Source organism: Miscanthus floridulus, chromosome 6 (assembly GCF_019320115.1).
Source record: "Miscanthus floridulus cultivar M001 chromosome 6, ASM1932011v1, whole genome shotgun sequence".
NCBI lineage: Eukaryota > Viridiplantae > Streptophyta > Magnoliopsida > Poales > Poaceae > Miscanthus > Miscanthus floridulus.
In genome coordinates this window covers 29,838,061-29,910,149 of record NC_089585.1, presented here as the reverse complement: position 1 = coordinate 29,910,149, position 72,089 = coordinate 29,838,061, and the positions used below count along the sequence as shown (strand labels likewise).

Here is a 72,089-nt window from a genome sequence, read left to right as displayed (position 1 = left end):
GCTGCACCCTGTGAGCTAGGTGTGCGGCTGCTCCAACACACTCATCAGTCAGGTGAAAGTAGTGAGGTCAAGCTTCTTCTCCATCTCCTTGAGCCAGTCATCGGCTACAAGTGGGTCAGGGTCGGTGCCATCATAGGTAGGTGGTCTTAGCTTCAGGAACCCCTCTAGCTTCCTTTGGAAGTCATTCTACTGACCTCCCTAGTCGATGGTTTGCTCCTTCAACAAGAGCTGCAAGAAGCTAGGTCTGTTGTGCCATCACTTCCGCCAGGTTCGGTGGTGGTGGTGGTGGAATGTTCTCCTCAGGTGGCAGAGTATTCTCCAGGTGGAAGGGTATCCCTCCATGTCCACGGCCACGGCCGTGGCCATGGTTGTTGCCACCATGTCTCCCATTTGGTTCAACTGGTTCAGGGGTGGGCACACATCCTCGATTCATTAGGCGATTAGATCGGCGGTTCGGCATCTGCAACACGGATCATAGAGAATTTAGTGCTTGTGCCATAAGTGCTTATAATTCCGTATGATTACATAATTTTGATGATTTAAAGAAAAACATTTATACTATCCAACACTCATTACAAAGAAGCAATAAGATCCATAAGATGCAATAAGATCCAAAACATTCATTACACGGGTTTTATTACATAGCATCATCTCCAGTAGCTACACTTGAAGGCGTGCGAGAATCATACTACGCATAATGTCTCACCATACATCTCATAAGGGGTACATCATGGGGTACAGCTTACAGAAGCTACTGACATGACTCATGACCATGCAGGGTCAATCCACTCTAACTCGTACACCGCAGCTGGGATACGACTGTTCTCAATCTCGATCTCCTCGTCAGACTTGTGAAGTCGGGACACATACTTCGAGGCCTCAGCGAGCTCCTCAGTAGGCTTGGCTCTAGGTAAGGTAGGGCAGGCGTCTAGGTTGAGGCAAGTCGGGGCTCACTCAAACTCCTCTATCCTAGGCTTCATCTTGCTGTGAATCTCCTTGGGTAGCTGATCCCACATACCCTTCATCTCCCTGAGGCGCTTCCTATTAGACTTCTACCAAGCCTGCCATGTCCTTTCACACTTGTCCTATAGGTACTCGGTCTGCCTAAGTGCCTTGATCAGGTGACCCTAGTTGCGAATGGCCTTCTTCCTGAACTCCTCTAGCTCCTGAGTCAGGGTCTTGTTTCGAGATTGAATCTTCAGCATATCAATCCCCTTGGATCTCTCTCTATCTCCTCTGCGGTGGAACTCGGCCTTCTTGTCTTCCAACTCTCTCTGCAACTCCAAGACCTTGCTGTCGAGGTAGCAGTTCCTATTGCCTAGGTCGGCTGCTTTGTCCTATAAGTCAGCGACCTTGGCTCTGTGGGCTTCTTCACGATGGTTGAGCTCATCCTATAGCTTGGCAACTGTCTCTAGTAGACTAGCTCGCTCCTGTGCTCCCTGTGAGTCTCACTCCTGGTACTCCCACTGAAGGGCCTGGTCCTAACGTCTCCTCTGCTCCAGCTGGGTCACATACCTGTCCTGCTTTAGTAGGTGAATATCTGAGACACGAAGGCATCTATCCTCCTCGGCAAGGATAACTCTGCCTGTTGTGAAACTCTGCTCACTGGGGGTAAGGCTGAGGTCGAGGGCCTGGGGAAGTAGACAGAACTCTGTCGTCTTCAGGTGCTCATAGTGGTCCCTCATCACTCTGCAAAGTGCCTTGTGTGAGATAGCTCGTAGTCCCTCCTCGACTGTGTCCTCTATAGTCAACTCAGTGAAAGCTGGGACAGAAGGTAAGGTAGTGCTAGCTGGGAACTCGACTGAGGTGACAATCGGTCCTTCGATTCCTCCTTTCTGAGCTGGCTTCCCGGTGTAGGTGACCTTGACAAGCTCGTCGGGGACTCCTAACGTGACGAGAACTCAGCAGAGGGTCTGTGCAAAACTCCCGAGCTCACGTAAGTCGAAGGTAAGCTTGGCGTGGTCCAGAGGTAGCGGTCCTAGAGGCGGCCAGTCGACGTTCATTGCCATCTGCATGTTTTAAGGAATAGGTGTTAGCAGGTCAATAATAGATAAGCCTTGCATAAAAGTAAATGCAGGGTCGATATATAACTGAAAGAAGGGTTGTTCATGTCCTATTCTATCGTCCATTTCTAAGGGTTTCGTCCTATGGTCAAGTATGGCTCTGATACCAACTGAAACGACCCAGAATTCCACGAAGGAAAATCCACAGCGTCGAAGTGTAATAAGACCGTTGTAGATCATATTACCCAAATTCTAGCCGAATATCACATCCATACAACGATAATATCAGAGTATAAATAGTGTGGAATTATATAATTTATTACATCGCCACATTGGTGGAATCAAAAGTAGCATTCATTCAGAACAGCTTGAAGATGAGATCGCCAAACTCGAGCGTAGGCACGAACCCCTCATCCATCAAACTCCTCGAAGCTATACTCCTCAGCAGAACCTGTGTGCCAAAATTTATCAGTACGATTTATACTGGCCACTCCCAACCCTATGAGCATTGCTTTGTGGAAATTGGATGCAAGTTGGATATAGTCAAAAGTAGCCTATAAGGTTGGGGTTTCCTATGCATTAGCATATCAAGTATATAATAATATTTAGTCGAGTTTTAACACTATTCCCACACACATTCCACCCCATTCCCTTTTCTGAGCCAGGTTTCGATCCTGGGATCGATATACCATCATCTCCACACCATTGCCATACCATAACCATACCATCGCTCAGTCGATAGGCCAACTCCCTCTCGGCACTGTCTCAAGGCTCGTAGCCCCTGGCTACAACCGACACTCTCTACGGGGGAAGAAAGAGGAGGACTCATCTCACTATCTAGTTTAAGCGAAACCCAAGAAAGGTCCATAGCCGACAAGTCAGCACCTGTATCGATCGATCAACCATACACTCTGCAGAGGTTCCACATAACCACAAGATCCGCCTTCCTCGCTGACCGTCGTCAACTGGGCTGATTCCGGCCGCTTGCTAGCGTAGGATAATGCAACTCTACCATTTAGCCCTGGTTCACCCCAAGTCTAGTCTGGGGTGGCTGAAACTGTGAGTCATGATCCAGGTCCACAAGGTCTCCATGAAGTCTCGGAAGGGTGTGGGGGAAATCTTCCGTACCCCGTACCTCCTTACATTGTTCGCTATCAACCTAGCAGTAGTGGCAATATCCTACCAAGTAGTCCGGCCATCTCGCACCATATAGGGCGAGTAGTACGTAAGGCTTCCCAGTGAATCTGAGTACTAGTAAGTCCTTAGGGGTGACCAAGCCAGAATGTCTTCATCAGGGTTTCCATTTATCGTGCCACCACAGCACCTCCATCCTAGGCTCCTCCCATCACTGGTTCACACCTAGGACCACCTCATATACCATTTACCCACCATAGGTATCCATTCCAGGGGTGCCCAGGTAGCACCACATGACATGGCTTGCCCTAGGCTCATCATATACTCCAACTTGGTCGACACAACCCTCACCCTCCACACACCCAAGTCACACACGCAACACTCTCCCCATAGTCCAGATAACACCGGTTTCCACCACGCATGTATTATAAGTGTAGTAGAAGTATAAGTAATGAAATATATATAGCAGTGAGCGTGTGTCTAGCCTAATAGTAGGGTATGCAGGGGTAAGGTTGCGTCAAGGTAAAGGCCATCAAGCAAGCATACTACCATGCAAGTCCTATCATAGCATGATTATAACAATAAAGTAAAGCAATAGCAGTTCTACATTAGCCATGCGTAATAGGTGCTACAAGATTTGGGTGGGATGTGGCACCTTCAGTGTAGTCGTCTCCGTTCTCCTCATGGTACTCATGGTCCTCGTCCGTCAGGTTCTCCTCCGAGTCAGCATTGTTCGCATTATAGTCGCGTTAGTGACGTCTATAGAATAGCACAAAGAAGCAATGGAAATTCAAAAGAGCTAAATGCACTCAAACATGGGTTCATTGCGTAGAGCTCAATTTTAGATGAATTTTGGTCCTGGTTTCGTATTTTTTCGAGGTCGTATGAATTAATTATGAATTTCCAAAGTTTAAATCATTTCTAAAAATGGAAAAAGGCTGAATTAATCCTGGGCTGACACGTGTCATGCTGTGACTGGTCCACGTGGCATGCTGACGTCAGCATGACGTCATCAACGTCATCAGTTCCGATAGGTGGGGCCAGAGGCTATTGGGTCACTGACAGGTGGGTCCGGTCAAAGTCAATGTGAGTCAACGGCGGGTCAATGGTCATCGGTCAGGGTCACTGACATGTGGGCCTAGGTTGCTGACATCCGCAACTGATGTCACCGTGACATCAGCATGACGTCACATCGGCTGCGTTGGCTTCTGACATGTGGGTCCCGCGTGACGTTAGCATCTGACGTGTGGATCCAGAGTGTCTGTGCCACTGACATGTGGGGCCAGGTCAATGGTCAACATTGACCGGTCAACGGTCAATATGGGTCGGGTCTCAAACGGGCCTGGGTAGGGCTGGATTTGGGCCGATCTGGGCCGGGCTGACCTGGACACATGGCGTGCTGTGGCGCTGCCATGTGGCGCAGTTGGGCTCTTACTGGGCTTCGTTTCCTGGCTGTGGGCGTGAGCGCGGCTCACGGTGGACCCAAGTTCACGGTCCATGGATCTAAGGTAGGGTCCATGGTGGACCGAGTCCATCATCATTTCCCCTCGGCTCGGCTCATGTGCACCGGGTGCAGGGCTGCACTGCTTTACTCGCCCCTTCTCCTCTGTTTCTTCCATGGCGTGCTCCCACCGGTGAGCTTCCACAATGGCTCAGGCATCCAATTGAGGTGGGGGAAAGCCTCCCCACGCCATGGCGACTACAACGGTGGGGTCAGGGCAACGGATGGAGCTTCCTAAGTCACTGGTCACGGCGAACGGTGGCTTGAGCACAACCGACATGTGGGAATGGCGCGGGTGCAGTGGCATTGGCCGGTTCTATGGTGCGCGTGGGCGTCACAATGCTCTAGCGGGCATGTTGGGCAGGTCGAGGGGTCCTCTAGGGCCTCCGGTGGCTTTGGCCACAGCGGCGCCCTTCCGATCACGTCGGCGGCGTCGGTGTGGGGGCCATGGCCTCAGGGGGGGGGCGTCACAGTGGGGTGTGTAGGCTCCTACGGATCCGTGTGGACGCGGCGAGGGCGTCCAGAGCTCAAGGCAGGACTTTCGGTTCCTAGGTGGCCGGTAGGGACGTCCCGGTGGCCACAGCGACATAGTGACGACGGCGAGGCGCGCGGGTGAACCACAGGGGCTCCAGCGGGGTGGTCACGGCGTGTGCGTGGGTGCATGTGTTCCCAACGGCCGAAGACGGCCCTAGCCTACGTGCTCCAAGTGTGGAGCGCCATGGCCGACAAGATGAAGTTCGGCGGCGGCGGGCAGAGAGGGACCATAAGGGGCTCATCGTGGGTGTTGTGGAAGAGGGGATAGCGGTGCAGTGAAGAGTTGCAGCCGTGTAGCTCCAGAAGCCGTGCAGTGCCGACCCGCGTCTGTGATGAAAACGTCGGCGTTGTCTTCGGCTCCGACGACCTCCTTCCCCGTAGCGTCTTCGGCGTTTTTCTCCCCTTCTTCCTTCCCCTTCTCCCTCTTCTCTCTTGGTTCGGGTGCGCAGTGGATGGCCACCACGGTGGCGGCAGGGCAATGAGATGAGCTAGGGCAACCAGGATCGGGGCTCTTATAGCCGAGCTCGGCCATGGTGCTCGGCGTTCAACGGCTGGAGATTGAGGAGGATCGGAGGCGTGCATCTCATCCAATGGCCGTGCATGGTTGCGTGGGCGTGGCGCCAAGGGGACAAGGCCATGCCCCGGGCAGTGACCCCTTGGCCCACCCCTGCCACCGCTGTCGGGGCTCGGTCGGCGAAGGAGATCGGCAGTGAGCGGTCGGGGCGTGGCGTGGAGAAGATGAACAGGCGAAAAGTGAGCGAGCGGAGAGGCGCGCGGGCGATGGGCGACGTGCGCTGGCGGGCCGAGCGAGTTGGCCGGCCTGCTACTGCACGCGCGTGGGCCTAGCAGGGGGAGAGATGTGATGGGCTGGCTGGTCGGTGGCCTGGGCCGGTTGGGCTACGAAGATGAGTAGGCTTGGGCCGCGAGGCCTTCTCCTCATTTCCTTTTTCTTTTCTGTTTTTCTTTCTTCTCTATTGTTTAAATTCAAATTGATTTGGAATTTGAATTCAAAATTGATGTACCTTGTTCTTTGAAGTTTAGATATGAGGCCCACCACATTCTTTTATATATTTTTATATATTAGGAATTTATTTAGCTAGTTTGTATATCAATCATAGGTGTAGTTTGATATATATAAAAATAGGATTAGTTTTCTCTTTTTACACAATTATCCTTTGTTTTTTAATAGTAATTACTTTATGGTGTGTTTCCTTAAAGGAGTTTTAGGCATTACATAAAGCAAATGAACATCCAAATCACCATGTGAGTTAACAATATATGCTATGTTTCATTTGTTAGTATTTAAATAAACATGATTAATAATGGTATGCCATGCTTGTGTGATGACTTAGGTTGGGATTAGACCTAATGCATCTCTTAGGTTGGGTTCCTATTCATGACACTCATCATCACATGGGAGTTTTAAGAAAAATTTTGTAGTTGATATTTTTAGTGTGTGGATTTTTGGGTTGTTACAGGGATGAGCACCTTGATGTTGACGACAGCAAGGGCTTGGGCATGCACGGTGGCATGCTTAGCCTCATAGGCGTCGAGGGCAGCAATACGATCGGCCTCAGCCTTGGCGGTGGCCTCGCGCTAGAGGCGCTCCTGCTCAGTCGCTGAAAGGTCATAATATAGCTAGAGGGGGGTTGAATAGCCTATTTAAAAATTTACCCCGTAGAGGAGTGAACCAATCATAAGATGAATACCAATTCAATAACCGGGAGAATACCAAGGGGCAAGAGACAACCGATTTTTCTCCCAAGGTTCACGTGCTTGTTAGCATGCTAGTCCTCGTTGTGTCGATCAACACTTGGTGGTTCGGCGGCTAAGAGGTGTTGCATGAACCTCGTCCACACAATTGGACACCGCAAGAACCTACCCGCAAGTGAGGTAACTCAATGACACGAGCAATCCACTAGAGTTACCTTTTGACTCTCCGCCGGAGAAGGTACAAGACCCCTCACAATCACCAGAGCCAGCCACGAATAGTCACCAACTCATGCAGAAGATCCTCCGCTGCTCTAAGTCGTCTAGGTGGCGGCAACCACAAAGAGAAACAAGAAATCCACAGCCACAACGATCCTCAAGTGCCACTAGATGCAATCACTCAAGCAAATACACTTGGAATCACTCCCAATCTCACTATGATGATGAATCAATGATGGAGATGAGTGGGAGGTATTTGCTTAGGCTCACAAGGATGTCAAGTATGTCAAAATACCAAGAGAGATACCTTGGAACCGACCAAACACTTTTTATAGACATCCCCAAACGAATAGAGCCGTTAGAGTCAAGGGAGCCCGCTCTGTGTACTGACCGGACGCGCCGAAGCCAGCGTCCGGTCGATGATCTCACGCCACGTGTCACACGCTTTGAATTCTGATCGCCAATCTTCAACGGTCAACTGAACAGGAGCCTCAGGGTTAAGTTATGACCAGACTCGCTGCTCGAATGACCGGACTCAGAACCACACGGCGTCAGATAAAGTCCAGAGAGCATTTCTCTACTTGGCTCCTGCTGAGTTATGCTACTGTTTTTTTTTTGTGTTATTTACAAAAGTTTTGTTGTCGCGTATGATATGTGTACACTGAGTTCATTACTTTTTCCTTACTGCATCCGTATACGCACAGCTTTGGTAGTCAACGATGCCGATGCAGCCAACAAATTATTCCTTGGCCCATGGACAAAGAATGCCGCGATCGGAAATACCACGGCGTGAAGCACTGAGGCGTCTGCTTCAGGTTTTTATTTCTCCTGTGCTGCATTCCTCACTTTGTTTGGATGTTTGATTGATTCCATTCTATTTTGTTTTGGTTGTTGCCGCAGATGGTACGATTATTTTAGTTCAGAGTGCAAGCTAGGTGGATGTTCCAGAGAAGACAATATGCTATTGTGTGAGGTGAGATCTCGATGTGTTCTAACTTCAGCTCAGTTAATTGTTACATGTGGGCAGTGGATTTGCTTCAAACTAGAGACTGTTTCATCAAATGCTTATGGTTTTCCAAATTCCATATAATTTAGATGCTACCTAAGTGGGTTGTGTGAGGTGAGATGTCTATGTGTTCTAACTAGGCCTTAATTAATTGCTACATGTGGGCACCGAACCTCCTTGAAACTAGACACTGTTTCATCAAATGCTTATGGTTTTCCAAAATTTTTTGAACACCTTGGACAGTCCAACACAAATGATTGTGACTATGCCGTTCAGAAAAAAAAGGCTGCAGCCTATCCTATGTTGCATGTTTTCAGGTCGACAATAGGTTTCTCACCTATATGTTTAGTTCATACTAAAGTCTATGTTGCAATTCCTGATTTCAGTTCCCATCTGTTCGTGCCTATAGCCTTCGATGTCTACATCTTTAAGTTCTGATTTTTATGCCTCCTGCCTATACCATGCGTAGCAGTTACTGATTCGAAGTTTTGTTCACAATTTCGTGTTTCCGACTAGGGGTTTGCTTAGCACTAAAGTCTATGTTGCATTTTGTGCGCCTCAATTTACAGGTAGTCATTATTTCTTGATGGCCCTTATTTGTTCACCTTTTTTGGTCTTCGGCGTTACAGGGATTTTTACTGGCACTACTACAGATTCGACATTCGCTGCCGGCACCATCAGTGCCGGTTTTTGGTGATCTGACGTAGTGTGGTTCAGTCCAGGAATCATATCATTGCAAACCTTTCCACCTAAAGCAGGTTACTACCTATCTTTCAATTGATGTTACTTACATTCTATCTATTTTCTCCATTTCCCATGCCCTGAAATGTGCACCTTAACCTGATTCCCAGGTTTCACATGTGCAGAACCAATCTACTGTCAAGCTGTTGGCAGATATATTCTGTATATTCGACTTAAACTTCTTTTGTCTTCCATTTGGCAGATATTATGGAAACTTCAATGTTCATTCATGTCATAGACAACATGCAGGTAATGATCTCCAAAACATTACCATGCTATTATTTCAATCATGTTGTTGTCAGCTATGTTATCCACATTCCTCTAGTATTGCATGCCTGTAGATCACAAAATTGTTTGTTCTCTAAATTTTGTCATTAATTCCTCCCTATTATTCGTTTCTAATTTTACTTGACATCCTGATTCAGCAGCTGTTGTTGGGGTTCACAAAAAAGGTTACCTTGCGCCTTCAGTACTGCAATCCTAAATCTTTCCAGCTCTCCTTAGCAAACAGAAGAATTGATTTTCATATTGATGTTGTTAGATTTCTTAGGACTCAATCGAGTCAAGTTCACCAGATCGGGTACATAGAATAGGAATACATGTTCAAGATTTACAGTATATACACAAAACCTAATGCATGAACTATAGAGATATAAAAGAAAGAAAAGGGGTAGGTGGAATAGGAAGTCGCAGACCATCGAAGGCCGTAGTGGTCGAAGCCGTCGGAGTGGTGGAAGCGCCGGCCGCGGCCTCGTTCGCGGACGCCATCTGCGCGCCGGCAGCGACGTTCCGTGGAGAGAGGAGTCGGTGCAGTGGCGTCCTTGGCGGCGGCGTGTGCGTCAGGGTGGCGTTGCCGGCGTCGGTGGTGCTTCCCGTCGCTGGCAGCGCCCCTTCTCAAGATCGGGTTAGGGTTAGGATGTCGGTGAGGTGACTGGCGGCGCGGTGAACCTCGTACTGCGAGCCCCGGCCCCCACCTTTCCTTTATAGCGCTGTGCGATGGGGGCCCACCAACCATGTAGGGTTGGGCGCCCCCGATCAGGGCGCGAGAACAAGGCCCAAAGTCCGTTGGGCCTAATGGCGTGGGAGATCAATCCAACATTCCCCCCTTGATCTCTCATCACTTTCTTCGTTCTTTAATTCTTCCTCAAAACTTTCGATTCATATTTTCTTGCTTCCATCCTATTTCATCACAAATTAGTGCATAGAACTGTCCCATCGTCACAGCAATTAGTGCCGTTAGACTAACAGCCACAATACACTTCTCCGTTTTGAAATATAAACTTTCTTTGGGCCCTTCGTATGTTCAGGAATCATAGGCTTTCCCTTAAACTCATGCGGCTACGTGTTCTCTGAACACGTTGGGTGGTAAGCCCTTTGTGAGCGGATCCGCGAGTATTTTCTTTGTACTTATATGCTCAAGATTTATTATATGATCCCGAACTTTGTCTTTCACAACATAGTACTTTATGTCAATGTGTTTGGTAGCACCACTTGACCTATTATTGTGAGCATACTGTACCACTGGATTGTTATCAGAATACAATCTCAGTGGTTCATTTATATTATCAATCACTTTCAATCCGGGTATGAATTTCTTCAGCCAATTCACCTGCCCCGTTGCCTCATAGCATGCTACAAACTCGGCATACATTGTCGAGGATGTAGTTACGGTTTGTTTGGAGTTTTTCCACGATATAGCCCCTCCTGCGAGAGTAAATACATATCCTAACGTGGATTTTCTTTCATCTCCCGCATAATCAGAATCTGAATACCCCTCTATCTGCAGGGAATCAGATCTTCTATACGTAAGCATGAGTCCTTTCGTACCCTGCAAATAACGTAGGACTTTCTTCACTAATTTCCAATGTTCAATTCCTGGATTCTTTTGATATCTGCCAAATAACCTGGTAACAAAAGTTAAGTCAGGGCATGTACACACTTGAGCATATTGTAAACTTCCAACAGCTGAAGCATACGGTACCGCTTTTATTCGGTCAATTTCATATTGGTTTTTGGGACACTGATGTTCCCCAAATCTATCGCCCTTGACTATAGGAGCAGGTGAAGGAATGCACGCATGCATACTAAATTTCTTTAAGACCTTTTCTATGTATGCCTTTTGCAATAATCCTAGAACCCCTTTTCTCCTGTCTCGGTGAATCTCTACTCCCAAAACGAATGAGGCCTCACCGAGATCTTTCATATCAAAGTTTGAGGACAAGAATTTCTTCGTTTCTATTAGTAGATTGATATCACTACTAGCAAGTAAGATATCATCCACATACAAAATTAGGAATATGTACTTTCCATTCTTGAACTTTGCATAAACGCAATTGTCCTCAATATTTTCTTTAAACCCAAAACCTTTTATCGTTCTATCAAACTTCAAATACCACTGTCTTGAAGCTTGCTTCAATCCGTAGATTGATTTCTTCAGGCGGGATCCCATATTTTCCTTTCCTTTTATGACAAAACCTTTCGGTTGTGCCATATAAACATTTTCTTCCAAATCCCCGTTTAGGAAAGCCGTCTTTACATCCATTTGATGTAACTCCAAATCATAGTGGGCTACAAGTGCCATTATAATTCTGAAGGAATCTTTACATGAGACTGGAGAAAACGTCTCATTGTAATCAATCCCTTCTCTTTGCGTGAAGCCTTTCGCCACAAGTTGCGCTTTAAATCTTTCTATATTCCCTTGGGAGTCATATTTTATTTTGTAGACCCATTTACAGCCTACTGTTTTGGCTCCTTTAGGAATATTTTCTAAGTCCCAAACTTTATTGGTACTCATTGATTTCAATTCATCTTCCATGGCCTTAAGCCACTTTGATGAGTGGTTGCTTCTCATGGCTTCTTCAGATGAGGTGGGATCATCCCCATCTGACATTCTTCTATTGCATAAACTTCATAGTCATCAGTAACAGCTGATCTTCATATTCTTTGAGACCTTCTAGGTGCCTCCGGCACTTGTTCCACATTGGGCTGTTGTTGTTCTTCCTCATGTGCAACATTTGGTTCTATAGGTTCCTCAAGGACAGGTTCCTCATGTTCATTCATTGTCACCACAGGAGAACTTGCAACAGGTGTTGACACTACAGTGTCCTGCACTGTCGGTGCAATAGCAGCAGATAGCGTGAAGAATGGTTCTTCAACCATCGGAGTGGGTACATGTACCCGCTTCACCTGTAGGCTGATTTCTCGTGCTACCATGCTCCCCCTGATCATGTTATCTGCCAAGAACACAGCGTGTCTTGTTTCTACAATCTTCGTATGTCTGTCAGGACAATAGAAGCGATATCCTTTCGATCTTTCTGGATAGCCAATAAAATTGCAGCTGACTGCCTTGGAGTCTAACTTTCCTATGTTTGGGTTAAACACTTTTGCCTCAGCCGGATAGCCCCACACACGCAAATGGTTAAGTGAGGGTTCCCTTCCTATCCATAATTCATACGATGTTTTAGGCACTATTTACTTGGTACTCGATTAAGTATGTGAATGGCGGTTTTCAGTGCCTCCATCCATAAACTAATCGGTAACGTGGAGTAACTCATCATGCTTCTTACCATATCCATTAAGGTACAGTTACGTCTTTCAGCCACTCCATTCTGCTGAGGCTCCCCCGGTGTGGAGTACTGAACAACTATGCCATTTTCCTGTAGGAACCTTGCAAATGGTCTAGGAATTTGGCCATATGGGGTATGTCGCCCATAGTACTCTCCACCTCAGTCTGATCGTACTATCTTGATTTTCTTATTGTGCTGATTTTCAACTTTAGCTTTAAATATTTTGAATTTATCCAATGCTTCCAATCTTTCTTTAATTGGATAAATATTGCTATAACGAGAGTAGTCATCTGTGAATGTTATAAACGAGTTATAACCATCCACACTTTTCACAGGAAAAGGACCGCATATGTCCGTGTGAATTATTTCTAAAATTCCTGTGCTTCGTTTGGCATCTTTCTTAATTTTCTTGACATACTTTCCTTTGATACAATCAACACATTGTTCTAAATCTGAAAATTCTAAGTGCGGGAGAATTGATTCCTTAACCAATCGTTCTATTCTCCCCCCCCCCCCGAAATATGGCCCAAGCGACAATGCCATAATTTCGAAGAGACAATATCAATTCTCTTCCGCTTCTTAGTTACATTCGTAGATGGGGAATCATCCACATTCTCATCGCATACATTGTTCGCATTCTCAGCAAGAGATAATAAATAAAGCTTGTCTTATCGGAAGGCAAGACCAACACATTTATTATCAACCAGTATCTTACACTTGCCACCACCAAAATGGCAATAACTTCCATCATCATCAAGTTTCGAAACGCTTATCAAATTTCTACACAAAGAGGGAACATAAAGTACTTCTTTAAGTCTAAGTACAAAACCATTATTCAATTCTAAAGAAAAAACTCCAATAGCTTCAACATTGGCTTGCACTCCATTTGTAACTTTAATCGTTCTTTCTCCTCTTTGTAAGGTTCTCGTCCCACTTAACACCTGTAAGGAATTTGCAACATGAGTAGTTGCTCCTAAATCAACCCACCAAGTGGATTTATCATAACATAAATACAAGGATTCATCTACAAATGTAATAAATTCATCACCTTTCTTTAGCAGAGATTTCAGGAAGTCTAGACAATCCCTCATATAGTGTCCCTTCTTGAAGCAGTGCTTGCACTGATCTTTTTCAGCTCCACCATACTGCTGATTCTCAAAATCCTGGGGTTTCTTTCCCTGTGAATTGGAGGAAGAGGCCTTATCCCACTTAGGTTTCCCTTGTGGTTTAGAATTCTTGCCATTAAAGTTCTTTCTTTTGTTATCCTTCATAAAATGAGAGGATTCACCTTATGAGGACTTTATTCTCTCCTCTTCTTGAGCACACATTGAGATGAGTTTTTCTATGCCCCATCTTTCAGGCTGCATATTATAATTCATAATGAAGGTGTCATATTCTTTTGGCAAAGAAGTAAAAATCAAATGAATCAGGAAATCCTCCTCCTTCAAATTCATTTCCTTTAGCTTAGATGCCATAGTGTTCATCTTCAAAATGTGCTCTCTTATGCTACCACCAGTGAATTTCTCATTCACAAGCTTCTTAATCAGTGAACTTGCTGTGGCCTTGGTAGACCTAAGTAAACTGACTCTTGATTTTCTCAAGATATTCTTTAGGCAGTAGCACATTCAGGGATTGTGCCCCTTATTTGTTCTTCTATGGTGGCTTTGGCCACTAATAGGCACTTACGGTTGGAGAGAGTCCATTGCCTATGTTCAAGGTCATATTTCATTCTTATTTTAGCATGATCACGCTTTCGAGCAGCGAAATCAGCGTCAGATTCATTTTCACCTCTTACTGGGTTCTCTCGCTCAGTAGGACACGGTGAGGTGATGGCAAAATCGACCTCTCCCAAGTTCCAATTCATACTTCTCTCGCCACACACGGTGATTGGTCCCATTGAGTGTCGGGATGTTGGCAATGTTCACAATGCATTTGCCTCCTAAAATCACACCAGAGTAAGTAAGAAACATTTATACATAAAATTTCATACTTTAACTCAACGTTGGTCAAATTAAAACTTATAATTCATCCATGCAAACATTTTACATCACCGTTGGGCAGAAGTAAAATTAATGCATAATTTCTTATGAATCAAATTATAATATTGTTATTAACAACGTTGGTTAGAAAATAACAACATCATAATCTCATCAAAATTATAAGAAATTCATCACTTCTCTTAAAATTAAGTTATCCCGTTGGTTCAAATTTAATCAAAAGAGAACGAAAATTATCATGCACAGCGGAAACATTAATAATCTTTTCATATTATTATTTTCTAGAAGCACTAAGTACTTTACTGTTTTCTGGCAAAATATCGTTGGATAAAATTTGCACAGAAAAAATTGTATCAAAATCATTCAAATTCATCAAAAATATGCATTAAAATTGCTCCTGGAAAATAATAACAAAATTTTTTCTTTCATTTCAGCCCAGCGCGGCCCAGCTCGCCCATACGCGCGGCCCAGCCAGCAGCGCGCGCTGTAGCGGCCCATCTGTCCGCGCTCGCACAGGCCGCACCCAGGCCGCAACCTAGGCCTAGGCCAGGCAAAGTGCCGCGCGCGCTCGCGTCCGCCTGGGCCGGCGATGGCCCGAGCATCCGTGGCCGTTGGATTCATCGGACGGCCGAGCGTTCGTTTCGGGTGAATAAACCCCCCCAGTGGCCGCGTCCTCCAAACCCTAGTTTCATTTGTTCCTTTGCTCTCTCTCTCTCTCTCTTCGCTCTCTCTCTGCCGTTCTTTCTTCCTCAGCGAATCCAGCAGCGACCGAGAGTGACAGCGAGCGAGCGAAGCGAGAGCGACGACGGTGGAGCGGCCATGGTGCCGTCGCCGGCCCCCTCGCCGGCGCACGTGCTCCCCAACGGGTGAGCATGCCACCGTCGAGCGGCCTGGCTGCGACGCTTCCTTGGCCGAGCCCGGCGAGCCAGCTCCCCCGGCTCGGCTTCCTCTCCCGCACCGGCGAAGGGACATCCCGATGCACGGCGAGGTAGATCCACCCCTTCCCCTTCGGCTTTGTATTGTTCTTCTTCCTTTTCTTTTCGAGTTCATCCGAATGGGAAACTAGGGTTAGGGTTAGGGTTCCGACCCTTCTTTTGTTTGATTCGAGTTCTCCAAGATTATCCCCTTTCCCCTCTTCGGATTTGGGTCTGATTTTCTCTTATCCGAAAGGATTTAGATCTAGGGTTCGGGTTAGTTTGACCGATTTGAAATCGGTTCGATTTGATTTCTTTCATTCGCTCGATTCGCAATCGAATGTCTCTGTTCTTCTTTCTATTTTCTTTTTCCTGATCCAGTTTCTTCTCTAACCTAGCTCCAGTACCATTGTTAGATTTTTTAGGACTCAATCGAGTCAAGTTCACCAGATCGGGTACATAGAATAGGAATACATGTTCAAGATTTACAGTATATACATAAAACCTAATGCATGAACTACAGAGATATAAAAGGAAGAAAAGGGGTGGGTGGAATAGGAAGTCGCAGACCATCGAAGGTCGTAGTGGTCGAAGCCATCGGAGTGGTGGAAGCGCCGGCCGCGGCCTCGTTCGCGGACGCCATCTGCGCGCCGGCAGCGACGTTCCGTGGAGAGAGGAGTCGGTGCAGTGGCGTCCTTGGCGGCGGCGTGTGCGTCGGGGTGGCGTTGCCGGCGTCGGTGGTGCTTCCCGTCACTGGCAGCGCCCCTTCTCAAGATCGAGTTAGGGTTAGGATGTCGGTGGGGTGACTGGCGGCGCGGTGAACCTCGTACTGCGAGCCCCGGCCCTCACCTTTCCTTTATAGCGCTGTTCGATGGGGGGCCACCAATCCATATAGGGTTGGGCGCCCCCGATCAGGGCGCGAGAACAAGGTCCAAAGGCCGTTGGGCCTAATGGCGTGGGAGATCAATCCAACAGATGTTACCCTCTTAGTTTACCATATTATTCATGCACTTGCTGCTTACAATGTACTGCTGTCAATTTAGTCAAACAAAAAGATGGAAGTACTCTTTAGTTTATAGTAGAATCGGGATGCCATACTTTTCCGTGTCTACAAAGATACCAACACCAAGTAGAGTGCAACACTTAATTAGCAGCGACTGAGGTTATTTGTCTCAGCGCCCAATATGAACTTCACATTGTCGGCATATTATCTGCCATGTTTCAATATGTGGAATGACCAATCTTGCATCTATATATCCGTCTTTTGGACATTACCATGTCATCGTTCGCTAATTCGCAGATAAATCCATCTGCAATTCTACCACACTGCTTTCTGTTTTCAAACTTGCTTTCTTGCACCCGCGGCAACGCCCGGGGTTTTCTGCTAGTTTACATTTGAATGTGCACAAGTGTACTCGTGAAGTACAGCTACTGACGACGTTTATTCATCATTTCAAGCAAAGGAACATACGTGCTTGCGTAATAGTAATAAGAAACTTTCGAAATGTATGCTATTACCATTTGATTTTAGTTTCTTATCATTTTCTTCCTTTAATTTTCAGAGACCAATGGGCTAGGCACCTAGGTCTCTGTTCACTGCTATTACAAAACACACACACACAAAAAAAAAACACTCCATACACATTCTTTAATTGCCCGCACCACATGCCATTGTGAAAAATATAACCTAAAATACCCATACCCTTATGTATAAATTATACTCATGATTCCATTAAGATAAATTTACCACAAATACCCACATGCCTAGATTATAAATTGCCCACCGCTACTCACGACAAAATTAACACAAATATCACTATATTTATTTAGAAATGGGCCACCGCTACTGTTTGGGATTTATTTTTGCAAACACAGTACATTATGCTTCTCCATCACCCACATCTGTTATTATTGTTTAAAAATGAAGGCAAGTGCCGGAAGAAAAGACACCATAATTTAAATAAGGCATAAGTGCATTTTCTAGTGCATGCATATAAGAAATTGATGTTAATTTCCGTTCAAATGGTATTTCGATGTAAAATTTAATAAGAGAATAGAAATGTATAGGTGCAAAAAAATTAAAGGAGATAGGATCCAATAGAAGGGTATGGCTAATCTATTTTTTAATCATAAAAAGGTAAGTATACCAAGAAAAAAAAATGTAACATACTCTCTCTCTCTCTCTCTCGCTCCCCCTCCCCCTCCCCCCAATTTGACATTTGTTCGATTAGCGGATATTATTTGTACACTCCGTCGTAATCAAGGGTAAGGTTTGCAGTGAGAGGACATTGATACATGGCTAAGGATGCATCTCATGATGTGTAATGTCCTAGAGTCCAGATGACTGAGTTTCACTTTACATGTGTTAAGTTCCACCAAACAACTTATGTTTTTGTTCTTTTGTTCTCGCTTGCTTTATGTAAAAGGGCTAACCTGAGGTTGGTAGTATAGATTCTAAAATGCTTATCTGTTGGTCTAACCCACTCTTGGTACACAAGGTGTGACTTATAATCTCAACACATAACATAAAACATGGCTACTATAGGCCGAATTCAAATTGGAACGGATGTCAAATAAAGTGAAGAAAGATTAGACTCTATAGAATGTTACTCCATTCGTTCTAAATTGTAAGTCGTTCTGTATTTTCTAAATACATAGTTTTTGTTATGCACCTAGATGTCCATTATATATATCTACATTAAAAACTATGTACCTAGAAAAACCACAACTTACGATTTGGAACAAAGAGAGCATTACATTATGGTCAGGTGCAAATCATGTCTATCAAAACAGACAAAATAAGAGCGGTAAACAGGTAAAATACAAAGTTGATGACTGAAGCTAGAATGAAGCAATACTACAATATTCTTAATCTCTAAAAACGATTCGTGCACCAAACCAGGGCATTCCATTAGGCCACGTCGCCTGCTTCTCCCTTGACCGTCAAATTTCAAACGAACGATCATCGAGTGTTTCAACCGTGCCTTGTTCAGAGTCCAATTCCAAAGGCTTCATGAAGTCTTGGCCAGAAGAGCGAGCTTTTTTTTACCCCGTTCCCTCCTCTCTTCCCACATGTTGTTTCTCCATCTTCCCGCTCCTGCCACCGTCACAAACCCAACACAGAAGAATCTCCCCTCAAACGAAAGGTACGTCGTCTTCTTCTCTAGGATAGTCGGAATCTTCCATGACCGGTCCCCCTTTCCACCTAGAAAAGCTTAGCGAAAACCCTACCCAGTCTTCCTTTAGATCTAGTTGTTGCACCGTAGCGCACGAGCTAGAACTTTCGCGAACCCAAGCCGTCGCGTGCTCCTCACCGGCTACCGCCGCCGCCACCGCCAAAGCCGTTGCCTCCTCCTCACCGGTTAATGCCACCGCCAAACCGCACGGGTGCCACCTCTGCTCGAGGCGAGGGGTGGCGCGGGTGCGCGCGAGCCCAGGCAGGCTCCAACGCCACCACATTGTCACTCACCGCTCTTCCCTTGGCCGGAATCGGTAGTACCGAACGCGTGCTCTGCTCTGCTCCCACGGAGAAGAAGAAAGGGAAAACCTCGTATGAGCAAGGGCCCACGACGTGGGTCCGTGGGGCTTCACAGCGTAGCCACGAGGATGGGCGGTAGCATGGGGAGCTGTGGCACAACCCTCATGGCGGCACATGAAGCTAAGGGCATATCACAATAGAGGGAAACCAAAAGGGCCTTGTATTTGATCCCCCAGCTATGCTCATTCATGAGTGCCCCACTCAGATTACTATATGTGGTGGTATGTCAATTTCCATTGCTTCAATTTTAGTACTGCTTATTTCAACAAAAATTTACCATGTATTTTCAGTAATCATCACAAAGAAGTGATCCCAAATAAGTAAAGACTAAGGAGTAAAAAAAAGGTATGCAATACCAAGGTTCAAAAAGGCGATGCTAGGCGGCCGCCTAGGCGTGACTAAGCGGTAGGGGGGTTTCGCCTAGGCCTATGGGGGTAGGCAGACCTCTAGGCGGGCGGAGGTCGCCGGTGAGGGAGGAGCAGCCTCGGGTGGAGTCAGACGGCGAGTGTTGGTGTTTCGAACCACCGGCTAGTAAATTTGTATCTACGCGTCTGGCCTAGATGGTGTGCTCAGAGGACACAAGGATTTATACTGGTTCGAGCGGAATGTCCCTACGTCTAGTCTGCTGCTTCTCGTGTTACCGACACTAGTTTGTAGTAGGGGTTACAAACGGGCGAGAGAGGGAGAAGTTCCCAAGTCTTCGGTGAAAAGATCGAATGGAGTTGAGTTTTGTGAACTCGACACTTGTGAGCTCATTGCCCCTTCTTGGGGCGTCCTACTTCTCCTTTTATAGGTAAAGGGAAGGCACAGGTTACAGAGAGAGAAAATGAGAAAAACGAGGGAAAAGAAGGCCTCTAGGGCCGCCACGTCCTTCTTCTCCTTCATGTGGGTCCCGCTGATGCTATAGATGGTGACGAGGATGGCTCCGCATTGTGCTCCTGTTCACCATTGGTGTCATGCCTCAATGTCATCAGCTGGTCGTGGTGTCCCATCCCGTCTCGGCGGACAACGTGGTGAACCAACGTGCCTGTCAGTGGCCGTACAGGGAGTAGGTAGCACAACGACCACGCACCCGTCACTGTTGGTGATGTGAACCCTTGGGTGTGGCCTGACGTGGCCACGGGTCACGTCAAGATGTGCCCGCTTCCCTCTCGGTGTCAGAAGTTTGACCCTAGGGTTGTACCTTTAGACCTGTAGTGGTTGGAAGCGGTATAGGTCTCTGTTGGGCGAGATGGAGCCTGTGCCCTCATGGTTGGGCAGGACGGAGCCCGTGCCCTCAGGGTCAGACAAGATGCTCTCGTACCCTTGGGGTCGGGTGACATAGGGCTCGTGCCTGAGGGGTCAGGCGAGACGGAGCCTGTGCCCTCAAGGTCAGGCGAGACGGCTCCCGTACCCTCAGGGTCGGGTGACATAGGGACCATGCCCTCGAGGTCGAGCGAGACGGCTCCCATACCCTTGGGGTCGAGCGACACAGGGCCCGTGCCCGAGGGGTCAGGCGAGGCAAAAACCATCCCTTCGAGGTCGGTCGAGACTAAAATACATCCTTGATTATCTTGGCAAGTTTGTCATCCACGGTCCTCAGATCCCTTCTTCAGGTATCCCTAGTACTGATACCCGACAGTAACCCCCGAGCCTACGGAGGAGTAGGATACTCCTTCATAGGCTTTTTTGGATGGAGGGACTTCGAGGGCTTCGATCTTCTGCTGCCCACGGGGTGCCTTGGTGGGTTGTGATTCCCTCCTGTCGCGATCGAACTCCTTGGGAACATGTAACTATGAGATTTAGGGTGCTGGAAAAGATCTCTCTTGATGCCGATCCCTCCCTAGGATCTGATCGATCCGCCATCATCATGCAACCATGTATTCGGTCTCCTTGCGAGTCCAACTTCCCTTGAGCCCCCACGCGTAGCAGGGGTCTAGTCGAGGGGTCAGCTCATCTTGTGATCGTCCGCCCTTAGGCATTTTTTTAATAAAACGGAGGGGCTGAGCCGTGCCATGTTTTCCTCGATGAACGAATCAAGGTGCTCAGTGAGCTGTTAATGGTCTAGTCTGAGTGGGGCCCCGGCTTCCCGTTCATGGGGGTCTGGCATGGGTTAGCTGGTGACTAACTCTAGATTCTTGGCAGCCAATCCATATAGTTACTGGGTCCATTCGACCATTCCAAAGGGCTCGTGCCTTTCTTCGAGGAAAAACCATGGACTGTGAACCGACCAAGACTCGAACGTGGGCTGGGATGCCGGCAACGCTCGCGCGGCCGGGTACTAGCCGCTAGTGGACCCATCTCTTTCCACCCCCTCACTCTAAAGGCGCCCTAGAGCGGTTGTCAACTCGCCGGCAGGCCAACCTTCGAACTCCTGGGCCTGAATGGTCCGCAGGAGCGTTTTTAGCTCCGTATCCCTCCTTACCTAAGGCGGTTCTCGGCCCATCGATTGGGGCAAACTGTCATCCAGAGCATCCTTCGAGGGAGTGGCCAGAGGTGGCGTGCGCACATTGCCTGGAGAGGCGATGTGACGTGGAGCGGCAAGCACGTAGATCTAGGCGGACAGTTCGCCTCTTGCTTCACCCCGCCTTATAAATAGCGGCCTCCTCCTTCATGTTTTGGCACACTAAACTATAACCTTGCCTTCTCCACCTTTTCGCCGCCATCGTTCGGATCTGTTGCCCTTGCTAATCCCCGCCAGCGCCCTAGATCTGTAGCCTTTGCTTCTCCGCCATCACCAAAAAGTTCTTGCTCCTCCATCTTCGCTTTCCATGGAGTCATGGTACCGCTCCAACATCACCCACGCACGCATTGTGGGCCTCCTCAAGTGCGGTCTTCTTTGTGGGAGGACCGACGTGATGGAGTAGCTGGTTCCCAGCCATAAGGATGTGCCGATGCCGCCTGACGGTTACATCATCTCCTTCGCGCCCTTCCATGAGCGCGGGTTCGCAATCCCCCCTCATCCGTTCTTCCAGGGGCTGCTGCACCACTACCAGATCAAGCTACAGCACCTCAACCCCAACGAGATCCAGCACGTCATGGCCTTCATCGCAATGTGCGAGGGGTACCTGGGGATCGAGCCACACTTCGAGTTGTGGTGGTACTTCTTCGCCATATCCCTGCATAGGAAGAAGGACAGTGGTAGGGAGATCCCGGTGCTGATGGGATGCGCGGGCATCCACCTTCGGGGCAGCGGTGGCCGAGTACATGCCCTACCAGCTGTCCAGATCCAACAAGGGATGGCATGCACAGTGGTTCTACTTGAAGAACAACCCTGCCACCCCCTTGCCGGTCTTCATGATCGAAGAGGCGCCGCCGATGTGGCTATGGGGGCCACCCATCAAGGAAAAGAAGAGGATGCATGACATCCTCGAGGCCATCGCATCCCTAAGGAGCCACGACCTTCACAGGGCCGGTGTCATCTGGGCATATAACGCGAGGAGGGTGGCGCCGCTGATGATGCATACCCTCCCGCTGTACGGGATGACGCTCAGTGCCCAGGGGCGAAAGATGAGTCCGACACCGTGTTCCCAATCCCTAGGACATCCCGTGATGTGGTCGGAGCTAGGCTTTATTGAGCTACCGGTGGATTTGGGCCTTCAGGCCTTCGTCAAGATGCTGCCGGAGCACTGCGGCCATGAGGGCGGTGAGTCAGTGCCGTAGATGAGCGGTGGAAGAAGGATAAGGATGACAAGGAGGAGAGGCGGCGGGCGAAGCAGCGGGCGAGGCTGAATCGAGGAAAGCGGCGGTAGGGTTCGGAGGAGGAGGAGGAGGAAGGAGAAGAAGAAGAAGAAGGCGATGGTTCCGGGTCGCCCGTCCAATGGGACGAGCTAGGCAATGGGGATGGTTTCAGGTCACCCGTCCAATTGGACGAGCCGGGCGGCGGGGATGAGGATCCTTCTTTGCCGCAGGTGGGGCCTTTCCCGTGCCATACCCTAGGGCAAAAGGGGGAGGACGCGCACCTGAAACAGGCTGAATCAAGCTGCCCCGTTCTGTTTGAGCCTCCCACGGTGCCCCCAGAGTCGGCAGGAACCGGCCGCTCCACTCCATCCAGACCCTCTGAGAAGAGGGAGGGCTCGAAGCGACAACGTACCGATGAGGAGTGGCCAGGGTCGGGCAGGCTGGCCCCAAAACATCATCGTCCGATGGCAGTGAGGTGAGTCAAGAGTTTTTTTGTCCTTTTGTTCTAACGAATTTTTGCCGTAAATTGACCGTCATGTACTTTGCAGCATCGGAGGACGTGGGACTCTCCTGAGGCTTGTGCCAAAGAAGAGCCTCGCCCTCTGGTAGACGCGCCAAGAGTCAGCTGGTACCATGTCTAAGGTAAGCGGGAGTGGTGCTGGGGCAGCTAGGACCTCGACCGGGGAGGCGTAGCCGATGGCTGCGTCCACTGGAGAGCAGATGAAGGTGGGTGCATCCAGGGCGCCCATGGTGGTTGTGGTGTAGCCGGGTGCAGTCATGATGTCACAGGCAGAAGCGGCACAGCCAGAGTCATCATCCGTGTGGGTGGCCTCCTCCTTAGTGGGGTGGATGGAGGATGTGATCCTTAGCGGATGTGGCGATGGGGTAGGCCTCCGCATCCATGTCACCCACCTCCTCTACCACCAGAGGGTCTGCTCTACAGGAGTTGCTACCACAAGAGGGGTCTACACCACTTGGGATCGGCGTAGAGCCATCTCAGTCTCTGGTCTGGGTGGGCGGCGTCCCACACGTGTGGGGAGAATCCTGGTCCCAGCTGGCAGACCGGTGGGACCCAAGGGCGATGCTTTTTGCCCTGGATGACGCAGCAGAGGAGAGGGAATGGGGGAGCATCCACACAGAGGTTGGGACCACGGTTCATGCCCTAACCACCGCGCTGAGCTCGCTGCGCGACATTGTCGCTTTGGTGGGCCAAGTATGATATGGTCAGTGCTTTCGACCCTCATTTTCCCTTTCTGCACCTCTAAGTCTTGTCCTCTCCATAGTCCCTTATGTTCCACAGCCGGGAGAAGTCCCTAATTCCTTGTTGAGGAGACGTGGTGGAGTGAGGGGCTGGCCGCATAGCTTGCTGCCGCCCGTAAGGAGATGGGTGAGCTTGCCCTCACCGCTCGGGAGTTGGCCAACCTCTGAGTCATGGAGAAGGATGCTCATGATGATGCCCGTGAGGCCAGGGAGAAGCTCATGTCCCTGATCGAGAGGGCATGCACGGATGTCATGGAGGCCGAGCGGCTACGGAGGGAGCAGGATGATCTGCTCTGGGCCAGTAGAAGGGCTCCACATGGAGTGTGACTTTGCCCATTAGGAGCACGCCGACACCCTAGCAGCGGATCGACCTCCTCAATGGTGAGCTTGAGGGGGAGAGGGACCTGAAGGTTGTGGCTGAGGGCATGTCCACCAGGCTCGCCACGGAGGTCGGTTAGCCCTAGGAAGAGGTCCGATGCCTGGAGGCCAAGGTGACCCAACAGCGCGAGCAGCGCTAAGAAGAGGTCTAGCGCCTAGAGGCCAAGGTGACCCAGCAGCGTGATAAGGTGCGCAGGCTTCGGGCGAACGTGGATGGTAAGCCTCCAGTTTCCCTTGTTGTCTTTCTCCCTAGAATCCATAGTAGGCCTTCTGACATGGTCGGTATGTGATTTGGATAGGTCTAGATGACTAGCTTGGGGCAGAGGTGATGAAGAGCCATGACCTAGAGAAGGACCTCGATGAGGTGAAGGCATCCCTCCTAAAGGAGAGTGATGAGCATGATACCCTACGCGTTGCCGTCCAGCTGGTCTTCGACGATGTCAAACTAGCCCTGGAGTAGGAGACGAGCTCGTATGTGGTTCGTGCCATCCGGATTACGGATCGAGCACATGAGATCTCAAGGGACATGCTTCGCTTCGGTGTTCACCGATCATTTGTGATCGCTCTCTCTTACTATGAGAACATCGATCTGGCGATGATGAGCCAAGGCTTCAAGCCTAGCTACACCAACATTGAGCTAGAGGACATCGAGAAGGAGGTGGCCCCTCTAGCATAGGACTTATCTGCTAAGATTGAGGATGAGATCACCCCCAAAAAAATTAGTTAGTTAGATAAGCCAGGTGGCGAACTTGTAATAAGTGGACAAGTTCTTATCTTTTATTATGGCCAAACATACTTTTGGCTCTTCTCCATTTTTATATAAAAAGGTTAATGCGTTCTGACCCTTTCCGTTGTTAAGGTTGTAAAGCTCAAGGTGCGGGCCAAAAAACTCTGATCACGCTGGTGAGCAAAAACTGTCGTAGCCACTGGGTCGTAGATTTCTTGCAGTCCAACCAGTTTTACTCAGCGTTTGTTTCCACAACCCTTGCTTCTAGATCTTAATGTAAGAGAGGGTCGGGCGCAGAGAATATTTTTAGGTAGATATACTCTTATCATCCCCCGAGTGAGTCCCGACCAGTTGCTGTTACTGGGGTCGGGTGTCACTAAAGATCAAGGAGATGATCGCGAAATCAATAAGAGAAGGTGTTTTTCATTTCAAAAATGTCATTCTTAATTTTCATAAGTACGTGCATAGATTAGGGGTAAAAGCAACATAGCTACTCGATGTTCTAGGTATTGACGAAGACTTTGCCATCGATGGTCTCGAGCTTGTAGGTGCCTAGCTGAAGCACCTCCATGACGACGTACGGTCCCTCCCACGGTGGAGAGAGCTTGTGGCAGTTCTTGTTGCTCTGGACAATGCAGAACACTAGGTCCCCAACATTGAGGGCCTGACCCCTCACCCAATAGTCATGATATCGATGCAACGCTTGCTAGTACTTGGCTGGGCAGAGGAGGGCAATGTCGCGTGCTTCATCAAGCTAATCCATGGCATCCTCAAGGGACGCCTTGGCTCCCTGCTCATTGTACGCCCTGACCCTCGATGCTCCATAGTCGAGGTTGGTCGGAAGGATAGCCTCGGAACCGTAGACCATGAAGAAGGGTGTATAGCCGCTCGCCTGGCTGGGGGTCGTCCTCAGGCTCTAGAGCACCGCGGGGAGCTCCACGACCCATAATTCGCTAAACTTGTTCAACCAGTTGAAGATCCTAGGATTGAGGCCTTGTAGGACTATGCCATTCGCATGCTCGACCTGCCCATTCGTGTAAGGGTGCACCACGATGGCCCAATCGATGAGGATGTGGTATTCATTGCAGAATCGGAAGAACTTTTTCCTGGTGAACTATGTGCTGTTGTCCATGATGATGGAGTTTGGGACTCCAAAGCGGTGGATGATCTCAAGGAAGAACAACACGGCTTGCTCAGGACTTGATCATGGAGATCGGCTGAACCTCTATCTACTTTGTAAACTTGTCTTCGATGACAAGCAAGTGTGTATAGCCCCCGGGCGCTCTCTTCAGCGGTCCAACCATATCGAGCCCCTAGACCATGAACGGCCACATGATGGGGATTATTTGGAGTGCTAGGGCTGGCTGGTGGGTCTACCGAGCGTAGTATTGACATCCTTCATAGGTGCGCATAATCTGCTCAGCGTCGGCTACTATGGTTAGCTAGAAGAAGCCCTATCAGAATGCATTTCCGACCAGGGTCCTAGGGTAGCATGGTGCTCGCATACCCCACCATGGATATCTCTCAGCAATTGCTTCCCTTGTTCGATGGGGATGCAGCGCTGTAGGATCCCGATGTGGATTCACTTGTAGAGCTCTCCCTCAACACTGACGAAGGACTTGGCACGATGCACGAGCCGCCGAGCCTCTGTTTTCTCCGTTGGTAGTGCCTCACAGAGGAGGTAGTCGAGGTAACGTGTCCTCTAGTCAGCTAGTGGGTCGGGCTCTGCCGCTGGATCTTTGTCAAGCTCCATGACTTCTTGGTCGGAAAGAGCCGACGGTCGGTTATCCCCTGAGCCCAGGGCAGGTGGCCCATCATCAGTCTATTCTGGCTCCTTGTTGTGGATCGAGGGCTTGTACTGATCGCTAGCGAAGATACCCGTTGGCACCGGTGTTCGGCCAGACGCCATTTTTGCTAGCGTGTTGGCCACCTCGTTGAGCCATCTCAGGATGTGGTTGAGTTCGAGGCCATTGAACTTGTCCTCCAGCTGGTGGAGTTCTTGTTAATATGCAGCCATCATGGCGCTTGTGGTAGCTTGACTCCTTCATGACTTGGTCGATGACCTAGCTGGGAGTTGCCCTGAACGTCAAGCCATCGGATGCCCAACTCGACGGCGATGCGTAGGCCATTGATGAGTGCCTCATACTCGGCCACATTGTTGGAGGTAGGGAAATGGATGCAAACCATGTACCTCATGCGTACCTCGAGGGGCAAAACAAAGACCAGCCCCATGCCGGCACCTTTCTTCATCAGCGACCCATCAATGTACATCATCCAGTACTCTTGGTCGATGACTGCTGGTGGCATTTGGATCTCGGTCCAATCTGCAACAAAATCGGCCAGCACTTGGGACTTGATGGCCGTCTAAGGGACATACAAAATGCCCTAACCCATCAGCTCAAGTGCCCACTTTGCGATTCTTCCTATGACATCCTGATTTTGGACTGACCTCGTTGAGAGGGAAGGACTGTCGCGACCGTCACCGAGTGTGACTCGAAGTAGTGATGCAACTTCGTCTTGGCGATCAGGACGGCATACAGGAGTTTCTAGATTTGGGGGTAAGCGAGTCTTGGAATCGGACAAGACCTCACTAACGAAGTACACGGGACACTATACTTTGAGGGCGTGTCCCTCTTCTTCCCGCTCTACCACTAGGGCGGCACTGACCACTTGCGTGGTGGCCGCAATGTAGAGAAGGAGTGGTTCCTCATCGATCAGAGGGACCAGGATTGGGGCCTTCGTCAGGAGCTCCTTGACCTTGTCAAGTGCCTCCTAGGCCTTAGGCGTCCATTCAAAATGGTCGGCTTTCTTCAGAAGCCAATAGAGGGGGAGACCTCGTTCACCGAGGCATGAGATAAAGTGGCCGAGCATGGTGAGGCACCCTGTAACTTGCTATACCCCCTTTATGTTCTGAATCGGGCCCATCCTCATTGTGGCTGAGATCTTCTCTGGGTTGGCTTTTATGCTGCGCTCAGAGACGATAAAACCCAGCAGCATACCCCTTGGGACTCCGAAAATGTATTTCTCGGGGTTGAGTTTGATGCCGTTTGCTCGGAGTTTCGCGAAGGTCAGGCTATGAGCTACTTAGCCCTATTTGGACTTGATCATGATGTCGTCTACGTAGGCTTCAACGATTTACCCGATGAGGTCCCCAAAACACTTGAGCATACAACGATGATACATAGCCCCCACATTTTTCAGACTGAACAGCATTGTGACATAGCAGAACGATCCTAACGGGGTGATGAAAGACGTCGTGAGCTGATCGAACTCTTTCATCGCTATTTGATGGTACCCAGAGTACGCATCAAGGAAGCAAAGGGTTTCGCATCCAGAGGTCGAGTCGACTACTTGGTTTATGCATGGCAAAGGAAATGGATCCTTTGGACATGCCTTGTTGAGACCCATATAGTCAACACACATTCTCCATTTCCCACTCTTTTTTCTTATAAGAATAGGATTGGCTAACCACTCAGGGTGATACACTTCCTTGATGAATTCAGGCCACCAAAAGCTTCGCAATCTCCTCGCCGATGTCCCTATGCTTCTCCTCGTCAAAGCGACATAGGCTGCTGCTTCACTAGCTTGGAGCCTAGCTTGATCTTCAAGGCGTGCTTGGTGACTTCTCTCGGAATGCCTATCATGTCCGAGGGTCTCCACGTAAAGATGTCTCTATTGGCGCGGAGGAAGTCAACATGCGTGCTTTCCTATTTGGAGGAATGTGTGATGCCGATGTGCACCACTTTGCCCTCGGAGCTGCTGGGGATCTATGAGGACCTCCTTGGTGCCCTCCATGGGCTCGAATGACTCAGCCGATCGTTTAGGGTTGGGTGCTTCTTCGATGATCTCCCCCTTGATGGCCGCGAGCTCTTTGGAGGCGACAATCACCACGGCGTGTTCACAGCACTCGACCTCACATTTGTAGGCGCGCTGGAAGGAGGTGACAACGGTGATGACCCCATGTGGACCCAACATCTTCAACATTAGATAGGTGTAGTTGGGGATGGCCATGAACTTTGCATAGCATGGACGTCCCAGAATGGCGTGGTAGGTCCCGTGGAACCCGACCACCTTGAAGGTAAGGATCTCCATCCTATAATTAGGTTGGATTCCTAAAGGTGATGGGCAGATCAATCTGCTCGAGCGGCATGGTCTATTTTCTAGGTATGATGCCATGGAAAGGCACTCCGGTTGGCCGGATGCACTGATCGGTTGATGCCCATAGCGTCGAGCATCTTAGCATACATGATGTTGAGGCCGCTACCTCCATCCATCAGCTCCTTGGTGAGCCACTTCGTGCCGATGATTGAGTCAACCACAAGCGGGTATCTTCTCGGCTATGGGATGCTTTTCAGGGTGGTTGGTACGATCAAAGGTGATGGCATACTCCAACCATCGGAGGAAGGAAGGCCTGGTTGGCTCGGCCGTATAGATCTCGCGGCGCGTAAGCTTCTGGCGGCACTTGGAGTCATAGGTCAGTCGACCCCTCGAAGATCATGAGGCTAGCCATCCGGTATCAGAAAGTCATCGTCCTTCCCCTCAGCGTCGTCTGCCACTGGCTTGGGCTCCTTCCTATGCTCCTCCTTGTTGGAACTACCTAGATAGGAACCGCTTCATGAGGGCACAGTCTTTGTATAGGTGCTTGACGGGGAAGGCATGGTTTGGGCATGACCCTTTGAGTAGCTTCTCAAAGTGGTCAGGGGTACCCTTGGTAGGCTTTTGACCCCCCTTGTGGTCGACAGCAGCCATGAGCGAGCCCTCATACCGCTGCTTATTCTTCTTCTTGTTGGGGTGGTTGGAGGTGCCTTCATCGGTGTCCTCGTCCTGATTCACCTTGCCCTTGGGGTGGTCAAAAATCGCTTTGACCGCCTCCTCAGCCTAAGGCATGGCTGGTGGTGATGTCGAGGAGCTCCATGGTGGTTCAGTGGGCCCTTGTATCCTAGCTTGTGAACTAGGGACTCGTAGGTGGTCCCTAGATAGGAAGGCTCCTATAACGTCGGATGCCGGTGATGTCGGGCAGCTCGTTGCACTACCGGGAGAAGCACCAGGATGTACTCACAAAGAGTTTCCTTAGACTTCTGTCGGCAGTTTTTGAGATCCCATGGGTTTCTAGGATGCATGTAGGTGCCCTAGAAGTTTCCCATGAAAATCTCCTTTAGGTCCGCCCAACTTTGAATCTGCTTAGGCGGAAGGTGCTCCAACCATGTTCAGCGTCGAATCGGCCAGGAACAATTGAAGGTTGCAGATAATGAAACTATCATTATCCGCTCCACCGGCTTAGCAAGCAAGCCGGTAATCCTTGAGCCATAGTCTGAGGTTTGTTTCCTAGAGTATTTCGGGATGTTGGTCGGTGGTCGGTACCACGGTGGGAAGGCGGCGTTGAGGATGTGTTAGCCGAAGGCCTGAGGTCCCGGTAGGTCGAGGCTTGGGCTCTAGTCTTCGCTGCCATCGTAGCTCCACCACGACAAGGGTAGTAGCCACGGCCGGCTTCCTCTCTCTCATGCACCGGGTCCGCGACGCGCCACCCGCCGGCTCACGGCGCCTGGTGGACGGACATGTCCTTGACATCTTGTTCCGAGGGCACATGCTGACTAGCGTCGAGCTTGCATCACCGAGACAGCGAGCTCTCCGCCTGCTGCACCGCTGTGCACTCAAGTAGTGTGCGGATCTCGTGATGGGCCCGATGATCCTTGGGTGTCCCAGGCTCCGAGAGCCCTCGGAGCAAGGCCGCCGCAGCAGCGATGTTCTGGCTTGCCCAGGCGAAGTGTGGGAGGGCTCCATCGTCTTCAGTGATCCTCTAGTTCATGTCATGGGCCATGGCGCGTGCACACCCACTGTCTTCGCAGCGCTCAATCTCTCGCTTGAGCTAGAGTCATGCATCCTCGAACTCCTAGTGTCGCGCCCTTAGCTGTTCCACATGCATGTGAGGAAGGGCCCCTGCATCTTCCTCAACCTCATCATTGAGGTCGTTTGGTGGGGTAGCCCCTCCCTTGTGGACGCTTTCGACACGTCCCTCGGGGGTACCTGCCTTAAAATATTCTCGCGAGGGGTGATGGCTCCCCCTGCTGTAGTCAGAGTCGAAGGGCAACTCTGAATCTCCCACGAGAAGGTCGAGGAAAGATTTTGTGACGTATTCGGTCATCCCCACTGAACTCGTCGTTCGTAGGGGGTGGGTGCATGCACTACGCCACGAGGTGGCTAACGGTTTCTACGGTGTTGCGCAGACCAAACAGGAACGTTGTCGGGGCGCTCTGAATGAGGTATTCTAGGGAGAGCGGTTCTCCTCCGGCAAGCTGCGTCATGATGTTAGCGAATGAGAAGGTGAGGCAGCGCAGGTCCTCTCGGGACGGTTAGGGTCCCGAGAAGGCATTGAGCTAGCGCTTTAGCCTCCCATAATCGAAGCCAAGGAGCTGGTCGCTCCTGGGGGCATGGGCCTCCGATGCGTGCAGCTGTAGGTCCTCAAATGCCTCGATGATCGTGTTGAGGCTGGCGGAGTGGAGAGGATGGACTATGGTGGGAGCCTACGCCAACTCTCCCTCCATCATGACGATGAAGTCTAGGTTCCTAAAGCGCACATGCATGCCCGGGACCTAGCTGACGCCGTGACTAGCCATCCGAGGCCTGATGTGGACGTCGAGACACGCAAAAAGCTCCTACCTGGCGCGCCAACTGTCGGTGTTTTGAACCACCGGCTACTAAATTTATATCTGCGTGTCTAGCCTAGATTGTGTGCTCAGAGAACACAAGGATTTATACTGGTTTGGGTGGAATGTCCCTACATCTAGTCTACTGCTGCTCATGTTACTGGCACTAGTTTGTAGTAGGGGTTACAAACAGGCGAGAGAAGGAGAAGTTCCCAAGTCTCTGGTGAAAAGATCAAATGGAGTTGAGTTTTGTTGAACTCGTCAGTTGTGAGCTTGTTGGCCCTTCTTGGGGCATCCTGCTTCCCGTTTTATAGGTGAAGGGGAAGGCGCATGTTACAGAGAGAGAAAAGGAGAAAAACAAGGGAGAAGAAGGCCTCCAGGGCCGCCGTGTCCTTCTTCTCCTTCATGCGGGTCCCGACACTATAGATGGTGACGGTGACGGCTCCACATCGGGCTCCTGTTCACCACTAGGTGCCATGACTCAAACATCATCAGCTAGTCGTGGCATCCCATCCCGTACCGACGGACGGCGTGGTGAACCAACATGCCTGTCTACTGGCCGTACGGGGAGTAGGCAGCATAGCGACCACACACCCAGTCACTGTTGGCGATGTGAACCCCCGAGCATGGCCTGACGTGGCCACGGGTCACGTCGAGATGTACCCGCTTCCCTCCGGGTGTTAGAAATTTGACCCTAGGGTCGTACCTTTAGACCCGTAGTGGTTGGAGGCGGTATGGGTCCACGTCAGGGTGAGACGGAGCCCGTGCCCTCAGAGTCGGGTGAGATGGCTCCCGTACCCGTCGTGGTCGGGCGACGACACATGGCTCGTGCCCAAGGGGTTGGGCGAGACGGAGCTCGTGCCCTCAAGGTCATGCGAGATGGCTCTCGTACCCTCGGGGTCGGGCGACATAGGGCCCATGCCCGAGGGGTCGGGCGAGATGGCTCCCATACCCTCGGGGATCGGGCAACATAGGGCCCGTGCCCGAGGGGTCGGGACGAGACGGCTCCCATACCCTCGGGGTCGGGCGACACGGGACCCTGTGCCCGAGGGGTCTAGCGAGGCGGAAACCGTCCCTTAGGGGCCTGGTCGAGACTGAAATACAGTCCTCAATTATCTAGGCGAGTTTGTCGTCCGCTGTCCTCAGATCCCTTCTTCGGGTATCCCTAGTACTAATACCCGACAGTGGGCGCGGGCGTATGGGGGTGCGGACTGAGAGAGAGAGAAAGAGAGCCGCGGGAGGGGGAGAGGAACTGGCGTCTGCTGGCGCCGAGATGCTGACGAGAGAGAGATGCGAGAGAGGGAGAGGAACTAGCGGCGAGCGGGCGCAGAAGAGATGCGGGCGAGAGAGGGAGAGGAACTAGCGGTGGGCGGGCGTAGAAGAGATGCGGGCGAGAGAGAGAGAGGTTGTGGGAGAGGAACTGGCAGCGGGCGGGCGAGAGTGAGAGATGCGGGAGAGGGAGAGGATGTGGGAGAGGCTGTAGTGTGGAGAGTTGGGCCATTAAACGGGCCTTATTCTCTTTCTCCCTATTTCATGACCCCTAATCTCCTATTTTTCTATTCTTTTAAGTATTTATGCATGTATTAGCTATCGTATAGAAAAACGCCTAGGCTCGCCTAGGCTCTAGGCTATGGGTCGTCGCCTAGAAACCGCCTAGCGCCTTCTTGAACTTTGTGCAATACCAGCTGACCAGCGGCTTTGCTACGCCCTCCATGGAGGAGGCCAGCGGAGGATATATGTATCATGAAATAAACATTGTTATCTCCCTCTATAGTATGCTGAGAAGGCAAAACCTTGTGATGATCCTGTTTTGCTTTTGTTAGTTGAGACATTGATGGAAATTTCGCCTAGACAATTTTCTAGAGTCGCCTAGAGATGCATGAAGAAATATGAAGTGTGCAGCCAAAATTTGGAACAGTTCGAATCCAAAAGGCAAAAATGATATACCACAACGTAAGTCTCTTAATGGGAGAGCAGGGAAGTAGATAAAAGTATTCACTCGGAGTGAGCTTTTATAGCTTGTTCATTGTAGAGAATTGTTTGCTTGGATCCTAGAGAGAATACTGGGATCATGAGCTTGGTCAGTGGACACACCAACATCATGGATCCAAGGATGGCCTGACATGAATAAATTTCTTTAGTAATGAATGAAGTACAATTTTTGTGTTGCTAAAACAATTCTAAAAACAAAACCTATGGTAAAAAAAAGATCAGAAAGACAAAAAAAAACCTAAGGGAAAGTCACCTGAGTGAAGGTGTAGGCTATACTTAAGATATATTTACACTGGTACTTCATGTCCTTTCAGATGCTCTGATAGCAAGGGCAAAGCAACTTTTTTTTGAAAAAACTTGGCACATTCATATATCTTAGGCTAACATGGGGTGCCTCTTATGCTTGCATTGTGCTATGGCCTATAAAAATGAATGTCTATTTCTAATATTCTTTGTTGAGCTCATGCGTTAAATCTAGCTTACAAATAACTTATGATCATATATATTCAAGTTAATTTGGATTTAACTTCCATCTGCTAATATTCTACGGATATCATGTTTCTCCCTACACCTCGACATGCCCTAATTTTAAAATAGGTAACATAGTAACACACATATTTTAAATAAATTTATTAGTTTACTAAGCATACATATATATGCTTACTGATTTTTCTTCTCTATGGCAGGGCCAAACAGCTAACATCAAGGAACCAAACGGAAGGATATTTTTGGTGTACAGGGCAAGGCAATGTGGACTGCTGCTTTTGCTTATAGTTGTGGATACAACTTTTGTTAACTGATGCTCTTACTATGCAACTTTTGGTCGAAAACATGGCTTTCGACAGCCTAGAAATTTTTTGGGCAACATAAAACAACATAGATGATGCGTATATACCTTTTGAGGAGAAAGATTATGTTCACTGCCTCTGCTGAGGCGTACTATATTAGTTTATGTAATGGCAAGGTTGTAAGCAGTATGCTTTGTTGAGAATTTCTCACTGCCCACAATGTTGTCCATAGTTCTTCAGTTAAGGAACTAAATCTTAGCTGCTAAATTACCATCCTGGTTGCTGAATATTACCAATCTCCAATAATACTTGTGTATATGAGCATTACCTCCTTAGCAACCAACAATGGCTATCCAACGAAAGGAGTTTCCTACTGCTACTCCTTGCGCTGGATAGAAGAGGACGACCTGTTGCTAATGCTTGTTGGATGGATAAGAGATAGAGAAACTACTGCTCGGCAGAGCAACTCTCTCAACACAACATGATCCTTCATCTCCAATAGATGCTCTCGCTTGGGGATAATTTGACCCAACAAATTTGATTGCTGGGAATTTTACTTATAAAGTAAGGAATACACATGTATCACTTGGGATAGTTTCATCCAATGAATTTGATTACTGGGAATTTTACTTATATAAAGTAAGGCACCTGTTCGCTTGGAGGAATTTGGAGGAATCTGGATGGTTTTGGATGAATCTGGAGGAATTTGTGAGAGAAAAACACTATTCTGGATAAAAAAAAGAAGCGGATAAGAGCACTGCGAACGGGGCCTAAGGATCAAAGCCACACACTGGCCATACGCGGCAAGGCACATTTCTAGTATAATACTAGTCACGCAATTGCGCTTACCACCCATATATAATTATGATGGCGTCCGGTCCAATTTTTGCAGGCCCATTGATATTTTGGAGAAAGATGGGAGTGGAACATCTTTTAGATGGGCCAGCAGGCCGGGCTATTGTAAACACACCATTGGTCACTGATGACTACATGTGAATGTGCGATGTAGCATGGTCATGCATGCATGGACCGTAACGGGCCTTAAGCTGATGACATGATCCATGCTTAGCACTAACTATTCGATGCTTGTGCACTCAGGATGCATGGATCTTTCTCAAAAAAAAAAAACACTCAGGATGCATGGATCAATCGGAGGTAGGTTGAGAAAGGGATTTTGTTGGAAGTAGGAAGGGGGGTTTCCTTGCTGTCCAGTCTGCATCTCATCGATAATGATTCCTTATCTGCCATTTCGTTTTCCTTGTTACTTTGTTAGGTCCTGACCTAGCTGCCCCTGTGATCTAACTCACTTTGTTTGTTGAATATAATAAGATGTAGGTATATAGAGTCTCTATCTTGGCTTTCCTTGTCCTCAATGCTAGCTTGAGCATTTTCTAGTAGGAGCATAAAGGTTGGCTGGGCACACAGCCAAAAAGCAGACCAGTACCACGAGTGACTGCCCAGCTAACTGTTTCTATGGCTTGTCCGGCTGCTCGAACCATCGATGAAGTGAAGCGGAAACTAGAGAACGATAATGTTCGTGGCAGCAGCAGGACATGCATGCACACATCAGAGCAGAATTTTTGCATCATCTTTGCATCAGCAAGTGAGGCGTCCTCAAACTGAGCGGCGTGCATGTACAAAATTGTTGCTGTGTAGTTGTACTAGTCCTCAATTCTGTACACTAAACTTCTCCAAACCAAAGGGGGGGTCTCCTCATCTCCACACAACGATACGACACAGCTCCACACGGAGATATAGGAGGGTTTCCTCCTGGAAAGCCTCCATGCCTTCATCGAAAGGTCATAGTTACTTTAAACGCTCCGAGAGTCACCAAGACACTATTGCAAAATGGCTCTAACTCAAAAAGCTCTCAAGATCTAAGGCTTAACACTCACAAGGATGAACTATAGTGTCTGTCCTAGTCCTAGCCTTGGATGTGATCTTGGTATTCTTAAGAGTGTTGATGGTGTAAGCACAAAGGGGTAGAAGCATCAAAATTAGTAAGTTAGTTACTCACAAGCATTACACCGAACACCTTATGTGCATTCTAAAAACAGCCCCATAGTATCAATTGTTCTAACATGGTGCTATCCAAACTTCAAAATAAGGAATATACTTACAAAGATCAACTCACTAATACATCAATCCCCATCATCAACATATCAAAGAACCCATGCATGTCTCATATGGCAACTCAATCATACACTATGAACTTGAAGAAATAGCACCAATAGCAAGCAAGATACACTACGTGAAAAACGGTTTGTAGCAACAGGATAAATTTTTTGTAGGGGCGGCTGGTGATGGCGCCGCCCCTAAAGTAGCGTGCTCGGGAGCCCAAAGACCAGCTGCCCCTACAAATGAAACAGCAGTTACGGCTGGTGATACGAGCCGCCCCTACAAATAGGGTCTGATTTGTAGGGGCGGCTCACTCACCAGCCGCCCCCGATGTTTCTATTTGTAGGGGTGGCTGGTGATTGAACCGCCCCTACAAATGCCTGGCGTATAATTACCTGCTATTTGTAGGGGCGGCTCAATCACCAGCCGCCCCTACAAATGATTCACATATAAAAAAACTGCAGCACCTTCTTCCTCCTCGAGTCACTCACTCCAACCCATGAAAGAAAGGTGGGGAGGCCTTGGGCACCTCCCAAAAATTGCTCTACTAAGGGGGGAAGATTTTGGTCTCAAATCTTTTGGTGGAGAGGTTGTAGAATGTAAGAAAATCCTTTAGTGGAGAGGTTGGTTAGTGAGTAATTAGAGTTTTGTTTTTCTCTCTCTTCTATGGTGCTTGAGCTACTTATGAAGCAAATTAGACCCAAGTTTTGAATATACTAGGGTAAATTAGGTAGGGAACAAGATCATACCCTTATTTGGTCCATGTTTCTTGATTTTAGTGAACAATTAGTTAATTTTATGGATGTTTCATGTGCATGTAGATCTAGATCTAGGGTTTGGTTTTTTTATTAATTTTGTTTTTGTAAATTTAAATTTGATGAAATTGGACTAGGGTTTGTACGAAAGATATTGGGTAAAATATAATTGTTGCTAATTGTTGTCTTTGAAATTATTTATTGTAATCAACAAATATGTATTTTAATTATTTATGGATAAATAGGCCATTAATTAATTTTCCTCTACCATGGTGTGTTTTTATGCTTCATGTAATTATATTTGATTTATATTCATATATATCTGAAGTATATACAATTATTCTCAAGTAATTATTAATTTGATTCATTTTTATATATATCTGAATAAGTAGTCCTTTAATGTTTGTTTTGTTGTTGTTGTAAAAGATGGAGTACATGAACTCTTGGATGTATGGTTCATTAAGGTTCAAGGCAGGTTTCCGTGAAGAGATGGATAAATTTATTGAAGCCACAAAGAAGCATGCAACGATATTGATAGAGAATAAGGATACAATTATTTGTCCCTGTAAAGATTGCAAGAATCGTATGGCATGGACAGATATGACTATCATCAGATCACATTTGATTATGCGAGGATTTGTTGAGGACTACACAGTGTGGATTCATCATGGTGAAATGGCTATTGTTAACGACGAGGATGAGGAGGAATACGATGACAAAACCCTAGAATCCCTATCCCCATATTCAGCAGAGCTTGATGCACGAATGGATTCTATGTTTGGCAATGAACAAGGTGGTGATGCTGGTGGTTGGGATGGTAACGACAAAGGTGGTGCCAATAATGATGGTGGAGCACGTGTCAGGGATTAAGATGATTTGGAGGACATGATTTGAGCCCTTGGACCAGAGATTTTACTAAATAGCACAAAAGGTCTAGAAAATTTAGAAAGGGTGACAAAAGCATTGAAGGAGACTGTGTATGGTATTGAAAAGGGTTGTCCGACACATTGGACATTGCTACATTTTGTGCTTGAGCTACTCATCCTGAAGGCTAAGTACGGCTGGTTAGACTATAGTTTCAATGATCTATTGCATCTCCTATCATGGGTGCTGCCACAACCAAACTTAGTTCCCGCCAACACATACCAAGAGAAGAAGGTCATAAGTCTATTGACAACGGGGGTTGAAAAAAATCCATACATGCCCCAACCACTGTATACTTTTTCATGGACGAGACGTTCAAGTCACTAGATAAATGTCCCTGGTGTGGGGCCAGCCGGTACAAGAACAATGACCTTTACGGTGGGGACGAAGCCTCCACGGGAAAAAAGAGGAATAAGAAGGGTATAAAAAAGGTGGTACAAGAATCTCAGCCCCTAGATGACACTCCATTAGGCAATGATGCAAAGCAGAGAAGAATTCCTACCTTTGTAATGTGGTACCTGCCAGTGACTGACCGCTTGAGACGTATCTTCCTAAACCCTAAAGAAGCCGCACTCATGACATGGTGGGATGATGAGCGCAAGGTGGATGATGATAAGATTGCACACCTGGCTGATTGTAGTCAGTGGCAAAGGTTCGATGAGAAGCACAAAGAATTCAGCGATGACCCAAGGAATGTACGATTTGGCTTGAGCACCGATGGAATGAATCCCTTCAATGAGAGGATGAGTGACCACAGCACTTGGCCAGTGATCTTGACCATGTACAACATCCCAACATGGTTGTGTCAGAAGAGAAAGTACCTTCTCCTCACTATTCTTATTTCTGGCCCTAAACAACCAGGCATTGATATAGACGTGTTCCTTGAGCCTTTGATGCAAGAAATGGAGAGGCTATGGAGGCATACAGAGCCGATGTACGATGCGCTTCGAAAGGAGGACTTCATATATAGAGCAATAATATTTGTTACTACCGATGATTACCCCGCGCTGTTTGCTTTGTCTAGGACAGATTAAAGGGAAGACGGGATGCTTGGTTTGCTTGGATGGTACTATATGGGTGTACCTGGATGCATCCAAGATGATAGTTTACCTAAGGAACCGACGCTTCTTAAAGACAAGTCACAAGTATCCACATCAAATTGTTCTTTAAATTTTATGACAACACCCCAGAGATTGAACCCCCTCCGCAGAGACGTCATAACGGAGAACACATATACAGAATGATGAAAAACATACGCGTCATCTATGGAAAGAAGAATCTAGGATGGGACGAATAGAGATAGAAGCACACCTCCCGTCGAAGGCGTACCTTTCAAGAAACAATCGATCTTCTTTCAGTATATGCCTTATTGGCCAGACTTAGGAGGTCCCCCATGCCATTGATGCTATGTACGTGCAGAAAAATGTCTTTGAGAGTCTCATTGCTACCTTGATGGACACAGGCAAGTCAAAGTATGGTCTGAAAGCATAGAAAGACATGGTGCAGCTAAATGTGATGCTATAGCTTCACCCGGTACCTGAGGCTAATGGAAAATACACTCTGCCTGTGGCGTGCTTCAACCTAACACCAGACGAGAAGAGAGCTATATGCACTTTCCTGAGGGGGTCAAAGTCTCAACTGGGTTTTCAGCAAATGTGAAGAAGCTAGTATCGATGAAGGACATATCAATAACACACTGCAAGGCTCACAATTGTTATGTGATGCTGATAGTGTTTCTACCTATTGCAATCAGGGCTATAAAGCCAGAGTTCTTGAAAATGGCCATCATCCGCATGTGCTACTTCTTTTCGAAGATCTCACAGAAGATGATTGGTAAGCAAGAGCTAAGTGACCTACATGAATTTGTGGTGGAGACACAAAACCAACTAGAGATGTGTTTACCTCCTGCTTTTTTTATATAATGCCACATCTCATGATTCACATGGTTCATCAGATACAAGCGCTGGGCCCTTGCCACTTGCATGAAATGTGGTCCTACGAGCGGTTCATGTCAGTTCTAAGTTGATACGTGCATAATTGAGCATACCTAGAGGGCTCCATGATAGAGGGTTACAGTACTGAAGAAGTCGTCGAGTACTATCAAGAGTACCTAAAAGTACAGAAAGGGATTGGTAAACCCGATTCTCGTCACAAGGGTAGGCTGGCTAGGAAGGGCACTAGTGGTAGAAAAGTGTTCATCGACCATGATTACAAAGAGGTGAGTCAGGCATATTATAGTGTCTTGCAGAGTACACAACTGATGCAATCGTATATTGATAAACACTTAGCTATAATTATGGCAGAAAGAAATGGCCGTTCAAATGATTGGGTCATGAAATAGCATAAGTAATGACTAACTACATGGTTGAAGGACCAAAACATACCGTCTGGAGAAACCATAGACTCTATTACCATCAGCAGGTTGGCGGAGGGGCCATCGAGACAAGTGACATCTTAGAATGCTTATGACATCAATGGGTATACGTACTATACCCACGCAAAGAATAGTAAATATGTGAACCAAAACAACGGCGTTTGAATAGAGGCTCTCGATGGATTGGGGCGAAAGATCCAATACTTTGGTATCATTGAAGAGATATGGGAACTTGACTATGGAAGAGATATAACGGTGGCCCTATTTTGATGTCACTGGATCAAACAACACCAACTGAATGAGATCGGATTGAGAGTCCTAGACCTCGAGAATCTAGGTTACCAAGATGACCCTTGGGTGCTCGCTTCACATGTGGCACAAGTTTTCTATATGTCTGACCCACAAAGTAACCTCTCTTCGAAGAAGAAGACAAAGCATGTGGTTGCCTCCGAGAAACAGCACATTATCGGAGTTGATGGCATGGATGGTGTTGAAGCTTACAATAACTATGATAAGATGTCGCTATTCACAGACTTTCCTAAGAAGATCAGTGTTATAGAAAAGAACCTACCCTAAGACATATTGCCATAGGAACGAAATGGTGTCAAGGGGAAAGTCATTACAATGGGCTAGCTAGTTGTAGAACGTGGAGTGTTTGTGTAAGTGTGTGTTTGTAAGACTTCATTTATGCATACGTGTGAGACTATATATTTATGTATGTGTGTAAGACTATATATTTATATATGTGTGTGAGACTACATTTATGCATGTGTGTGAGACTACCCTTTGCAATATTCAGATGAATCTATTTCAACATCCACTCTATTACTACTAAAACTTTATGAAATCACTTAACACTTTATGAAATAAAGAAATGATCAAAATAAAAGTAGGAAGATACTGATGTGTTCAATAACTTTTATATTCATCACCTTTACAGCTGAAATCATTTAGTGGTTGAAAATTAGGTTTGAAGCTAGTCATTTTCTGAAATTCAAAATTTGAACTGTTTAAATTTTGTCAAATAAAAAGATGACTAAATAAAAGTTGTAGATAGTGATATGTTCAACAACTTTTATATTCATCACCTTTACACTTGAAATCATTTAGTGATTCAAAATCAGGTTTGAAGCTGTTATTTTCTAAAATTCAAAATTTAAATTATTCAAAATTAGTGACAAAGATAGATGACTAGACTAAAATGATAGAGCATGATTTTAGAAAATTTTAGGAAAAAAACCATCACATTTGGAGTTACTATGAGGAAGAAAAACTAGTTACAAGTTTCAGCCATAGATTAAAAAGAGAAATCACACTTGTTCATCATTAATCATCATGAACAGTTGTGATTTCTCTTTTTAATCTCTGGGTAAAATTTATAACTAGTCTTTCTCCCTTATACTAACTCCAAATGTGATGATTTTTTCTCTAAAATTTTCTAAAATCATGCCCTATCAAGTTACTGTGTTGATTTGGTCGTTCTTTTCATTTAACAAAGTTTGAGGCAATTCAAATTTTCAAATTTAAAAAAATAACAAGTTCTAACGAGATTTTCAACCATTAAATGATTTCAGCTAAAAAGTGATGAATACGAAAGTTATATAACTCATCAAGATCTACAACTTTTATTTTTGTCATTTCTTCATCTGATAAAGTGATAGTAAGCATTGTTCACAAATCAACATGTCTCTCGTATAGTTCATTAAACTATGAGTCATATGTGAATTTATGAATAATATTTACTAATACTTTATCACATGAATAAGTGACCAAAATAAAAGTTGTATATAGTGATGAGTTCAACAACTTTTATGTTCACGACTTTTATAGTTGAAAGCGTTTAAGGTTTCAAAATCTTGTTTGAAGTTGCCATTTATTAAAATTCAAAATTTCAACTGTTCAAATTTAGTCAAATGAAAAGATGACCAAAACAAAAGTCGTAGATAGTGATGTGTTCAACAACTTCTATGTTCATGACTTCCTTATTTGAAACCATTTAGGGTTTCAAAATCTTATTTGAAATTGATATTTATTGAAATTCAAAATTTGAACTGTTCAAATTTGGTCAAATAAAAAGATGACCAAAATATAAGTTGTACATCTTGATGAGTTCTACAACTTTGATGCTTACAAAATTTTTATTTAATGTCATTTAGTGTCCTAAAATTCTCTTTGTTGTTTTAAAATTCAAATTTTAAATTTTTAAAATATTATTTTTGTAAAGAAGAAAATATAAAATTATATTTGTATATATATATAATGAAATTATTTATATTTATATTTATTTATACATATATAGAATAATAAAAAAAGTATTATATAAATTTACTTTGTGTTCTTTATATATAAATTACAAAATTATTAATTAAAATAAATTGAAAAATATTTTGTAGGGGCGGCTTACTCAGAAACCGCCCCTACAAATCGATTTAGTAGGGGCGGCTTACTCAGGAACCGCCCCTACAAATCGATTTGTAGGGGCAGCTAGATCAGGAACCGCCCCTAGAAATGACCTGCGATATATAACCAAGAGCTCGCAGGAGGTCGAAATTACTCTAAGTCCTGGACGCTTTCTTCCTCTCGGACGTCGGTAGGCTACCGATTTTTTCCTCCTCCACCCCCATTGCCGCCGCCGCCGTCTCCGTGGCCTACAACCGCCTTCTCTGACCTCCTCCATCCTCACCTAACTGCACCGCTGTCCACCGTTCCCCAACCGCCGCCTTTCCACAGGCCACCGGGGCTAGGGTTTGAGCTCCGCCGGCTCGGCCGTGTGCTCTAGCTGGCGTCCCTACCACCGGCGCTCCCTCTCCGACCTCGACCACCGAACTCGCCGGTCCACTGCACGCTCTCTGACATCCCTCCACCTCGCAGTCGCTTGGTCTCTCTCGTGCGTGTGACTGTCGACACGGGGGTCGCTCTCGGGCGCTCCTCCACCGCCACCACCTCGCTCCTCGTCCGCCGTCGCCATCTCCACTGCCATTGCCATCCGTCTCGAAGGTCAGTGCACTTCATCTCCTTCGTTGCAGTAGTTTCTAGATCCGCTAGGGTTTGACCCAAACCTCATCTCCCCTTCTTCTCTTGTCACAACATTTCTTATGGATTCCTGAAATTTTGTGTGTGCATTTGTTAAATTGGTTTCTGATTCGATAATTGAATGTTAGGGATCTGCTCATTTGCATAGCTTACTACCTTAGCAAGCAGCCGCTAACACAGTTGCTGAACTTGTGTGCTTTTGATGGTGATTGCCTAGCAAATAATGTTTTTGTACTCCAACCAATTCCTGAAAACCACATTGCCTTGTGTTATCTGAGATAGATTGGAGTCATTAGTCTTATTTGCTCGAATGACTTGGATTAGCAATAAATTGACAGTGTTCTTTTTACAGGAAATACATTAAACAAATCAATTGTTCTATAATAATCTTGAATAAAATCAACTGTTCTGTAACTATAATATGCACATTGTTGTAAGTAGACTTCCCAATGCCCCACCTCCTAAAATGGATTTTTTTTCTAGTAGTGGGGGTTATGATTCCCAAGAGTATCAATCTCAATGCTTGCCATGAAAATTGCATTATCCTTTATACCTAATTAGGAGACCATACTACTGGATTTTTCTACAATTTGATGAAGCTACATCACTTGCCTATCATGATATTATCATTTGCTCAGTCTCCTCCACCTCCTTACATCACCATCTTTGGCATCGGCATCCCACTACTGGAAATGGGAATTTCCCTGACAGGGTAACTACCAATAGTCTTAATCATTTTAGCAACAGAAAAATTAAAAATCAGTTTTTGACTATGAACGAAATAATCGATATGGCGACAAGGAAATAAAAAATTGTCTAAACGGGCAATCATCATAAACAATTTTCTTGTTGATACATGTAGTAGTCAATCATCATTCGGATCCTAGGCTTTCGACCTGACGGTCAAGCCAGATCATTGTCTTCTCTGGGATCCAACAAGGCCCTTAAACCTTAAGTCAATTGATGAGCAAGCTAGTTAGTAAGATAGCAGGATAGGAAGGAAGATACCATAACTTTATCAGGGACAGGAAGACGGTGATAGATTACCAACCGAACCCCACTTTCTGACACCTAGCCGGGATGTTCGCCGGCATCATACCTGCCAAGGCACGTGATCATAGCTTGGACCCTTCTTTATTTCTCTTCTACTACTCTATAATACATAGTTACTTTCTGATACTACACACATCACATATGAAGTATATATGCTCCATTCTTCCATGACACACTGAACCACACTAAGGAATTTACTATATACAGCAAGAATCAAGAAGACGACGCACATATATATTAGCTATAGGCCCAACCTACATCATGTACATGTACCTTGTGTATCTTTGTTGATAATATTGGTTGGAGGTATTGATGTGCGGCCTATTTGAATAATCTGGCCAAAGATAGCCATGTGGGTGCCATGCATGTATGTATGTGTATGTCCAAGCGCCACTAGCAAACATCCCCTACCACTGTCCGTTGTTACCATCCACATCAAACCATTATTATTTATTTGGCTGTCGTCTCACCTTTGTACATTATCTTCTTCCTCACTAGCAGCTATATCATGTCATCATTTAATTTGTTTGCATGCTGTAGAGAATGATGTGGACACCGTTACCTTGTTTTTGTTTGGTTGGAAGCCACACTCAAAATAATCAGACTGCATGCTTGCATTGGTTATACCAAAGTATGTCATATGTTTACAGAATGCCAAAGTATGTGCTTGCCTTTATTTTTACAGGGTTGGAAAGCTGTACTAATGTTTTTAGTCATTTTATTTGATTTTCCTTCTTTCTACCATTCTTTCTACAAATAATGTTAACAAAATACCAGTTTGGTTCTTGTTTGTTGAAACTAACAGCATGCATTTGACTAGGAACAAAAGCAATGCCATTCGGCATACATTATTTGTGGATTATGTACTAGTTTTTGCCATGAATTTTATCAGTTTTCCTTATGCAGGAAATTGCTTAGGTTTATCATATGATTTATTTTGTTTGATTTCCCTTCCTTCTGCTATTGCACATTATACTTTTTTCAAAATAGTCATTTATGTGTTATGTGATATGCTGCAATACTATTCTCGTGGCATATATGCTTGCTACTGATGCTTGCTACAATTCAATTTTAAGCTGAGCATATATGCTACTGATGCTTGCTACCTATGATGCAAAATTAATTTGAATTGAGGACATGATGACTTCTACTGAATGAGCACATGTTAGCACTCTATCTCAAATTTTTTGAATTGAGCACAACTGCTTACTGAATCTTTTGACTCTACTTAACTACTGTTGTTGCTCTCTTACTACTACTACTACTACTCTGTACTATACTCCATTCCTCTCTTCTTTCCTATACTACTGCTGTTGCTTATTGAATCTTTGCTGTGCAGCTACTACTACCTAACTACTACTACTCTGCTTTCCTATATTTACTACTCTGCTATGTCTATATCTCACTCTTTTCTAGCTCAACTGAACTGCTCTTTTTTGGCTACTCATCTATGCTTCGGGCAGCCCTTTGGGGTCAATTTGAAACAGCCAAAGGACTTAGCATAGGGCAAGGCAGGTGCTTGCTATGCTTGCTCTCTCCCTCTCTGCTGTTGTCTGGTGCTTGCTGTGCCTGCTCTCTTCATCTTTGGTGCTGCTGGTGCTGTCTGGTGCTTACTGTGCTTCCTCTCTCCCTCTCTAGAGCTGCTGGTGCAAATACCAGAGACGACATGTTTGTTTTGCTTCGAAGCGGGTTTTGGTGAGATGATAGAGACGGCGTGCAAATACAGACGCACGCTAGTTGCTAACTTGCTACCCTCCTCGGCTCCTCCCCTGTGCTACCCTCCTCTCCTCTATTTTTGCCACCTTTCCTATCCTCTGTGTTTGGGAAGCAGCAGCTGCTTTTTTACACCTTTTCCTCTCTATGTTTGTTAAGCAGCTGTTGCTTTTTTTTTGCCAAATCTCCCCTCTTCTCTCCTCTCCTTTGTTTTGCCGATGATGAAATTGTCTAAGTCCATACATTATATAAAATATGAGCTGATGATCAAGATTGTCGGCGACCCTTGCAACTTCATATTGGACCAGATTGTACATGTCAAAGGCACCTACCATGACCGAGAGTCTGACTTAGGTAGAAATCCTCAGTACCAACACCTTCGTGAGACTAAAAGGCTAGCTCTAGGACGTTGATAACAATGTGTATGGAATTTGACATTGATTTTACCTTGTGAATTATGTCTATTTAAGGATGGATTGTACATATTCTTGTCAATTGGACTTGTAATTGTAGTTTATATAATACTCTTGTGCTTGTAGTTTATATAATACACTTAAGCGAACACGGTTCAGAACGTTGATCGCGGGACGTTCGGCGGGATTATCTCGCTTTCCTCGCTCACGTTAGTCGTGGGGCGTTCGGCGGAACGTTGGTCGCGGGGCGTTCGACAACGCGAACGCTGGATGGAATACGCGGAAACAAACAGTGTTCTGGTCGAATTTGAATTGTAAATTTGATTTTTTTTGCGGGAAAATATACTGTAGGGGCGGTTCTAGGCTGAACTGCCCCTATAAACAGGTATTATAGGGGCGGCTGGTACTGCAGCTGTCCCAACAAATCAATTTGTAGGAGCAAATCGATTTGTAGGGGCGGCCTGGGAACCGCCCCTACAAATGCATGATTTGTAGAGACGGTTTGGTAGGGGGTGGCTGGCCAAACCGCCTCTACAAATGGTCTTGAGCCGCCCCTATAAAACGTTTATGTAGTAGTGATAGTGAGCAATCAACATGTATGGCAAGAGAAATACCTAATCACAAGTAGACACCAATATTTATGTCGAAATCCCTTGGGAGGAAAAACCACGGGCGGCGATGAGCAAGCAATGCACTATGAAGATGAAGATACATGGTGGTAGCCAACAAATAAAGGATAGGCTCCAAATCCCCACAAAAATTGCATTAGGGCATTCTCTATTCAGTGGATTTAGAGGGAAATATATGGTTCTCTCACTCTTTTAAGTGCTCTGTAACCCTAGCACTCAAGGTGGAAGAACAAACCCCTCTCTTTTGTGGAAGGAACTCCTATTTTCGAGCAGGAGATAGACTCCTATTTTAATGGCCACAACCCCCCCCCCCCCCCCCACCCCACCCCCAATCTCACATCGGTTTTTGTGGATAGGTCCACAACCTCCTTAGTTGGGTGCTGCTTTCTTCCGTTTCAGTTGTTCTGTCCTAGTTCCAGTAGTTGGTGTTTCTACTTTAGGGGGGAGGGCCTTGTGTGGCCGTTCCTTTTGGGCTGGACTTTGTAATATTTTGTACAACTATTTTTCTTTCATCTCGTTTAATAAAACTTATGGCAAAGCTTTTGTTCGTTCTTTCCTAAAAAAAACTCACGTGAGATATACCAAGTATGTGTCTAAATCTAAGTCATCATCACAGATATATATAGGGTGTGGAAGCACTTTCTGTAATTTATCTCGGTCTATTTTTTTACAGGTGTACGCACGGGAAATTTTTGCATTGCACGCCAGCTCAAGACAGAAAATGAGCCCTTTCCTTGCAGGAACACGTCAGTTCTTCACAGGATCGACCACGGACGTCTCAGAAAAGACAGGTCTGTTACGTACGTTAAAAGGGCCAACAGCGTAAAGCTACTCTGAAAACTGCAATGCGCCGGTTGCCGTAGGACAATGCAGCAGCAGCAGCAGCAGCAGCAGCAAGCAGCTTGTATTTGTGTCCCGGAGCAAGGAGGTCCGCCGTCGCTGTCTTGTCGAGATCACGGCAGCCCCGTTTTTCCCGTACGTGATTACAACACAACAACTTCGTCTTACCACCATGATCTGCGGGCTGCAGCTGCTCGACTAAAATTAGCTGCTACTCCTGTCCATGACATGCCCATCCGCTTCCGTGGCCTCTGGCTGTCTAGACAGAGGGGGAGAGAACTAACATATAATGTTTTTCTCTCACAATAAATCAGCTTCAGTCGGCTTATTAACCATAGAAACCATCAACTCGACAGTCTGGTGCTGAGAGTATTTTGCCTTTCTTGCTTTCTCAAAGTCAGTAGTTACGGTGAATATATTTAATTATAATCCACAAACAAAGCGATCGCCTGGATCTGCGTAGTAGCGCACCCCCTGTCTGTCCCTGGTGATGAATCAGCACCACCAACCGCTTGAGCTGCACCCATCACCTGATCATCTCCACGTCGCTTAGCTTGCACTCAACTGAAAGGCCTCGCACTCGCACGCATTCAGCCTGTTCGTTTGTTGGTTTCAGCCAGGACTTATCAATTATGGTACAGTATTTTTCTCTCACAACAAATCAGTATTAATCGGACTTATCAGTCCACAAACCAACCAACAAACGGGCTAATTGAGTTGACGCCGGGCGCACCACCGGCTCCGCTTTCAGCCCAATCTTCTTTCATTTCATTTTCCCCTCGTCTCAGCTCATCAGCCTCACTCACTCGGCTCACTGACTCACTCCCCAGTGACCTGCATCCCGCTATAAGTAGTCTGCCTGCCTGCCGACTGCCGAGCAGCAGCAGCATCCTGCGAGACCAAGAACTGAGCCGCGCGCGGACAGAGCAACCAGATGGCCCGTCCTCGCTCGTCCCTGCTTCTTAGAGCGGTCGCGGTGGCGCTAGTCCTTTCCGCTGCGCCGTCCACGCTCGCCGGCGACCCCGACTACCTCCAGGACCTCTGCGTCGCCGACCTCAACTCCGGTAAGCTCCTGACTTCAATTCGCCCATCAGTAGCTGTTCAGTGTACCGCGAGCATCTACATATCCCATCAAGATTTTTAAGGACGGATCCACTTACATTTCAAAAAAAAAAAGAGCTCTACCGGCCGGTTGCCGCCGGTGATTTCTTGTCATGAACACGAGATTCGTAGCTTGCTAAAATGGGCGTGCATTTCAGATGCCAAACTGAAGGCAGGATTTGCACAGTTGACTGGGCATTGTCGCATTGAAGCCGTACCACCCAGTGCATTTCTGTTATGCGCTTTTTTGTCGTTGTGCTTTGGCGTAGGATGGAATCCACGTTTGGTGGAGGTTAGTGCACAAGAATCGATCGGCACCAATGGTCCTGGTCCACAGGGAGGGTAGAGAATTGGATTCTCAGTTCCAATATAGTTTCCTCTCCCAACTTTGTTTTATTAGATTCGCTACTTCTTAGATTAGGTGAGACAGCTTTTCTTTAAAAACATCTTTCGTTTGAAAAGCTGAGTAAGATGCACATGTAGTTTCCAGTTAAACTTGTTCGACAATGTCACGTAGTAGGTTTAATTAATTATTTGTACTTTTCATGTCCATGAACTTACTAGGTGGTTCACTTGCTAGGTGGTGTAATCAGTATTCAACTATTCATATGCATATTTGACACATCTTCATGACATGTCACCTACTCCCAAAATATATATATAGGTCATATTATTTTTATGGTAGGAAGTCAGACATTTCTAATATTGACCAAGTTTGTGGCAAAAATGCAACAACACATATAGCATCAAATTACTTTTATTGTATCCATCATTAAATATATATTCATGCTGTGTTTATTTGGTATTGTCGCCACCAATATATTTTTGTGTAAATTTGGTTAAAATTAGAGAAATTTGACTTAGCGCAAAACTAAAATAATGTACAAAGTTTAAAACGGAAGGAGTAGGTTCTACGACTCATCACTCATCGATGTCCAGCACTCACGTGACAGTTAATAACAAAAAACTAACAAAAATTTGGATGAGATCAAAACCAAAACGGCAGAACGAACAAGAAGGTAACGAGTGGGCATGCGGACGCCATAAATCGGTGGTGTCTGAGATACTAGCACTTATTCGGCCATGTAACATTTAACAAGTCTGAGTATATAAAAAATGTGAATTATATATAAGATTGAAAAACATAAATTACGACCATAAACAAGTAGTGGTGCCAGTGTACTTTACTGCGAAGAATTCATGATTAATTTTTTACTCCCAAAATTTGATAATACACTCTGCTAGTCTCCTACATACACATGAACGACATATTTGGTAGCTTTGATTACGAGCCGTTGCGCGAAGCGTACTGGTACTGATTAGCTGCAAAGTAAAGCCTGTATTTTTCACTAGATGGCACACAGAACCCTACACAAGCATACTGGTTCTAGCATACGGCCAGAACTAGCAGATCTCTTCATGTGCCGCCATCCATATCGTGATGCAGAGTTCGTGTGGGCGCATCTGCAAAAGCGTCCTCGCCGCGCACTGCAGTTTACACCGCTAAACGGCAACTGGCATAGACCCGGCACGGACCATGCATGTGCATGTGCTCATTATTACTGAATATATTCTGCTGCTCCGAATCCGATCCCTTGCATTTCACAAATAATTCAAATCCACGGAGCCAAAATGATTGATCAAATGCACTTTGCATGGCCGACGACATTGCCACGCTTGCAGAGGTGAAGGTGAACGGGTTCCCGTGCAAGGCGTCCGCCACCGCCGACGACTTCTTCTCGAGCATCCTGGCGAAGCCGGGCGCCACCAACACCACGTCCGGCTCCGTCGTCACAGGCGCCAACGTGGAGAAGGTCCCGGGGCTGAACACGCTGGGCGTCTCGCTGTCCCGCATCGACTACGCGCCGGGCGGGCTCAACCCGCCGCACACGCACCCGCGGGCCACCGAGCTCGTCTTCGTGCTCTACGGCACACTCGACGTCGGCTTCGTCACCACCGCCAACAAGCTCGTCTCCAAGACCGTCGCCCAGGGCGACGTCTTCGCTTTTCCGAGGGGCCTCGTGCACTTCCAGAAGAACACCGGCGCCGAGCCCGCCGCCGTCATCTCCGCATTCAACAGCCAGCTCCCCGGCACGCAGTCGGTCGCCATGACGCTCTTCGGGGCCTCGCCTGAGCTGCCTGACGAAGTGCTCGCCAAGGCGTTCCAGATCCCCGACGAGGAGGTGGACAAGATCAAGGCCAAGTTCGCGCCCAAGAAGGACTGAGTATAATGAAGATCCATAGAAATTTGTTTAATTTGGTCTCTGATTGATTGATGCTGCCATGGATTGGTTGGTTCGATTGTTGTTGTTGGTTTGTTTGTCATTATTCTGCCATGCAATCGTGTCAAATGGCTTCCGTTGTGATCGTCGGTTAAGTGCGTGTGGTGTGACCTGCAGAATGAGTCGGTAGGTGTCTCGATCGCTTGTAATAAGTTGCAGGTTTGGAGAACATTCTATCTGTTAATGCCCTATCATTAGCCCAATCATTTGTAAACCATTTGATATTTACTACGTACTGCACTACCTTTTAAAAGTTGTTTACCGAGCTTACCAGGATCCGGTCATCCTTGTGCTTGATTCCACATTGTTGCATATGATCTGCATGCATGGTTTGGTGGTTGTCAGGGAGAGTATCTTATCTGCCACGCGCCCACGCCGGTAGTGGCATCTGAATTAACTAGTCTGAACTGAAGCACGAAGGATCTACCACAATTCGCCTGCACCGGCAAGGCGGCAAATCTTTTATCTTATATGCAAATCATTGTGGTCAAACTCTCCCAATCACATGGGAACTTGCGGTTAATAATGAAACCTTCACAAAACAAATTATACTAATTATTTAATAAAAAACTAGAAAAATGGCCTACGCAAATATAGCGTGTTTTTTTTTCCAAATAATCTTGTTTCTTTGTTTGATTAGATTGGCTCTCTCTCATTTCATCCCATTGTATTTATCAGCAGAAAATTTACATAACTACGGCCAATGAATTTCTTGGCTGAAAAAACTACCGTTGCTTTGCCATGAGCTTCATATGTTTATTAAAAAAAATTGCCTTTACCAACTGTGTCATGGAATCTATTTTTGTTTTCAACTTGTATGGAAAATCAAATTACTATTTGTTATTAACAAGTTTATTATTTCGATTTTTTTAAAAAATTTACTATCTATTAATTGTATTAGTCATGGACTCTTTGTTTAATCTAAGCCATTAAATCCTCCCAAAATCCAATGGTGTATGCTGTTTTCTTTTTTTAATCTTGGAATTGTATTATGCATGGACTCTTTGATTTAATCGAAGTCGTTAAATCATTATAGAATCCAATGGTGTATATTATTTTCTATTTTTTGAAATCTCGTAATTGTATTATACATGGACTCTTTTATTTAATCTAAGGCATCAGATCATTATAAAATTCAATGTTGTAGGTTCTTTTTTCCAATTAATCTTATAATTGTAGTAGGAACGGATTTTTTTTGTTTAATCTAAACCGTTCGACCATCATAAAATTCATTGGTGAGGGTTTGTCTTCACTTTCCGATTAATCTTATGGTGGCTTGATTTATTGGCGAAATACTAAGATAACAGATTTGATTTGAAAAACAACAACAACAAAAGGTAGTCTGCTTTGTTCTGGCCCAATCATCTGGGAGGTTTTGTTTAAACCGCATTAATATTACTACAACAACTACCTTTATTTTAATAACAAAACAACTACCTTTATAATTTACCATCTTAGCATGGTTTTGTTGTCGCTGTTCTTTAATTTGGATTATCACGCTGCAAGCTGCATATGATCTGCATGGTTTAGTAAATACTAATTTTGTTGTCGCCCGATGGCCCGAGTAGAGTACGTAGTATACTGTACACTACAGATAGTAGCATCTTCTTATCTGGAGAACACCGTGGAGTGGCGCCTGAATTGAGCTGAAGCAGGAAGGATCACGATTCACGAGGCAAATCCTTATCTGCAGTCTGAATTGAGGTCAAACAGCTGGAACTGGTTGATTAATAGTGGAAATCTTCGTGAAATTGCGAACAACGACGCAGAGCTCTACTCCTGTAACTGTTATGCATAACAGAGAATCCTGAACTCACCGGGGCTACGCGAAAATGATAGGATCATGGACAGAGTTCTACCAAGTCCAAGTGTAGGTTGGCAGCTCGTGACCGTGGAGAACATGAGATGAAACTCTCCCTTCCAAGGAACAACCACCGGTAGTCACCACTCACTAATCACAACTCACAAGATCATAATCCAGGCAGAGGAAGAATCATGTCACATCGCGTAGATTCATCGGTTGATTTAATTCAGCCATTGCCTGTCTTCATGGATAATTAGCCAGCATCTGCATGTATACTGCTGCATGATCGTGACCCATGAGCAATGATATGATTGATCCGTTAATAATCAGGCAAGCCACACGCAACGTGCATGATCACCCCTGCTGTCGTCGGCCAACCGTCGGCTCGCCGGCAGTTGCAAGCTTATAAGTACCACACAAGCAGAGAAAACAGTGTGCATCAGTCACAACAGACCGCAAGTGGATCTGGCTTGGCAGGCAGCATCCTAGTGAGAGACGATGGACCAGATGGCGATGCTACTTTTGTTGCTGAGCTTGTGCGCCTCTCGCCTTGACGGCGCAGCGGCGCAGCAGTACTGGACGCCGGCCACCGCGACGTTCTACGGCGGGAGCGACGCGTCCGGCACCATGGGTAACACTGTCACCGACTTACCACCATTTTCTTGCCAACTCCGATCCACGCGTTCGTTCGTCGCACTGATGCGCGTGTACTTGTCGTGCGCCGTGCGCATGCAGGCGGGTCGTGCGGGTACGGCGACCTGTACAGCGCCGGGTACGGGACGCAGACGACGGCGCTGAGCACGGCGCTCTACGGCGGCGGCGCCTCCTGCGGCGCGTGCTACCTCGTCACCTGCGACGCGTCGCGGACGCAGTACTGCAAGCCGGGGTCGCCGTCCGTCACAGTTAACTACGGCGACCCCAACGGGTGGTGCAACTCGCCGCCAATGTTTTAAATAGCCGGCTAAGGCATTTAGATTTCTACGTCCCAAAGCAGCTATAGCCAACTATAGCGGGTTATAGCGGTAGCTAGGAGCTAACTTGTATATGAAAAAACTTCGCTAAATCTTTATTAAACAGTTATAGCCAGAGATAGCGGAAGCTATAGCCGGAGATTTAAAACCTTGCTCGCCGCAGCAGCACTTCCACATGTCGCAGCCGGCATGGGAGACCATCGGCGTGTACCAGGCCGGCATCGTCCCCGTCAACTACCGGAGGGTCTCGTGCCAGCGCTCCGGCGGGATCAGGTTCGGCATCAGCGACCACGACTACTTCGAGCTCGTCACCATCACCAACGTCGGCGGCGCCGGCGCGGTGGCCGCGGTGTGGATCATGGGCACCGGCACGGACTGGCTGGCGATGAGCCGCAACTGGGGGGAGAACTGGCAGAGCGGGGCCTATCTCACTGGAAAGGCCCTGTCGTTCAAGGAGCAGACGGACGACGGCAAGGTCGTCGTGGCGTATAACGTGGCGCCGGCGAACTGGCAGTTCGGCAGCACCTACCAGGCCTCGGTCAACTTCTACTAGAGTTGGCCCAGTTAGCCAGGCCACTTCAGAAGTTCAGATTCAACTGAGTGGGCCATGTTAACTAACAGCCCATGAGTCGGAGAAAATCCTTACAGTGAACACGTGTATAATTTTTTTTATTTGATGATTTGATAATACAAAAACCTGATAAGCGCACTTAAGTATTCCTATAATGTCCATTTCCATGTTGAGTTTCTTGTACGAATTCCACCATACTTTTTTGTAGCAGAAAAAAAAATTCCACCATAAGTGACTTTTGTATACTTTGTTATCCTGACCTGATGGGCCTTTGTAAAGACTGCAATCTGATGCAGATCTAATTACGCTAATGCTCTCGTGAAGCCGTCCCGAGGGACGGACGCGGCTTCCCCGCTCGCTACTGCGCGCTGCGTACCTTACGAAAACATAATCTCTACTATGCTTCTTCTCCACCCGCTGCTCGCCTGCACCGCTCATCCGCGCACCGTGACCGCCTCTACCGCGCCGCCCACTTGCCGCGGCCGCCTTGACCGCGCTGCCCGCTCGCCGCGGCTGCCTTGACCGCGCTGCTCGCTCGCTGTGGCCACCTCCACCGAGCCGGCGAGCCTCCACGACGAATGCTCCAGTAAGCAGGCGACTGGAGGAGCTTCGTGTGATGCCACCCCACCGACGAGTTGCCTGCGCCACTGCCGCACCGGCGAGCTCCATGCATTGCTGTTGACCTCGGCGCCGGCGTCGAGCTCCGCAACGATGAGCCTCCATTCATCCAAGCAGCAAGGTGACATTGCGTTAAAAGCGCATGTTGCAAGCGTATGTTTCAAGTGTTTCACATGTTTTAGATGTATGTTGCAAGTGTTTCATATGGATATTGCAAAAGTAGATCGGGATATTGCACATATTGCCAATGGCTATACACGTTTGTTTTAAATGTATGTTCCAAATGTTTCATCTGTTTTTAGATGTATGTTTACAAGTGTTTCATCTGTATGTTTTGTATGTTTCACACATATATTGCAAGTGTTTTTATCTGGATGTTGCATATGTTTTGCAATGACTTTTTAATTGTTTACAGTGTTTTTGTAAGTGTTTAAAATACATGTTTCAAGTGTTTCATCTATCCTTTAGACATATGTTACAAATATTTATGTTTGGACGTTTTAAAAGTAGATCGGATGTTGCACATGTTGCAATGGTGTCGGTGGCTGGCCACCACCTTCCCCTTGTTTGCGAACTCCCTGCTCAGCTCCACGACCTGTCATGGGTCACAGCAGCTCCGGCACCTAGCCTCCTAAGACAACGCAGTCAAGGGGGATGGTGGCGCAGCCTCCCAAGACGACACAGTCGAGGGGGAGGATGGAGGCGTGGGTGCGGGAAGCGAAGGAGGCGTAGGCGTCCGAATGGGAGGTGCAGAGGGGGCGCGGGCTCTCATGAAATGGAGCAGCAGGCGCCGGCGTCCGAACGTCTGGATGATAGCCATACTGATCTAATTAGGCCAGTCTCAGTGGAGAGTTTTATTTTGTTGTTTCCAAGAGTGTCATATCATATATAATGAAATGAAACTTGGATGAAACACTCACTCTCAATGAAAAGTTTCATTCCATAGTTTCATAGACATTTAATTCTATGACTCATAGGGAGTTGGTAACTATGCCAAAAGAGTTTCATCCCCATGAAACCCAATTCTTATCTCTCTTCATTAAAATGTTGTCATGTCATTAAAAGTGCATATGTGGCAGGCTATTAAATGTAAATAAAACTCTAGTGAAACTCCCACTGAGACTGGCCTTATTGTTAACACCTCATCCGTCTCAAATTAATTAATACAATTTTATAAAGAAATAAAAAATGCCCTCTCCGTGTTCGGGGAACTATTCTTTTTAGTTGGGCCAATTGGCTGTACTAGAATCCAGATTCAACTGAACGGGCCAAGTTAACTAACAGACTATGATTTCCCAAACAAATTCTCCTGTTGAATTTCTTCTTGGCAAAATTCGACAGTAAGCATCTTTTAAAGATCCTTAAAATTACTTGGTAAACCAATAATTATGCCAAATGAGAAAATGACTAGGGAGCTCTACTTTGCTTTTCTTCTAAAAGTTTTCAATAGTTATAGTTTCCTAAAACTGGAAGTCCATATGGGAGAAAGGGGGAAACCACGTGAAAACCGCGGCGATGGGGGCGCCCAAAGGAAAGCAAACATGTAATGCATTCAAATATTTGTGAGTTCAAGGGAGATTTATCGAGTGCTTCTCTTTAGGTAGAATTTTGAGTTGTCATTAGAGAACATGTATTGGCCTTTAACCTGAGATGTCTGGTTAGTTTTAAAGCTAACATGCAACATACTAATATAGGATGAAGATAAAATTTATATCAAAGTTGTAGACCTTTAAGCTACAACTTTATAGTTAATGGTTTCAGACCCGGCGGGGGAAGGGGCAGGTCCAGTTTTCGCCCCGCGGGTTTAAGGGTTCAGGGATCCGAAACGGGGCGGGGCAGGGGCGGGTTTTGAATCTCCCCCGCGGGTACCCGTCGGGGACCCGAAATGTACGCATCCAGTAAAAACAGCTCACCAAGCGGCCCATGTAACCTTCAACCCTAGGTATATATGTACCAAAAAATCCAATACTCCTCTGCTCCCCTCTTCCCACTCCCCTAACCCCGCCGTAGCCGCATCGTAGCCGCATAGGCGCAGGCACGCTGCGACCGCACCTTGCTGCGGCGCTGCCACATCGCACCATCGCCCATCGCAGGTCTGTCGCTGTCCGCCTCCGTCTCCCCCTGCTCCTCTCCCGCAGGCACGTAGGCGCGTCTCGGCCTCGTTCACGTGTGCGCACACGGCCTTGCCCGCGGCAGCGCGCGCTCGAGCCTCGTGGTGGCGGCAGCGGTAGCCCAGGCGGCGGCCCTAGCCTCCTGGCGGCGGCGGCCTACTCTGTAATTGCTATGAATGTGTGATGTACCAAAAGGGGATTCGTGATAGAAATATTTCTTGATCAGTGTTCCTTGATGGACTTGATTTCTCGATCTATTTCCCTCTTCATCTGTGATTGCTGAGTTCCAGCTTGACGCGCCAGCCACAAGTCGCGGGTTTCGGGGACCGGGCGGGTTCGGGTTCAGGGGCGGATCTTTACCCGTTACAGGGATCGTGGCGGGTTCGGGTTTGGTTGTCGGGTCTCAGGTGCGGGTCTGCGGACACTCCACCCACCCTGAACCCGCCCCGTTGTCATCCTTAGAACTCAGCATATGTCCTGCTGTAGACGTGTGGCGGTCCTTATAATTTACTTAGCTGTCATCGACACTCTATCCTCGTGTTCCTTCCGTCCATCACAAATATTTCAATTTCATGAAAGTTTTTATGATTTTTTTAGGGGTTTTGTCCGGTAAAGAAATTCTGTGTTTTTTGGTAGTGTAGTGGCTTTGACAGCCCGTTCTCAATCAGGCAACCATTATTCCAGCACATGCAGGCATATCTGTATACGTTGAGGGCCAAGTTAGCATCCGGACATATGAACAGACGCGTGTGTCCGGACTCTCGGACGCCCGCGCTGGCTGTGCCAGCGCGCTCGCACCTAGGCCGTGTTTGAGCGAATGTGGCTCCAAGGCCGCGTTTTGGGAATCGCCGAGCCGCGTTCATTTTCTGCTGCGAAACGCGTGAGCACTGCAAACTGTTTGGCGGGATTATCTTGCGTTTTCCACTCATCTTGGTCGCAAACGCGCTTATGAGCGGAACCAAACAGGCCCCTAGTGTTGCGCCATATCGCCTATTGCTGCCTTCTCTTCTGCGCCTATTGTTGCCTGCTCTGTGCTCTGCTACTGCACCATATCACTCACCTGTCTACACTCGCCTGCACGCGCATGCTGTCGCCTGCTCTGCTACTGCGCCTGTCGTACTACGGGGACTGCCCGTGCACATGGGCAGTGGCGGATCCAGAAACAGGCTCCGCCCCGGGCTAACTAATATAAGACTTAAAATTTTACCCCACCCAAGTGTTCAACCAATAGACTTAAACAATACGTAGAACATTGAAGGTAGAAAAGTACCAAATTATGAGTCTTCCATGACAAAAAAAAAAGAACCATACATGTCTTCATGAATTAACACCACTTCCACTTGCACCGACATCCTCAATTCTACATAAACAATTTCAACATCTCAGCCATTTATAAAACAAGATAACATTATGTATTGAAATAGATTAATACAAGTAAACAACACGCACCTTGAGCCCTCATTTGGCAAATTCATCTTATGGTTTCTTAAGCCTTGAAAGCGCTTTAGAATTTTTTCATCTTCAATCGATGCAAACAAATCCCGCTTAATAAAGCAAATCATGCTACTATTTAGCCAATCATCATTCATTTTATTTCTTCGCTCGGTCTTGATAATATTCATAGCAGAGAAGGCTCTTTCAACTGTTGCTGTTGCCACCGGCAAAATCAATGCAAGTTCAATGAGACGATACACCAAAGGAAAAGTTGTATCTCTTTCAGTCTGAACCATCTTCTCAGCAAGGTTACCAAGATCAGTACAATTGTCAAAATTATCATCATTTCTGACTTCATCAATGAATATACGAAGGTCACCCGCAAGCTTTATGCAGTCATAATCACAGAAGTCATCTTTATAAATTTTAGCAAGCTCAACTAACTTCTGTACCTCAAAGTTGGCAAAAGAATCCCTCGGATCAAGACAAGCAACACATCTCAAGAGTTGAGTAGATCTTTCTGGAAATCGATTGTTTAACTCACAATAAACTTGATCAATCACAACATTGAAAATTCCATGATGAAAATGATGGTAGTAACTCACTAATTTAGCACCACGACATCTCGAACGACCTCTAACTGGTATCATATCTTCCATATTAGGAATTTCTATGTTGTTGAGGAGGCAAAACTCCTTTACCTCTTCAAAAAGAGCTTCCCAACCATTTTCCCTTATTTCATTCATATTTCTCATCACAGAGCCAATTAATCCTATTGCACGAACAATGTTTTGATTTTTTTTTTGCAAACATTGTAATATGAACACAAATTCAAATGACTCCATTCTTTGAATCAATCCAGAGGCTGTAGTTTTCTTTTCCCCATCAGTTCCATCTTCACTAATATTCTCCAACACCTCCAATACAGAGGACCACATGATCATAAGACGTGCCAATGTTTTATGATGTGTACCCCACCGTGTATCACCAGGCCTAGCAAGACTAATTTCTTGGTTTTTCCCTCTCCCAGAAAAAATAGTACCACTATCTAACTGCTCAACAAGCTTATCATGGTGATTTTGAAGGAGTTGATCTTTCCTCTTGCAAGAAGCACTAACAACATTGACGATTGAAGTGACATAATTGAAGAAATCAAAAGTTGAGCCACAACACTTGGCTATAGAAACTATCACAAGCTGCAATTGATGAGCAAAACAGTGGATGTAAAAGGCATATGGGTTTTCGTTCAATACCAGTCTTTGTAACCCATGAAATTGTCCTCTCATATTTGAAGCTCCATCATATCCTTGCCCTCTAATCTTGGAAATAGATAGACCATATCTTCTAAGCATAGTATCCAATGCTTTTTTAGTGAGGTTGATGTGGTGTCAGAAACATGTTCAATGCCAAGAAACCTCTCAATCACACTTCCTTTATCATTGACAAACCTACAAGAGAAAAGAGAAAATAGTGTTACTTGAAAGCAACAAAACAAAACAAACGAAATAACCAAATGGAGAGGAGGTATATACCTCACAACCACAGCCATTTGTTCCTTAATAGATGCATCACGAGCCTCATCAACAAGCACCGCAAACCAACGATCTCCTATTTCACTTTTAATTAACTCACTTGTCTCCTCTGCACAAGCCCTAGCCAAATCTGTCTGAACCATTGGACAACTCATTTGATTATTCCCTGGAGCATTTTCACCGGTCACAAGTGCAGCCTTAGGATCCTTCTTTCTGTACCATTCAAGCATCTCCATAAAGTTCCCTTTATTTCTTGATGTTTTAGACTCATCATGTCCACGAAAGGCTAGAGTTTGCAAAAGGAGGAATCTAGCAATGCCTAACATGATAGTTAAACGAGCTTTATATGCCTCCTCTTCTGCTGCACTTGTAACAGTCCACACATGTTCAACACTTTGCCGCTGATTTTTGAAATCAAGTGCACGCTTTCTTGCATTATTATGAAAGCCATCAATTGATTGAGCATGCTCCTTGAAAGAATCCTTTGCATTCTTCCAATTTCTAAACCCAACTTTGGTGAATGTATCATTACTATGACACCCAACTTGTTGTGGCTTAAAGAGATAGCAATAAAAGCAATAAGCTGCATCCTTGGCTACACTGTACTCTAACCAATCAAATTGATCAAACCATGATCCAACAAATCCTCTTGATTGGCCTTTACCATCTTTTTTAGTTTTTGGAAACTTATGACCAGCTGGCCTATATGGACCTATTTGTAGATATGCTCTCCTTGCCTCATCCCTAATGTCATGATGAAAATCATCAATTGTCTTCCTTTCTCCTGGATCGGCAACTATATCTCTCATATCAAGTTCAATCCGTGGTCTTTTTTGCTCAACCCGGCTCTCTATGGTTTCGACACTACTCTTTGACACATCTTTTTTGGCATAGTATTTCTCCATTATAAGGTATGAAATGTTGCAATTGAAAAGTAAGACTCAAATGTTCAATGACAGACCTGCTCAATGAAATGAAATATTCATGACTTTGCAATGTAAAAGGTAGCAATCATGGAGCAATTTTCAAAAAGAAATGAAACTAAAGAGTAGAAATCAACCTATTTCATATTTTCATGGATCTAGTCATCCAGCAGACAACAGACATCACAGCAGCCGCCAGCCAGCAAGGGGGTGGTCGGGTGGGGGTGGGCAGCAGCCAGCAGCCAGCAGGGCTGCAGGGGCCACGGGGCCAGGCCGCCACGGGGCCAGGGGGCCAGGCCGCCAGGGGGCCAGCGGCCAGCCGGTGCGGCCGTGTGGGCGCGGCGTGCGGCCGGCGTCGCCGTGGCGCAGGGAGGCGGACACGGCCACACGGGAGAGGGGAGGCCGGGAGGCGCGGCGCGCGGGCGCGCGGCCAGCGGAGGCGCAGCCGGGACGCGGACGGAGGTCGGCACTCGGCAGGTCACGCTAGCGCCGTTGGCCGTCACGGGGAGCAGTCCTGGCGGAGTGGCGGGTGGCGGCTGCCGTGGAGCCGTGGAGGCAGCGGGCTCCGAGGCTGGTGGCTGGAGTCCTGCCAGGCGAGGACGGCGGCGGCCAAGGAGCTGGAAGGCCAAAACGCGAGACGGGAGCCGCTGCTGGCCTGCTGCGACGGCCTGCTCGGGGTGGGCTAATGGGCTGAAAGGCCTTTTTGTGCCATTTTTATAAAGCAATTTTCCATTGCTCATGGGTCTCGCCCCGGGCTGCAGCCCGGGGCCCAAATCCGCCAATGCACATGGGGACCGTCTTTGCCGGCTCCGTATCACGCATACGGGACTGCCTGTACCTGCACATGCTTATGAAACAGTTACAATACGAAAATACTTCCAGCAACATATGTATGAACAGATAAAACATTTATTCTCTACAAAAATAAAATATTTAGAACATACGCTTGCAACACATGTGTATAGCCAATGCAACATATGTAACATCTAGATAAAACACTTGCAACATATATCTGAAGTACATAAAACATTTGAATAGACCCTTGCAACATATGTGTATAGCTATTGCAATATATGCAACGTCTAAATCTACTTTTGCAACATCCATACAAAACACTTACAACATACCTCTGTAACATCTGGAATACTTGACACATATGTTTGCAATATACGTTTACAGTGCAACATAGATGGACGATGCGACGAGAACCGGCGCTTTGGAGGTGGCCCTGCGACGGCCGTGGCAGCCAGGGTGCGCGACGGGCGGGGCGAATCCACGTGGACAGGAGCGAGCAACGGCGTGGACGCGCAGGGTGCGCGGAGCTGTACGCCAGCTTGGTAGCAATCCGTACCTAAAAGGGATCGAGTACCCGGTAGAGGAAATCCCGTATTCGGATCCTGATCACTTCGTGTCAATGTGTCATGTATGTATCCATTTTGCTGGCACGTCTCTAAAATAAGGAAAGACAGGTTGGTATAATTTTAATTTTAATTATTACGCTTGGAGCTAATTATTACGCTTGGAGCTAGCAGAGGTAGAAGTGGGAGCCTATCGCGTAGTTGACCTGAGCAGAAGATTGCTTTTGTTCCTTGGCCCTACAGGGAGTCGTGATAGTGGTGAAGGAACGGCGGTGGAGAAGGTAGAGAGCGGCAGAAAAAGGCGGTGCAGCGCCCGGCGCCGCACGCCGTCGTCCCTGGAACCGACGACAGCTGCTGGAAGCCTGGAATGGAACCTGTACCATGCATACAGGTTAGTAGCCCCTATGTTTGGTTAATTCAGCAGCTTTGACTAGCTTACAGCACAATGTAGGAAATGGTCCGTGTGTCGATCGTGCATTCGTGCAGCTTTTTTTGTTGTTGTTTTCTTGTCTTGATGCCAACTTGCCAAGTCATGCAAATTGACCTCTCATATAGTCTCATCGTGTCATACGCATGTATATTTAATTAATAAATAACTCAGGTGAAACCTCCTATGACACGGGCGGTGACTACTTGACCTCGTGGCGTGTCAACCGTAGCTAGTTTTTCATGTGAGTCACACATTGCTGACCTCTGTAATTTCCTGGGGGTTGCATATGCACCCTTTCAACCTGACACTGTCGATGTTTTCCATCCATAAAGCTATATCAACAAATCCATTTTTATTTCAGACAAAGCGGCAATCACGTGCGCGCCTCATTGACCAACATGTGTTCGCCTGAAGACAACAAATAATAGACGTTGTGGTAGGTATTACCACTTAGACTCCGGGTATAAACGGCGTCGTCCTTATAGACATTATTAGCATAGACTCGAGCAGATAACTTTAGGTCGGTAATTACTTGGGACGTACTAGCGTCCGGAGGTCCAGGACGCTAGCGTCAGGCGATACCTGCGCGCAAGAGAAACTGCCCGCGCAGCAAGCGAGCGCCCAAGCAGCTCGCCCATGGTGTCCCGGATGTCCCCCGCGTCGCCAACCGCTTTCCACACACATCGCATGTATAATACCCCATCTACTTTTAAAACATCCAGATACAACACTTATAACATACAAAAAAAAGACAGATAAACCACTTGAAATATGCGTCTAAAACACTTGAAAAACATTATAAACATACGCAACATCAAGGTGAAACACTTGCAACATATGTGTAAAACATATGCAATATTCAGATAACACATAATTGTAACATAGGTCTGAAAAATAGATGAAGCATTGCGAACAGGCACTTGCAACATACTCCCTCCGTATCACAAATAGAGGACGTTCTGGAGCCGAGCGGGTTTGCGGCAAAAGAAGACGTCCACGCGCTGGAACTTGGTTTTGGACGGATTGCCCCTGGGCCACGCGCGCCGCCCGTCCGCTCGCTTCCCTCGTCCACGCGCGTGCCTCGATCGCGTCTCCTTGACTCGACTCCCACACGCGCCGCCCGTCCGATCGCCCCGCTCGCCTCCCTCGGCACTCCTCGGCTCGCGTCCTTAATTATTCGCGACTCGCCGTCCACAGCTCGCTCGCCGCGCGTGGAGTCCGCCGGCTAGGGTTTAGGGTCGGCGTGCACGACTCGCCGCGGAGCACGCACGCTCGCCATCTCCCTCAGCGCGCTTCGCCATGGAGCCCGGCACGGTGGACGGTGGCGCGGTGTACGGCCAAACCGCGCCGCGAACGCCCCACCCGCACAGCGCCATGCAAAACCATGGCAACAAAAACTACCGTGGCCGCCAGGGGTCGAACCATGGACCTCCAGTCTCAGGCCACGGAGCCTTGGCCAACCGAGCTACGATGGATTGCTATACAGGTAGCACCCTCTGCTGTATTTAATAAGGGCAAGACAGGAAAACTAATCCCTAATTAATCACCCCTTGGTAATCGTACTCATGTCCTAAACGTCCTCTATTTGTGATACGGAGGGAGTACGTGTATAAATTATTGCAACATCCCTATCTACTTTTGCAACATCCATCTGAAACACTTGCAACATATCTCTAAAACATATGAAACACTTAAACATGCGTGTAAGGGACCATGACGCCTAAGAGGGAGGTGAATTAGGCAACTTAAAACTCTAACTCTAAACTATGGCCTCTTTTTCTAACCTTAGCAAAACCTATGCAAAAAAATAAAATATCTAAATGTGCAACTACGATTTTGCTAGTGTGTGGCTATCTCTACCGCAAAAAGGAGTTATGCAAACAATGTAAATGCGGAAGCTAAAGAGTAAGGTAGAGATATGCAAACTCTTGTCGACGACTCCGGTATTTTTACCGAGGTATCAAGAAGTGCGTAAGCTTCGCCCTAGTCCTCGTTGGAGCCCCTCGCACGGAATCCCATGCAAGGGCCAAGCTCCCGGTCAAGTAACTCCATGGATAGCCCCGGGCCTTCCTCACGCGCAAGTGGGGCTCCGGTATGCCTTCCGGCAAGCCTCTCCTAGACCGCTCCTCGCCGTCTTCACTATCAAGCTTCCAACCGAACCGCCGTGGGCCTTGTTTCCTTCGGTACACGGTGGCGGCCACACCACAAATGCGGTTGGTGTGGTCTCGCAAGACTACAAGCCCTCCGATGTACAACAATGGTGTGCGCAAGCATCGAGTGGTAAGAGGTATGCAAACCTCACTAAACACTAGGCCTAAACCTAGAGCAAGTGCATAAGCGCCGATCTAATCAATCTAAGCACTTCGCAAAGCACCTACGCTAATCACCTAATGAATCAATGAGCACTATGCAAGTGAAGATCACTAAAATGGTATATCAATACCCTTGATATGTTTCCTCACTTCTTCACACTAAAATGGCTGGTTAGGGGTCTATTTATAAGCCCCATAGAGAAAGTAGCCATTGGGGGTGAAACACAGCTTTCTGCTACTGACCGGACGCTGCTGTCGTCCTGACCGGACGCGTCAGATCGTCCTTACCGTTAGACCACGCGCATTGATCGGACTCTGGGCCAAGTCCAGTCTCACTCGATCGGACGCGTCCGGTCGCGCTGGCGCCGTTCTGGAACCCTTCTAGACTCGATCGGACGCTGTACTTTGTGCATCCGGTCATGCTAAAAACATTGCCGTGACGAAGAGTGTCATCGGTGCGTCCAATCACTGCTTCGCTCAGGTCCGGTCACAGCTGCTGACGCTTGCTATTGCCAAGCAACTAATCGAACGTGTCCGGTCCTTATAGGGCCACGTTCGGTCACTTCTGCCGAGCTCGTTTCTTCGCAATCTTACGTCTGGCTTGGTTCCCATCTTCGTGCTTGGATTATGCTTGATATCTTGGGTCTTCTCTTGTGCTTCTAGGGCCTTGCTTATGGTGTTGATCGTGGGATCATTATGTTGCCTTCGTCCAAGTCATGTCTTGCACCCTATTGAACTACAAAACAATTACTTGCCTATTCATTAGTCCAATTTGGTTGTGTTATTCATCAAATACCAAAATCCAAAGTAAATGGGTCTAGGGTCCATTTTTCTTACAATCTTCCCCTTTTTGGTGATTGATGACAACACGACCAAAACAAGCAAATAATAAAAGTTTTGGAATTTAAAAACTATTTACTTGCTAGGATGCAATGCAAAGGGCAAGGTTATATGATGCTAAAAGATACCACATATAAACATCTTTGGAAACTTATCTTGCCCTTGCAAATGTCCCCATGTGACATTATGGATTTAAGCCTGTCCCTAACTCCATAATCCACTATCCTCCCTTTCTCGGATCATTACCACTTGTAAATTATTATGATCGGGCTTACTTTTGGTCCTACAAATTCTCCCCCTTTGGAATCAAACACCGAAAAGGAAGACATTAGTAGCACAAGGGATTGTTTGTGGAGTGAAATAGGTCACAAAATTTGACTCTCACATTACATAGACTAAGCTCCCCCTAAATATATGCATACATATGATAGAGAATGTAGTTTATGCATAATTAGCAAATTAATACTTAAGGGAGTTTAATCTATATAATGCATGGAGAAAACATATAAATACCAAAGTGAAATCAACATAAAGATATTGGTTTAGAAATACCACATGTGGAAACCAATTTGATTTATACCACTTGCAATAGGTGGTAGATATTTGAAGTATTGATGCTTAACTCCGGGCACTCTATTTTCCTTGCAATGAGACTGCTACACAGATGATAAGCTTGAAAAGGTGTTAGTCTCAAAGCATCCAACTTATAGAGTAACCTCTCCCTAAATTTGTGCACACAAGTATGGAAATACTTATAGGAGACATGCACATTGATTTTAGAATAAAAATACCACTTAAAAGATGACATCACATGAATGTGAGAATCATTTTCGAAAGTGATATTCAGGGAGAAATTATCTACAATTTGGACTTTGGCACATATTAGATGAACAATTATAAAACAAGCTATGTGCCATGCTCATAAATAATTTAAAACATGTAGGTTTGCTCCAAGGGTTAAGAATGAAACCGAAGCAAGCCTACCATAAGATATACTCTAGTGTATGCAAGACAAAAGATTAAACATGCAAATGCAAACCTAGGCATGAAAAGGAACTAGATGCTCATTGAAATTGCAAGAAATTAAATCTAGTTACCTAACATGGGAAAGAGAATTTGGATCCATAGTATTCACTAACCCACTTGGCAATTACCTTATCCATAATGATGCACCCATGAAATACACCCATACTTTGCCAAGTCTCCAAATTCTCCAAAGTCCATCGGACTTCTCACTTCCTTTTTTGGGATCCAAACCTTCTTGCTGCTCTTCATGTTGGAAATGATCTATTTTGGCACCCAAATGTGTTTGGCCCCATTGTTGGCTTGCTTGTTCACCTTGATAGCCACCACCTTGTCATTTTTCTTCTTCTTCAAGATATAAGGTGTGGAGGCCTTTTTGTCGGTAACACCCATGGTGTTACGATCACATTTAGCACCGTGATTTAGGCCTAAGTAAAATTTTCGAAAACGAGTTTCTCAGGAATTTTGATTTAAAATGTACTCGATGCGGTAAGAGAAACTCGTGTGACTCAGTTTTGTGGACTCGAACCAACACTAAGTTAAATTTCTTCGTGTGTAAAGATATTTAGGAAATGTCGGGCAACAAATCTAGCTAATAGATATCGAACGATTTGTTCTATTAGATTAAGCATGAAAAGCAACCTTTATAGATAAAATAAAATCCATTAATAAATAAAATGATATATATATATATACTCATGGGTTTATTCTGATAAGCATGAACTATAGAGAGAGAGCGCAACAGCTTCGTTTATTTTTCTAGCGTACAACGTACTCGTTGCATGACATTTATTCACCGTCTCAGTTTTCGTCATGGCTCTGCATTTCTCTGTATTGCAAAGCCTCTCCTCAAATCGCATCTAAACTAGTTCTCTACGCTGGGCATCTGAAATAGGTGCACATGGTTCGGCCTCTGTCCTTGCCATTTCTTTTCACGTTATTTGCGCGCAGCTGACGGCCACACTACGCCTTACCGCTCTGCCTCCGCTATCCCGTTGAGCTGATGACCTTTATCGTGCTGCTCTCGCTGGCACTGTCCTACGCACGCCTTGGCTGGCCACCCACGTGTGCTTGCTTCCTCGTCTATCCTTTTTTAGCTGCCGCGGTGGATGCGTCATCCCCAGCTCGCCCTGCCTTTGCTTCTTGATTACACCTATCTACTGTCCTCGTGCATCTTAAGCCAAAGGCTGAGATGCCACTGTCGTCACATCCCTGCTGCTCCATGGCGCTGCCCCCTCCTCTGCCTAGCCTCGCGCGAGCTCCCGCCTTGGCCAAGGCCACCGTCGCTGCACCACTCTCCCGCCCGTCACCGGTCCTCCCCGCGTGACCGCGCTGTCCTACGCCGTGCTTCCCGACCGCAACACCAGTGCCCCTCTCTTCCTCTCCGCGTCGCGCGCCCTCATGTTGCCACCGTGGCCGGTCCCTTCCCCTTCTTTGCACGCGCAAGGCCACAGCGCTGCCCTTTCTGCTCCACCGCAACTCCACGGCCGCGATCGCCTACTCCTGCTACCGAGTCGGCCGCTGCACCACGCCACAGCTCAATGGCGTCCACGCGCAGCTCTGCCTCGCCTCGCTTCTCCTCGCACAGTGTTGCCCCCGGTGGCCGCAGCACCTCACCGCCCCCGCCGTGTACAGTGCCAGAGCCACCGATGCCCATGTCATCCTGGAGCCAGCCACGCCACCGAGCTCTAGAGCGTCGTCGCCTTGGCCTACTGCTCGGCCATCGTAGCACCTTGCCGCCACTAGCCTTTCTGCCAATGCTAAGAACCAGTGCCCTGTAGCTTCTCTATGGCCATGCCATTGCCCTGCCCTTCGTGTGTGCGCGTGTGCCATGCGGCCGCACTGGACCTCCGGCTCCATGACGTTGTTCCCTTCTATGCACCTCCTCCGTGGTCCATGTGTCGCGGCCGTGCTGGTGCCCTACCGATGCGTGTGTGTGCGCTGAGTCCGCGCATCTCCCCGTGCTGCTCCACCTCTGGCCACAGCCCCACTGTGTTGCCATGCCTTGTCTGTCAGTGGGTTGCTCCTCTGCTCCATGCGCTCTGCTCCTAGGAAGGAAGGTGAGATGGGTGAGAATCCAAGAGATGTTATACGGGGTTCTTATTGTAAAATACGAGACTCACGTAAATAGTATGTTTGTACCGTTAGTTGATTTAGAGAGAACTCGGAGGCCTCTTCACAAATGTGCTATCGTCGGACCGCGTGGGTTGGATTGCTGGGCTATGGCCTACCTCACGCCTGTGGGCCGTCCGCCTGCCGCCTGGGTCGCGTGCCCACTTGGGCCTGCTGGGCCACCTGCCGCATTGGGCCTCTGCCTGCCCTGCTGGGCTGGCCGGTTGCCACTGCGCTTGGGCCACCCGCGCATGTGCGCGCCCGCTCGCCGGGCTGCCTCGCCACTGGACCAGGCTGAACGGGCCGCTGGGCCGGTTGATGGCCGCTGCCCTTTAATTTCTAAAACAATTAGCCAATTTAGTCTCGGGAATGAAACTTGCAAAATCAATATAAATTTTGTAGGTGTCCAAAAATGATGAAACCAATTTTGTTGAGTTCCTAAAATCATGATCTACCTAGTAGTGTATTTTGTTCACATGGACTCGGTATGTTTTTAGGGTTGCTCTAATTATTTTAAAAATGCGTAATATTGTTAAAAGGAGAACTTGTAGGAATTTCTGTGGTAAACTGGTAATAGTATTGGATCTGAAATTTCTATAGTAGGTTCCTAGCAATATTAGGTACTCATTGTAATTGTTGTAGCTCCAGGATAATTAGTTTGCTAGATAGATAATGATGTCCTATTTTGAATAAAGATTAAACTGATAGAACGAGATAAAGAAACAACTTAGTTTTGTATAACTAAAACTTTGGTTGGGAGGTAACGCCTGATTCGACAACGTGGATACATAGACTAGCGCGTTAGAACTATCTCGTTAGCTTGTGAGACATAATCAGATTTCTAAGCATTTCGGCTGTCGTCAATTATTTACGTCTATGCATTTACATCAATGCATATCGTATAGGTACGATGATGGATCAACGGATCAATTAAAGGATGATTGGGAATCCAAAGATGGTGTAATGGTATTCTCTCCAGGAGATGATGCAATGGGATTTCTATTCGATTGACGGTGGATAATCTGAAGATGCAGATACTAACTTTTTAATATATATCTTACCTAGGCAAGCCTCGATGCATAACCCCTACTTTTTTGCAGTTTAAATTATATTTGTGCATTAAGTTTAAGGAGTTGAATGAAACCCACTTGTATATATATCTTTATCATATGAGTCTTACTAATATGATAGGATTGTGTAGATTGGTATGCTACGAGACTCTGATAGAAGTCGAGTGATGGCTGTCACTCGCGAAAGATAGGAAATATATTATTGGATTATTATCACTTGGGATATATAAAAATGGTGGAAAGGAAAATGGTGACCGAGTAGGGATATGGTTTAGGAATTGGTGGGTGTAAGAGGTTGTGTCGCCGTGGACGCGGGGCATGGCTTTGGTTATACTGCTTTCCCTATATGTGTCGATTAAGGACTGGTCATTGCATAAGGCATTGTGGACAAGTCACAGATTTATTGTCCCAAGCACATACTTGTGTATGGGCGCTTGGAAGACTTGTTGCTCTCTTATCGTGGATCCGGCTCTTTTTGGACATACTGTTAGGATGATTTTTGGGTTATGAGGTCCTTGCACCGCACTGAGTCCGGGACTCAGAGGTGGGGGCTTGGAGTCCCAGTTTGGATGGGGACCTGGACACCTAGGATAGGAGGCTGATGGGTTAGTCCTGCTTGTGCCCGGGGTACAAGTGGGACATGTGTTTTCGGGGTACCCAGCTGGGGGCATTGATTCACGAATCGTCGGGTGATCCGGTATGGCTTGTTTCATGTCTAGCACCGTAGTAAGAACTGAAAGATGAAAGATGAAATGGAAAAAAGAAATCTAATTGCTTACCACCCGCTTGAAAGTAGCACAGGTGCTTACATAGAATGGTTAGTTAATGAACCAATGCGGCTATTAATAAAAATCGAATATAAGGACGCACGCTTAGTAATGCTTTATGCAAATGCAATAAACCCACAAGCCAGATAGCCTTGCATATCCTTGGAGTCTTTTCTTTCCTCCTGTCGGGTAAGTCTTGATGAGTACAATTAAGTACTCAGGGTTTTATTCCCCCTGTTGTAGGTGACCTTGTGTGTGGACTCCTCTTGGTGGGCTCAGAGAGGATTTCCTTTACGCTGCGATCATAGTTTTATTTATAACTTTCACCAAATGCTTTTATAAATGAAAGTTTCATAATCTGTTGTCGTAGTTTATATATCAATACTTCATCATGTCATGATTAGATATTTATTTCCGCTGTAATTCTGATCATATGTTTATATTCCGCTGTTCAATTAAATTATTTATAACTCTGATAATATGATTACATTATGCTGTTGTAATAATAAATATTATACTCTAATGTTGTATTAAAAGTGATGTAAGAAATGGTTAAGAATGATGTAAGCTTTATTCTCTCATTTGTGATCCTGATGGCAAAAATGTGGATTTTTGGGTTCTCTCCAGGGTGTGCCCGACGGAACCGAGCGATTTAGTGTTCTCCAT

At 46.8% G+C, this 72,089-nt stretch overlaps 2 protein-coding genes and 1 pseudogene across 2 annotated transcripts; 2 read left to right on the top strand and 1 right to left on the bottom strand.

Moving 5' to 3' along the window:
- The first annotated feature begins 48,968 nt into the window (after nucleotides 1-48,968).
- Nucleotides 48,969-51,762, top strand: LOC136457989 (germin-like protein 5-1). Its single transcript, XM_066458004.1, has 2 exons — nucleotides 48,969-49,228; nucleotides 50,949-51,762. Exons 1-2 carry the CDS (start codon nucleotides 49,099-49,101, stop codon nucleotides 51,488-51,490), a joined length of 672 nt encoding a protein of 223 aa, XP_066314101.1. The 5' UTR covers nucleotides 48,969-49,098; the 3' UTR covers nucleotides 51,491-51,762.
- A 2,087-nt stretch (nucleotides 51,763-53,849) lies between these two features.
- LOC136457988 (expansin-A9-like) lies at nucleotides 53,850-54,958 on the top strand. Its single transcript, XM_066458003.1, has 3 exons — nucleotides 53,850-53,982; nucleotides 54,087-54,285; nucleotides 54,476-54,958. The coding sequence occupies exons 1-3, from the start codon at nucleotides 53,850-53,852 to the stop codon at nucleotides 54,873-54,875; spliced, it is 732 nt and encodes a 243-aa protein (XP_066314100.1). The 3' UTR covers nucleotides 54,876-54,958.
- A 3,981-nt stretch (nucleotides 54,959-58,939) lies between these two features.
- Nucleotides 58,940-61,177, bottom strand: LOC136460430 (uncharacterized; annotated as a pseudogene).
- Nucleotides 61,178-72,089: the final 10,912 nt, after the last annotated feature.

Bases quoted from the DNA above. Each gene is read 5' to 3' on its own strand.
- LOC136457988 (XM_066458003.1), top strand. From the start codon at position 53,850: ATGGACCAGATGGCGATGCTACTTTTGTTGCTGAGCTTGTGCGCCTCT. The intron at 53,983-54,086 runs GTAACACTGTCA...GTGCGCATGCAG, and splicing joins CGACGCGTCCGGCACCATGG to GCGGGTCGTGCGGGTACGGC. The intron at 54,286-54,475 runs CTCGCCGCCAAT...TTTAAAACCTTG, and splicing joins GACCCCAACGGGTGGTGCAA to CTCGCCGCAGCAGCACTTCC.
- LOC136457989 (XM_066458004.1), top strand. From the start codon at position 49,099: ATGGCCCGTCCTCGCTCGTCCCTGCTTCTTAGAGCGGTCGCGGTGGCG. The intron at 49,229-50,948 runs GTAAGCTCCTGA...CCACGCTTGCAG, and splicing joins CGTCGCCGACCTCAACTCCG to AGGTGAAGGTGAACGGGTTC.